Source organism: Ambystoma mexicanum, chromosome 5p (genome assembly GCF_040938575.1).
Source record: "Ambystoma mexicanum isolate Mex_15411 chromosome 5p, UKY_AmexF1_1, whole genome shotgun sequence".
In the NCBI taxonomy this organism is placed as follows: domain Eukaryota; kingdom Metazoa; phylum Chordata; class Amphibia; order Caudata; family Ambystomatidae; genus Ambystoma; species Ambystoma mexicanum.
Window position 1 is genome coordinate 6,829,323 of NC_090930.1, and position 72,089 is coordinate 6,901,411.

Consider the following 72,089-nt stretch of genomic DNA (forward strand, 5'->3'; position numbering starts at 1 on the left):
CCTGTGTGGAGGTAATTCAAGGACATTCCTTTCTGCAAATACCGTCTCATAGGATGAGAGGTCCAATGGAAGGGAGTGTACACCAATCGTGCTTACTGGCGGGGCAGTATGTGCCGTGGCCTCCATAAAAATTAGGTCTTTTAAACATGCCTTTTGACAAAACCCTGAATCAAAACTGATACTGTTAGTAGACCAGTTGATTTGGGGGTTATGTTTGCGTAACCATGTGATCTCTAAGATGAGAGGAAAATGTGCAGCATGAATAATGTCAAACTGAATTGATTCAGAATGCTGTTGAATGGACATCTGTAAGTATTCGGTGGTCTGCGTGATGGGTCCAGAGCTAAATGGACTACCGTCCACTCCTTCCACCTTCTGGTCTTCTTTCCGGTTGATTCTGCGTAGGCCAACCTTGTCTGCCCAAATGGTATCTACAAAATTGCCGGCTGCCCCGCAGTCCAATAGGGCCAAGGCATCAATCTTCTGTTGATCAATCATTAGTAGTACTTTGAGCACCATGAGTCGTGAATCCTCCAACTGATTAGCGGGATCCACGGATAAGGACACATAGGGACTGGCAAAATTCCCTCGGATTCCCGTCCCTCCTAGGACCGAGGGTTCTCGTTTCCCGACTTTCTGGATGGAATCTCTGTGCAGTTCTTTATCTGATGTTGTTTTTAACCTGAGGGAAAGCCTGTGGCCGGACAGGACAATAAGGCTATAAAAATATTTCAAACAAGAGGGTCCTGACCTCAAATATTTAGGCTACAGTTGTTTGCTGTAGACACAATTCTCATACCTCTCCATGTACAGTACTTTGCATTTAACAGATTATGTATCCTGGGAGGAAAGTGTACAAATCCAAGTTCTGGAAAGACTGGAAAACCAGTTTGTAGACCTTTATTACTTTAGGTCACATATAACAGTGAAATTCTAGTACTTCCATTGTTTAGTAATCTTACAAATGAATAGAGAATGCAAACAAACAAAAAAACATAGTCATTAGCTTGCTCAATTGTATAAAGCGAGAGCTCAAGTGTTTGGACAAAAAGAGAAAATCATTCAAAAACAACTTTTTGTACTTGTAGGCGAACAGAGATCAAGAGATAGACTGTTGGACGAAAGAGCTGTGTGAGTCAGGTAGTGTGCGCATGCATGTAGGCTAAGTGTTAGCCCGGCTCGCATGCGCACGGTTGCTGGGATACCGTTACTGCGGCGACATGGACGCGAAGGAGTGCTAACAGTATCCTAGCAACCGCGCGCATGCGCGCCGGGCTAACACTTAGCCTACACGCATGCGCACACTACCTGACTCACACAGCTCTTTCGTCCACAAACGCGAGACGAGATGGAGCACAGCTAACGCACCGCACAAAAGCAGGCGGAAAGGTAAGCAGATTCGCAACCTGGGTAATCCCTGCCCACCCCTGTCTCTACTCTTCAGTCTGGACCATGCTCTGACAGACTGCTTTGTTCCTTTCCCTCCTTCTTCTCCCCCTGCCCAGCAGCAACCACTGCCTGACCGCTCCTCATCGCTGGATAGGAACCACTGCCTGGTTCCACCTAATCCTTTCCTTACCACGGGATTCCATCGGCACCACTCATCTACGGTGCCTCCACAAACAAGGTACCTTTTCTCCCCTAATGGCTTCCCATAACCACAACTAGGTTCCCCAGCCATGTGTGTAACCCACATTCACATGTTTCTTGCAGGGTGCCCCGCGGCGCATCTAACCAACAGGCCTCCGCCTCTCCCGCTCCAGGAGCCCTGTCAACACGAGCTCCCACTCTTTTGAAGTGCAAGGTTAGTGCTTGGGCCCGGAGGACCAGTCCACACCGTGTAGCACCCAACGGGTATTTTAACATTTGCTTACACTATCCACTTTCTGGATACCTAACAATATTGTACATATTGTTTTTTAACCATAGGAAGACCTGCTATTTTCGGGCCATAGAAGAAGGCTGACATCCCTACACAGCCGAAACGTCCCGCGTCATTCCTGTCTTACAATTACAACACTGAGACCAATGACACACATCATCCTTACCACCTTGAGTGTGGCCGTCTGCTCCTAGCAGCTCCTATTTTTAGGTGTCGTGAAGCAAAAAACTGACTTGTACAAAGCACTGTTTGCATTAGTGTTGCCTCTCAGCAGACCACATTTTTAGGTTCTATGAAGTAATAGATTGCCTTGTACAAAGTATTGGTTATATTTATGTGGAGACAAATATGAATGAACATTTTGTTACACCAAAAGCACAGATAAAATAAGAGAATAAAGGTCTACAAACTGGTTTTCCAGTCTTTCCAGAACTTGGATTTGTACACTTTCCTCCCAGGATACACAATCTGTTAAATGCAAAGTACTGTACATGGAGAGGTATGTGAATTGTGTCTACAGCAAACAACTGTAGCCTAAATATTTGAGGTCAGGACCCCCTTGTTCGAAATACTTTATCTGATGTTGGTCAGAACCACAATATGCACATAACCCCAAATCTCTCCGTCTCTTCCTTTCTTCCAAGGACAATGAAGGACGAGTAGTACCGATCTGCATCGGTTCATCTGGGCGTGGAGGAGCTGTGGGGGAGGAAGGAGGAAAACTTGTAGGGAAAGTCGGGTTACGATTCTTCCGTCTTTCCAGTCTTCGCTCATGAAGCCTATGCTCAATCTGGACGGCTGCTGCCAACAATTGGGGAAAGAGGCTGGTCGAGGAGATCTGGCTAATTCGTCCTTAATGTCTTCTCGTAGACCCCTTCGGAATATGACAAACTGAGCTTGCTCTTGCCATCCAGCTTCAATGGCCAGTCGATTGAAGATGGAAATGTAAGTGAATATGTCTGTCTGGCCTTGGCGCACATCTAACAGATCCTCATCTGCTGAAAAGGTTAGTTCGTGCCTCTTAAAGTTCTGTTTCAGCCTTGCAATAAAGGCCTCATAATCTTGCAGTACCGGATCGGCCCCCACCACTAACGGGGTGGCCCAGGCTAAGGCATTTCCGGCCATATTGGAAATTATGAAGCCCACCCGGGCATGACCGGTGGGAAAAGTGTTGGGCCGAAATGCAAAATGGATGCTGCAAGCCTCCAAAAATTCTTTTAATTTCTTGGGTGTGCCGTCGTACTTCCCTGAAGGTAAAGCCATGGGTGGCAAATCTACCGATCTGGGTTCCCGGGCAGTTATTAGTTGTTTCAGCACATTGTTTTCAGTCCTCAATGTCTGTACCTCTACAGAAAGGTTGTGTACCTCTGCTGAGAGGCATTGTACCGCGGTCACCACCTCTTGCAATTGTTCAGTGGTAGCCATCATGGGATCTGGGCGTTGCAAACTGTCAGCCCCCTGGGGCTGAACCTCCCACAACTCTGACTTTCCCTCTTCCTCCTCCTCCTCACCTGACAAATAGTCCACAACTGAAGAAATCTGCGGTCGGCGGGCTCGATAATCCTGCTTCTTCTTCTTCTCTTTTTTTTCTGAGTAAGAGTCTCTCTCCTGGAAGGAAGCCACAGTGCTATGCTGTTAACTAGCACCGCCTGTGGCCCCTCTCCCGAAAGGGACGAGAAGGGGAAAAAGCCCGCAGGGCACAAAAAACCCCAACTGTAGGTAAGCAGTAGCTGATGTCCGTTCTGGAGGATGTAGAGCGGAATGCGGACTCCAAGGATGCCATGGACAGGGCCAGGAGCCAGCGGAGTGTTGACACCAGGTAAAGGAACCAACCAAAGCTCCAGAGAGCAAACGGGGAAAGAGGTATGGAAACCAAGCACGGAAATACGGGAACAGAGCGAGGGAAAGAGGCGGGGTAGAGACTCCAGAGAGAGAGAAAGTATTACGTAGCGGTGCCTAGAGGAGGGAGTACCCAGAGAGAAAGCACAGGAAAAGAGATAAACTAGCGTTGTAGCAACCGAGAGAGAGCAGCCGCAGGGAGGCTGACCGAAGCGGGTTGCAACGCACAGTGAACAGGGAGGGTGTGGCTAATAAGCCTCCCTGTCCACTGTTGCCGCAACGCTAGACCGCTCCCGTCAACGTCGGAGAAACGTGATGGTCAATTCAATGGCGGCCTGCAAGCCGCAATCTGGACCAAAGGGTCCACGGAAGGCGGCGGCGCGTGACAGAAGCACGTGTATCACGGGAGGTTCTGCATGCAGACCTGCGTGTCATTGCCGCACAGAACCAGGCTCACCCGTCCGGCAGACTTGCTGCCGACGAGGGGAAAGCTGCGCCTAGACGTGGTCAGGCTCCTGGCCCACGTCCTCCTTTTTAGGATGAGGCAGACTCGGACAACGAGATATCTCCCACACAGGTCAGGCTGTGCAGGCGTTGAGCCCATGGAGGTTTATTTTTTTGTCTCAACATCATCGCATGTGGGTGTTGAGGTGCACCCTCTACCTCCTCCCTCCTGGGTGCCTTTCCCCCGCCCCCGGGGCGTATGTGGCCATTTTTGATTTTTCCCTTTAGGTTAGTTAGTTGATATTAACTATTTGATGGTTATTTTAATTAGGTTATGTAGGTTGTTCATTGTTAGTTTAATTAGTTAATATAGTTTAATATTGTTTGTCTATTGTGCATTCATGTGATGGTGTGGTGCTTTGTGGCTTTTGAAAGCATCCACTGTCTGTTCCAGCTGGGCCCTTCAAGCTTGTCTTGTGTATGTGTTTGCAGCTTGGGGTCCTGACTCACATAGGCCACTCCTGCTTCCCTTATCCATGGGCTCGCTAGGATGGTTTGGTGTAACAACATATTACACAAGGGCATTGGACTTGCCCCATGACTGTGGCCTGTCTGCTGCTGTGAAACTTGTGTTGACACCCCTAGTGGGGCTTGTTTGCGTTTCATCCACCCGATGTCTGTAATGAATTTGGGTGAATGTGTGATTGATTTATGCATTAATTGATGGGGATTGTGATGTATGTCTTGTTCTTGCATGTATATGTGCTTGATGCACTTCATGCTGTAGACAGTAGCATGCACCCTTGGCCTGTCGATGATGGTGGGTGGAGTTTGGATGTAGCCCTGTGACCTGGACCAGTGACAACCAGCATGAAGACACACACACAGGGAACTTTCATGTCTTATTGTTTTCTTTTATGCCCTTCCTGCAGGTGAATGAGACTCCAGACTGCCTTTGCCAGCAGACACGGGGACGACTGATGCAGAGGACTGGGCACATTCGGTGGTGCAGATGTGTGGATGTGTGCGCAAGCAGTGGCACAGGCCTTGTGCAAAGACGTCCAACAGAAGCAGACGTGTTTCCAGGATCTCCAGCCAAGGTGAGCAGCACAAGGGCCCACACCGCAGCCAACCTTCCACCAGGACACTTGCACATGCATGCTGAGTAGCACCAGTGCTGGAGAGCTTTGCCAGGCATTGTTGGATAAGCACACAGTACAGCTGGCATGCATTGATGGCCAAATGCAAAGTGGCTTTACAAGGTGTCAGGGGCACATGCAGGGGCCATCAAACATTTCCTGCAGTAATCCCTGCTCCATTGAGGCATACTTATTAGGGTAGTAGCATTCCTGGCCATATACTGATACAACGCACAGGGACACCCAGCGAGGCACAGACTCGTGGGCAGTGCATGTTATTTGCATGTGCTAATTGCCAGGTGCACTGCCTATTGGGATCAGCGGCTGCCAGTACACTACTTGTACTGTAGTTCTACCTTGCTATACACGTCTAGCGGCTCAGCCAGGGACCATTGTATCATGTGTGATTCTTGACCCATTGGTCTTCCATTTCCCGCACGGCCACATGCGCCTGCCTTACTGCATTGACAGTGTATGAACCATCGGTGGGCCAAGCTAATGTATGGGTACAAAGCAGCAGACAGGGGTGTTTGCTTGTGGAGAAGTCACTTGCTTTGGGGCATGGCTGGGGTTGTGTGTGTGTGTGTTGTGATCACACATTCAGATTAGTGACTCACGCTCTCTTTTCAGCATTGGAGTGCTCCTGTTACCGGACCTGAGAGTGCGCAGGCAGGGGGCCAGCGCTCACCCCAGAGATAAGTGTCTCTTTGGCTTGCATTTGACTGTTTTGGTACAATGTGCATGATGAACATGTTTTCTGTAATTGAGTATGTGTTTTTGTTAATAGTTGTAATTTGCCTACTTTCGTTACCTAATCCACATCCACTCTCTTGCCCCTCTTTCCGGTTCTCCTGGTTAACAATGCCTGTCCATGCTACATATCTCAGAGCCTCCTTCCCCGCAAGGTTATCAGAGGCCTGTGTAGGTTTGAACTTGCAGGTGCACAGACCACAGAGGGGGTGGTTGTTTTGTGCCACTCCTGCGCGTGGAAACCAGAGCTGTGACACTGCCCATCAGTTGTTGCATCATCATTGTATGTTGAGTACCGTAAATGGTACCCATCCTGTTTGAACATTGCTCAACAGTGCTACCTTGGTTGTTCTATCATTGTGCTTGTACATGTGCTTTGACATTTCCTGCTACTTCGAGTCATCTATTGGGGACTCTTCATGGGTTTTTTGGCACATACAAGCTTTTTGGCTGGTTTGGGGGTTTAGCTCCTTGGAGTTCTCTGCGATTTTGTATTTGGACCAGTCAATGTGGCTTCTGAAGAGGCTGGACCCTATTTACACGCAAGATGTAACATGTAGAGCAAGGGGTAGGGTGATCATGTAGCCAGGTAGACTTGCGGGAAGAAGGCTGCATGCCCCAGAGACAGATGTTCTGAAGGTCAAGGTGATGTGAAAGGGAGGTCCTCTTGTTGTTGGACAGTTGGCTTGGGCTACAGTGTTTTGGGCACTTTGCCATTGTGATTGTGGGGTACTATGTACATGATGTGTTGTGCTGGCCAATGCCTGTCCCTGTGTTGTGTTTACTTTTCAGGTGTCAAGGGGATTGGTGTGGATTGACATGCTGGGGGGTTCACATGGCAAATGTGCACATTTGATGTGTACAGGACACTGAGGGTCACTTGATTTCACATGCATATATTGAGTGCATGTCCCTAATGACACACACAGTTGCACAGTGATCCACCACACGTACAAACACCCTTCCATTGCCACAGGCGCACACAGATTGCATTCTCAGGCCTGCTGTGTCCCTGCAGCACATGATCTATTACCATTCGTGTATCATGTACATGTGTCATTTGGTTGTGGATGTGATTAGTCTTTTTCATGTGATGCTCAAGGTGCATCTGCAACACAATGCCTGCTCACTGTGCTGTGTGCTGAGCAGTGTGTTGCAGGAGACACACACAGCACACGGGATTTTGGCTTGCCCAATGTGCATGTGAACAGGCATTCTGTGTAGTGTTCATGGTAGGACTTGTGGATGGCATTTGTGTATGGCTTTGTATGTGTGGGAGGCTGCTGGTCAGTCATTTCATCTGATTCCATGTCAGCCATCATTGTCTTGGGACATTTTCCATTTGTCACATGTCACTTCGTATTTTATTGGTCATGTGTTGGGCTTTTGCTATTGCATGCCATGTCACGGTGTGGCAGTCAAGGGTGATGTGGGTTTGGAGGGTGTGGGGGACATACCAGGGATTGTCATGGCCTGTTGGGGGGGGGGGTGTGATACACACCTTGCATTTGTTCCTTTTTTGGTCACACAGGATTGGTTATGTTTAAGTAGCTAGGGATGCACACAATGTGGCACTTCGTTGGCAACATTCTCAGGGTGGTAAGGTTGTGACAGTTGACTGTCTCTTTGTCATCATCGATTGTCACTTGGTATGTGCCAGGCCTGTGTGCACTCCGCAGGGGTGGGAGTTTAGGTGAAAAATGTGTCCACAAGCTGGGTCCGGGCAGCCTCGCCACGTGCCCTGTCCCCTCCCATGGGCAACGCATGTGCCTGTGGTTGGGGATGTGGGGGCACCACCATGTCCACTGGTACCTCCCGCCGTGTTGCAACATTGTACAGGACACATGCTGCCACAATGATCCTGCACACTACTAGGGGTGCATATAGTAGCTGTCCGCCAGAGCGGTCAAGGGAGCGGAAGCGTGACTTGAGCACTCCGAATGTGAGCTCCACTATGCCCCTGGTTGCAATATGGGCTTTGTTGTATCTTACCTGGGGTGGTGTGGTGGGGTTCCAGATTGGCGTCATCATGTGGTTGCTCAGAGGGTAGGCACTGTCCCCTGGGGAGGTGATAATAGTTGTGATTATTAGGGTTTTGGTATTTGTCTGTGTGTGACAGGCATTTGTACTCACCTAGGAGCCATGTGTCGCCATGCTGCCCAGCTTCCAGGGCCCGGCTCAGGGCGGACATTCGGTATATGAAACTGTCATGACTGGAGCCAGGGTAGTTTGCATAGACAGAGGTGATGATTCCTTTAGCATCGCATACAACCTGCACGTTGATGGAATGCCAGTGCTTGCGGTTCCAATAGATGTGCTCAGTGGCCCTAGGTGGACGTAGGGCCACATGGGTGCAATCTATGGCACCGAGCACTTTAGGGAAGTGTGCCACCCTGTAAAAGTCCTGGACCACGGCCTGCCTTTCTGCGGGTGTTCGGGGCATGTATATGTGCCTGCAGACTGAGGGGCGTGCAGTGATGATGGCCAACACCTGGTGTAGGCAGCGTGACTCCGTGGCCTGTGAGACCCCCCCCACTATGGCAGTTGTCCGCTGAAATGACCCAGTGGCCAAAAAATGCAGGACATTGAGCACTTTCTCCAAGGGGCTAAATACTTGGGAGCAGAGGGTGGGTGATGTAAGGTCATCTTCCCACTCCCTGACGAGGTCTAGGATGATATGAGGTGGAAACCTATACCTGCCATAGACGTGGTCATCAGGCATCCCAAAAAGGCTGGTGTGTGGCATAAAAATGCGGGCCCTGGCTATTCTCCTCCTCCTGCGGTGTCCCACGATCAGTGCTGCGACAAATGGGGCATTCATCGTAGCGGTTTATACGTGTTTGTTGTTTGCGCGCACTTTTATGCTGTGCGCGGGGACGCTTCCGCCTGCCTTCGTGTGGCGGACGTGTTGACGCCTGTGCGCGGGTTTCCCGTATTCGGATCCATGAATACGGATTGTTCGCGTGCGTGTGGGCGTTCCGTGTATTTCTCTGCAGTACTTCCCCTGTTACGCCTTCTTTTTCACGCGTTGTTCCCCATTCCGCATGTTACGCCCCTTGTCCCGCCCCCTTTTTGGTGTGTGCGCGGACGTTGTACGCTTTCCCTGTGTGCTTCGCGCATGGCGTTCGAGCTGTTGCAATGACGTGTGCACCATGCACGGGTTTGGCGCACATCCCGAGGAAAACACGCGCAGGGACTTCCATGAATCGCACGCGTGCGCGTGCGCCTGTTTTTTGACGCTTGCGCCTGCCTGCGCCTGCTTGCGACAAGATTTTCTGCGCACATTTATTCCATGAATCGGCCCCACAATCTCCTCCCTTATCTTTTCTCGCCTCTTCTACTGCTCCTCCTTATTTTTTGGTCTTCCCACTTCACATCTTGCCCCCCTCAAATCTATTTATCACTCTGCCATCCGTACCCTCTGTCTCCTCTCCCCCCGTGACTCCATCTCTGCTTCCCTATTCTCCATTGGCTGGCTCCCCTTTCATTCTCAACTTAAATTTCACTTCCTCTGTCTGGTCTTCAAATCTCTCCACGATCTTGCTCCCCCTTATCTCTCTTCCCTTCTCTCATTCTAAACGTCCTCTCGTTCCCTTTGTTCCGCTCACCACTTCCTCCTCACTGGTCCTCTCTCCCCCTGTGCCTTCTCCCGTTTCTGCTCCTTCCAACTCCTGGCCCCCCTCCACTGGAACTCCTTACCTCTCTCCATCCACTCCTCTCCTACTCTTTCCTCTTTCCGCACGTCCCTCAAATCTCTCCTTCTCCATTCCCCGCCATGACACCCCCCCTCCTCTCACTCCCCTCTCCTACCCCTTTCCCCTCTTCCCCCCTTAACCTCCCCCTTTTTCCCCCTCCTCATCCTCTCCCCACCCCCTCCTTTCCTTCCTCCTCCTACCTTCCCTCCCTCTTCCTCCTAGCCCTCCCCCTCCTCTCCCCTTCCCCCTCTGAATAATTGCTCTACATACTGTTTTTGGTGACTGATTCATGTTTGTAATTTGCTTCTGTTACAGTTTTTGTTATGTTAAATGTACCCTGTTGTTGTAACTGTACAGCGCTTTGGTATAAAGCGCTATATAAGATTAATAAATACAGAATACAAACCTAAAAGGTGAGTATGACTTAGGCAGACGTATCCTGGATAGGCTAACAGCAGGTCAGGAGAAGCAAGACCCTATTGCGGACACTGTTACAATCATCCTTACAAGAATAATTAAGTGAAATCAACGCCCAATTCACAGGTGAGTACCTAATATCTACTTTTTATTAGAATGGCAAGACAGTTTCTAAGGAAAGTAAGACTTTGAGAATACTTATTTAAGAAGGCACACAGCTTATTCAAGGTAAGTAAATCCTATATACACTTTTCAGAGTTGCAGAACATATCTAAGTAAGAAATAACATTTTGTAACTATTCACTCAGAGAGTAAAGACTCAATAGCATGCGACTGACCTGAGAACTGGGAAAGTCTTTGAGATGCTGTCTGGAGCGATGCCAAGAGACCGCCAGGATTTTTTTAAAAGGGGTGTGGCCCTCTCCCCCCCACCCTAAATGGATGGGGGCACCTCATGTAGCCCTCCCTGGGGGCAGATTTCTACATGAGATGCTCCCCCATCCATTTGGGTTGGGGGGGGAGGGGGCCACCAGAAATGTTGGTCCAGGCCCCTCCAAAAATGTGGCTGCAGGTTTGGGCTGCCCTGGGGGCAGATGGGTGCCCATCTGCCCCTAGGGGAGGGGCCCAAACAAAAAAACAAAAAGAGTTTCGTTTTAGGGTGTGGGGGGCCACTAGACCACCAGGATTTTCTTTGTGATGAAAGCAGGCTGGCCCCCAAACCCCCCAACCCAAGTGAATGGGGGGGCACCTCATGTAGCCCTCCCTAGGGGCAGATTTCTGCCCCTATCTGCCCCCATGGAGGGCTAAATGAGGTACACCTTGTCCATTTGGGGTGGGGGGAGAGGGCCACCAGAAATCTTGCAACAGCCCCTGCCCCCCCCCCAAGTCTGGAGCAGTACATTTTCCCCACCCTGGGGGCAAATGAGCACACTAATGTGCCCATCTGCCCCTAGGAAGGGGGCAAAACAAAAACATAATAAAAACAATTATAACTTGTTTTTGGTGGGTGTGGGGGAGGGTCACTAAACCACCATGGATGGATGTTTTGGATGGAAAGGGGGATGGTCCTTTCCCCCCACCCCAAAACCCCAAATGGATGGGGGGGCATCTCATGTACTCCTCCCTAGGGGAAGATTGCTATTGGAATGGCCCCCCAATGCAGGGGGCAGTACTTTTTGCCCACCCTGGCGGCAGATGGGCACACCAATGTGCGCATCTGCACCTAGGCAAGGGGCAAAACAAAAAGAAAAATTTTAAAAAATTAAAACTTGTTTTGGGTGGGTGTGGGGGGCCACTAAACCACCATGGATGTTTTTAGGGGAAACGGGGGTGGCCCTCTCCCACCCCACTCCAAATAGATGGGGGGCATCTCATGTAGCCCTCCCTGGGGGCAGATTGCTAGTGGAGATCTGGCAGGCCTGCGGTAGAACTTCTCCCTCTGGAAAAAGATGGGTCCCTGACGGGGCTCCCTGGATCTACCGCTGTGATTACGGACTGTAGACCCACATGGAAGAGGGCTGCCCAAGGCCAGCGACATTACAAGGTAGGACATGTGGTGTTGGCAGCGTGTTTCGGTGGGTGGGCAGAGGCACAATGTCTCAAAATGGTGTCTTATCGCCACAATTCAGACTTTGCTGGGGATCAGACCTCTGTGGATTTCCAGAGGTGTCTAATTTTCGGAAATGCATGGGGTTCCCTGTTTTCCTTGGTGGCTTCGACACCCCAAGCCCAAATCTGTAGGTTGGCTTACCAAACCCTTTGGTGGATAGCAGTGGTTTAGCCTTTTCACTTGGCGCCCAGGTGGGTGCACCCACACATGTGAGGTACAATTTTCGTCTGGGCACCTGTGGGAACACGGGAAGGTAGGTGCAGTAGTCCACCCAGCACCAGACATCACACTTCTATCTCAGCAGGGAGGTGCTCTAGTCCACACACCCGCACCAGACATCACACTTCTATCTCAGCAGGGAGGTGCAGTAGTCCCCCCCGCATCAGACATCACACTTCTATCTCAGCAGGGAGGTGCAGTAGTCCCCCCCCAGCACCAGACATCACACTTCTATCTCAGCAGGGAGGTGCAGTAGCCCCCCCACCCAGCACCAGACATCACACTTCTATCTCAGCAGGGAGGTGCAGTAGTCCCCCCACCCGCACCAGACATCACACTTCTATCTCAGCAGGGAGGTGCAGTAGTCCCCCCCGCACCAGACATCACACTTCTATCTCAGCAGGGAGGTGCAGTAGTCCCCCCCTGCACCAGACATCACACTTCTATCTCAGCAGGGAGGTGCAGTAGTCCCTCCCCCCGCACCAGACATCACACTTCTATCTCAGAAGGGAGGTGCAGTAGTCCCTCCCCCCGCACCAGACATCACACTTCTATCTCAGCAGGGAGGTGCAGTAGTCCCCCCACCCAGCACCAGACATCACACTTCTATCTTAGCAGGGAGGTGCAGTAGTCCCCCCCGCACCAGACATCACACTTCTATCTCAGCAGGGCGGTGCAGTAGTCCCCCCCCGCACCAAACATCACACTTCTATCTCAGCAGGGAGGTGCAGTAGTCCCTCCCCCCGCACCAGACATCACACTTCTATCTCAGCAGGGAGGTGCAGTAGTCCCCCCCCTCACCAGACATCACACTTTTATCTCAGCAGGGAGGTGCAGTAGTCCCTCCCCCCGCACCAGACATCACACTTCTATCTCAGCAGGGAGGTGCAGTAGTCCCCCCACCCAGCACCAGACATCACACTTCTATCTCAGCAGGGAGGTGCAGTAGTCCCCCCACCCAGCACCAGACATCACACTTCTATCTCAGCAGGGAGGTGCAGTAGTCCCTCCCCCCGCACCAGACATCACACTTCTATCTCAGCAGGGAGGTGCAGTAGTCCCCCCCGCACCAGACATCACACTTCTATCTCAGCAGGGAGGTGCAGTAGTCCCCCCCGCACCAGACATCACACTTCTATCTCAGCAGGGAGGTGCAGTAGTCCCTCCCCCCGCACCAGACATCACACTTCTATCTCAGCAGGGAGGTGCAGTAGTCCCCCCACCCAGCACCAGACATCACACTTCTATCTCAGCAGGGAGGTGCAGTAGACCCCCCGCACCAGACATCACACTTCTATCTCAGCAGGGAGGTGCAGTAGTCCCACCCACACCAGACATCACACTTCTATCTCAGCAGGGAGGTGCAGTAGTCCCTCCCCCCGCACCATACATCACACTTCTATCTCAGCAGGGAGGTGCAGTAGTCCCCCCCGCACCAGACATCACACTTCTATCTCAGCAGGGAGGTGCAGTAGTCCCCCCCGCACCAGACATCACACTTCTATCTCAGCAGGGAGGTGCAGTAGTCCCCCCCGCACCAGACATCACACTTCTATCTCAGCAGGGAGGTGCAGTAGTCCCCCCGCACCAGACATCACACTTCTATCTCAGCAGGGAGGTGCAGTAGTCCCTCCCCCCGCACCAGACATCACACTTCTATCTTAGCAGGGAGGTGCAGTAGTCCCCCCACCCAGCACCAGATACCACACTTCTATCTCAGCAGGGAGGTGCAGTAGTCCCTCCCCCCGCACCAGACATCACACTTCTATCTCAGCAGGGAGGTGCAGTAGTCCCTCCCCCCGCACCAGACATCACACTTCTATCTCAGCAGGGAGGTGCAGTAGTCCCACCCGCACCAGACATCACACTTCTATCTCAGCAGGGAGGTGCAGTAGTCCCTCCCCCCGCACCATACATCACACTTCTATCTCAGCAGGGAGGTGCAGTAGTCCCCCCCGCACCAGACATCACACTTCTATCTCAGCAGGGAGGTGCAGTAGTCCCCCCCGCACCAGACATCACACTTCTATCTCAGCAGGGAGGTGCAGTAGTCCCCCCCGCACCAGACATCACACTTCTATCTCAGCAGGGAGGTGCAGTAGTCCCCCCGCACCAGACATCACACTTCTATCTCAGCAGGGAGGTGCAGTAGTCCCTCCCCCCGCACCAGACATCACACTTCTATCTTAGCAGGGAGGTGCAGTAGTCCCCCCACCCAGCACCAGATACCACACTTCTATCTCAGCAGGGAGGTGCAGTAGTCCCTCCCCCCGCACCAGACATCACACTTCTATCTCAGCAGGGAGGTGCAGTAGTCCCTCCCCCCGCACCAGACATCACACTTCTATCTCAGCAGGGAGGTGCAGTAGTCCACCCCGCACCAGAGAAACTAGCCTTTGTGGCTTAGTTCATGAACACATAGCTATGCAGCATATGCACTTGTGCGTATTAGGCAGTTCTACATTTTTTAGAGGTAAGAACAAAGAACTCTAAAGTTCTTCCTTCCTTAGCAAAACCAAGGATTTCCGCAAGTCAGATGCTTTGTTCGTGACATTTTGAAATGGTGGCCAGGTTTGCTCCGCTTCTCATCTGGCTCCAAGGGTCAGAGCGTGTTTCTCTGCAGTATTGTCACATATCTGACTCCGATTCCGCTCTCCCTAGCTTTCATCATTTCTCTGCTCTCCTCTCATTGGCCAGGATTTTACACATAGGCCTCTGTGTGAGGCATATAGGGAGTACCCTCGTGCTGCCCCCACTCTTCAGATCTTCCCTGGTGCTTCTTCTAGTAGGCTGGCGTTCTTTGGACTTTACACTTCTTGGATGGTGCATCTTACACGCTACTTATTCCATGCACAGATGCCCCTCAAAAAGCAAGATAATGACTCCACCCCTTACTCTGCATGGCATGGGGGACTTTCCATTCCTTACTCTGCATGGCATGGGGTATTTCCACCCCTTACTCTGCATGGCATGGGGTATTTCCACCTTTTACTCTACATGGCATGTGGGATTTCCACCCTGTACTCTGCATAGAATGGGGGATTTCCACCCCTTACTCTGCATGGCATGGGGGACTTTCCATCCCTTACTCTGCATGGCATGGGGGATTTCCACCCCTTACTCTGCATGGGGTATTTCCACCTTTTACTCTACATGGCATGTGGGATTTCCACCCTGTACTCTGCATAGAATGGGGGATTTCCACCCCTTACTCTGCATGGCATGGGGGACTTTCCATCCCTTACTCTGCATGGCATGGGGGATTTCCACCCCTTACTCTGCATGGCATGGGGTATTTCCACCTTTTACTCTACATGGCATGTGGGATTTCCACCCTGTACTCTGCATAGAATGGGGGATTTCCACCCCTTACTCTGCATGGCATGGGGGATTTTCCATCCCTTACTCTGCATGGCATGGGGGATTTCCACCCCTTACTCTGCATGGCATGGGGTATTTCCACCTTTTACTCTACATGGCATGTGGGATTTCCACCCTGTACTCTGCATAGAATGGGGGATTTCCACCCCTTACTCTGCATGGCATGGGGGACTTTCCACCCCTTGCTCTGCATGCCATGGGGGATTTACCAGCCCTTGCTCTGCATGGCATGTGGAATTTCCACCCTTTACTCTGCATGGCATGGGGGATTTCCACCCTTTACTCTGCATGGTATGGGGGATTTCCATCCTGTACTCTGCATGGCATGGGGGATTTCCACCCTGTAATCTGCATGGCATGGGGGAGTGCCACCCTTTACTCTGCATGGCATGGGGTATTTCCACCCTTTACTCTGCATGGTGTGGGGGATTTCAACCCCTTACTTTGCATGGCATGGGGACTTTCCACCCTTTACTCTGCATGGCTTGGGGGATTTCCACCCCTTACTCTGCATTGCATGGGGGATTGCCACCCTTTACTCTGCATGGCATGGGGTATTTCCACCTTTTACTCTGCATGGTATGGGGGATTTCCACTGCTTACTCTGCATGGCATGGGGGATTTCCACCCTGTACTCTGCATGGCATGGGGACTTTCGACCCTTTGCTCTGCATGGCATGGGGAATTTCCACCATTTACTCTGCATGGCATGGGGGATTTCCACCCCTTACTCTGCATGTCATGGAGGATTTCCACCCCTTACTCTGCATGGCTTGGGTGATGACCCCACCCTTTGCTCTGCATGGCATGGGGGATTTCCACCCCTTATGCTGCATGGCATGGGGGATTTCCAAACTTTGCTCTCCATGGTATGGGGGATTTCCTACCCTTACTCTGCATGGCATGGGGGATTTCCACCCCTTGCTCTGCATGGCATGGGAGATTTCTACCCCTTACTCTGCATGGCATGGGGGATTTCCACCCTTTGCTCTGCATGGCATGGGCGATTTCCACCCCTTACTCTGCATGGCATGGGGGATTTCCACCCTTTACTCTGCATGGCATGGGAGATTTCCATCCTTTGCTCTGCAAGGCATGGGAGATTTCCGCACTTTGCTCTGCATGGCATGGGGGATTTCCACCCTTTACTCTGCATGACATGGGGAATTTCCACCCCTTACTCTGCATGGCATGGGGGATTTCCACCCCTTAATCTGCATGGCATGGGCGATGACCCCACCCTTTTCTCTGCATTGCATAGGAGATGTCCACCCTTTGCACTCCATGGCATGGGGGATGTCCACACTTTACTCTGCATGACATGGGGGATTTCCACCCTTTACTCTGCATGACATGGGGGATTTCCACCCTTTACTCTGCATGGCATGGGGGATTTCCACCCCTTACTCTGCATGGCATGGGGGATTTCCACCCCTTACTCTGCATGGCATGGGGGTTTTCTACCCCTTACTCTGTATGGCATGGGGGATATCCACCCTTCACTCTGCATGGCATGAGGGATTTCCACCCCTTGCTCTGCATGGCATGGGGGATTTCCACCCTTTGCTCTGCATGGCAGGGGCGATTTCCACCCCTTACTCTGCATGGCATGGGGGATTTCTACCCTTTACACTGCATGACATGGGGGATTTCCACCCTTTACTTTGCATGACATGGGGCATTTCCACCCTTTACTCTGTATGGCATGGGGGATATCCACCCTTCACTCTGCATGGCATGAGGGATTTCCACCCCTTGCTCTGCATGGCATGGGGGATTTCCACCCTTCGCTCTGCATGGCATGGGCAATTTCCACCCCTTACTCTGGATGGCATGGGGGATTTCCACCCTTTACACTGCATGGCATGTGCGATTTCCACCCTTTGCTCTGCATGGCATGCAGGATTTCCACCCCTTACTCTGCATGACATGGGGGATTTCCACCCCTTACTCTGCATGGTATGGGTGATTTCCTCCGCTTACTCTGCAAGGCATGGGGGATTTCCACCCTGTACTCTGCATGGCATGGGGACTTTCCTCCCTTTCCTCTGCATGGTATGGGTGATTTCCTCTGCTTACTATGCATGGCATGGGGGATTTCCACCCTGTACTCTGCATGGCATGGGGACTATCCTCCCTGTACTCTGAATGGCATGGGGACTTTCCTCCCTTTCCTCTGCATGGTATGGGTGATTTCCTCTGCTTACTCTGCATGGCATGGAGGATTTCCACCCCTTACTCTGCATGGCATGGGGACTTTCCTCCCTTTACTCTGCATGGCATGGGGGATTTCCACCCCTTACTCTGCATGGCATGGGGGCTTTCAACCATCCATGGACTGGTTCTCTTGACTGCAGCCTCTTGCGGGCGACGCTGGTAGGCATTTTCCAATGGTGATTGGTCACCTCAGTCTGGCTGAGTATTGCCGCCGAAAGTCTCAATGTGCAGCCCGAGCCCATGATCAATAAACTGGTGGAACAGCTGGGGCCTCTCTCATTGTTTGAAATCAATCATTGTTAATAGGGAATTGGCATGTAGAGTTCCGATCTGACATTCAAGCATCATTTGATTACATTGAATTTGTGGCTCCAGGACCCATATCATCCTATTCTAGCAGTTGCATTGCAGTGCTATAGTGCTTACAATGTTCCTCCTGTCTTCCTGAGGGTCCTGTGGTTTCTGGTTCCAGGTGCTGCCCTACGTGAGGCGCGTGCGCTTCCACACCCGCTCTGGGGAGGACGTCTTCTTTGATGAGAATGGAGACGTGCCGGCTATTTTTGATTTTGTTAATGTACAGATCTTCCCTGATGGCACCGACCGACTGGTGAAGGTGGGCACTTATGATTCCAACTCTCCTGAAGGGTTGCAGATCAGCATGAAGGCTGGTGCCATGATGTGGAACACAGGAAGCGCCCAGGTGAGAATATGTCAGGTATCCGAGATGGACCAACTCTATCATGAGACATTATCAAGGATACCAAGATTGTGTATTTACAGCCTCAATGCATACCTCGTTTTTCCCATTAATACATTGTGAATGTCCTATGTTGATGGCTGACATGGATGAAAGCCCAAATGTTGTCACCCTGTGTGGGACAGCAAACAATCTCTAACATATTCAGTGTTCAGTGAAAAATGCAAAGGCTTAGAGTGTAAAAATGAGAATGTGTCATGTTGAAGAGAAACCCTGCGGTATGATTTCAGGATTATATTTTGTGTCTTGGAGTTGAAATGTTGGGAACTAAAGGCACGTGCTCATTCCCAACTCTTCATCCCAATGAGGCCTGGGAATCAGATCAGGCACTCTTCTGTGTCCCCCCGGCTTGGCTTTACTGTCTAACTTGAACAAAGAAAAAGTTCCCTATTAGGGAAGTCGCGTCCCCGGCACTCTATGAGATGTCTGGAGACCCAGACCAGCAGCTCAGACAACTTTTCAAACAATACTGATTTTCACAATCTTTAGAGTTATTTAACAATATATAGGTTTACAAGAATTGAACAAATCATAAATAATGATAGTCATTCAATGTTGCATCACAAATAATCTTCATTTTATTCATGATGGTGTAAAGTAGGCCCAACACGTTTCGAGTGTATAACACTTCGTCAGGGGCATGAATGGATCTATAAGGAAAATACATATAGGATAATTTTAGTATGTTTTTTGAGAAAGAACTCGCAAATTCTAACACAATGGTTTAAACAAAGAATTTGATAGAAATCCAACAATTCAGATCGAGATTTACCCAACATTGGGTTCCCCAAACATTCCACCTATATTGCATGCAAAGTAACATTCTCTAGTAAATATTCCAAAGTACACCTTTGGATTATTAGAACTAATCTATTCAGTTTTAACTCTGAGTATCGTGACACCGGCCATTCATCACCTGATTGTAAATGTGACACATATTACGTGCAAATCAGTTTTCAATTCACAACATAGTTATCTTGCGTGGCTGTAGCCCGCGGGGTTACTCAATTCATTTATAAATTAGTAAATCCTTTCCCATAGAGGTCCTCAATAGTGGGATCTAGCAAGTAAATAAGAAAAGATGGATGGATGACCTTGTCATATGAATAGATCGATAATGTGGAAGAAACGGAGTACTTCATGCCAATTCAAAGCTGACAATTCAACGGAACTGGCTGTGGATTGAAAGGTAACCCTGTCAGGATACTACACTTAATGATGAATGTACAGAAACACAATACAAGTCTAGCATCTTACCTTCAAGTGGTAAGTGATGCTTGCGCATGGTTAGATAAGTAGAACTCAGCTGTCTGAGAGATTTTCCAAGAGAATTTCCATATTTGAGAACTTACTTACGCATGCGCATAATGACATCATCGCGGTGGGTCCAGATAAACAGAGTCTGCAACTTCTACAGGCAGTAGGTGGAAATTCTCTTGGAAAATCTCATGATATAATTGTAACCCTCAGGGGCTGACGACCTAGCAGATAGACATCAATACCTTTCTGACCCTAGTAGCCTTATTTGACTAAGGCACCTCCCTCCACCATCTAGGGAGTCTGAGACGGTCCACGAGTGACAAGGAAGCGTCATTCCATTGTTCACCATTAATCGTCTGAAACCTGCCTCAAAGCGTAACACTTGGTACCACTCCGAACTGGCAGCCCTGAAACGAAATTGAAAGGCAGCAGAACGGAAGTGGGTAACCTCAGGCTCGTCCTCTGACAAACTGGCCAGCCGCCTGCTCCAAAGGCAATACAGACTCTCCATCCATGCCAAGAAAAGAGCCCACAATCAGGCACGGGTCTCCGGTGCATCCTATAACTCAGCTGAACTTGTGCCCCTGTCTGGGCCTGTCCAGGCGTGGATGACATTACCGGTGCAGGAGTACAATTCTACAATGATCCATTCACTGCACTATCGACCCATGGGGCTTCTGCCTCCTCTGCCGACAAACTGCATGTGCCAAGCAAGTCACTCCAAGGTATGGAGCACAACAACGCTAGAAATATGCAAGCTGAGTCCCCACCACATGTCTGCAAACTCAGATCCCCACCCCCGATTATCACCGCCTACCAGATTTCTGCTGCTGCTCTTCCAAGTGTCACTTTGTGCCATGTTTACCCGTCGACCCATAGATCAACCCACCGTTCCGACCAGCACCCGTTTCCTGCCTCCTCCCACCCCCTTCCTTCCTCTGCAAAGAAAACAGCCACTCAAATGCTGACACCATCAAACTGATGCCCAGATCTCCCCATCTCTGACGCCTTTATACTGTACACCTTCCAAAAACTTGCAGAGCACCTGGCTCTAGTCAAATTGTTTGCTGCTCCCACTGCACCCGAAGACCAGCACCATGAGCCCACATTACTTAGCGAATTGCTACCATCAGAGCCTCCTCTGCACTATGGATCAGCATTCTCCATTTAAACAAAATACCTAAACTCCACAAACCCACGAATATCCGGTTCTTAGAGGAAGTGGTTTCCCTGCGTAGACAGAAAAGAGCTCTGGAGCATCTCCACAGTAGACCCCTCTCTCTAAGGCAGTTAAATCCTACAAGAGCAGTCATTACCCTCAAAGCCAACTCCTATGAGGACAGGATCTCCAAGACTGGATCTAACCCCAAAGAACTCTGTACCACCCTTAGAGAGCTAGAAAACCCCACACCAACAACAGCCCCAACCCTGGCTGACAACCCATGGTGCTCCACCCCTCAAGCCGCTCACCGACAAAATAGAACTTTTATGAGGAAAATTCAAGACTAAATAAGCTTTGCTTGCATCCGAAACCCTCATGATTCCAGAATGCCCACCTGCGGATAAAGCCGCTGCGCCCCGCCCTTTCTCATTTGTAGCTGTCACACAAGAGAATGTTCTAGAAATCATACTCACCCTCATACCATCCAACTGTAAGGGCGACTCGTGTCCAGCTCACATAGTCCAACTCTGCGCAGCCACGCTGTCATTAATTATGAACAGACTTTGGGAATGCCTCCTACATGTCGAGCAAAGTTCCCTCCAGTATAAAATCTGCGTGGGTCACCCCACTTCTAAAGAAACCCTCTCTCAGCCCCTCAATCCCTACTAACTACTGCCTCATCACCACAATACCTCCTTTACTCAAAATTCTGGTCCGGATAGCTTACTACCAAGTTCAAACCTCCCGAGAACAGCATCACCTACTAGGCACCAGACTGTCTGGTTTTAGACCAAAAAACAGCATTGAAATAGCACTACTTGACCTAAAGACCCATATAGATCACATCCATAACTCAGGGAATCTAGCTCTTGTCCTCCTCTTGGACCTGTCTGCAGCATTTGGCCTTGTTGACCATGACACCCTCTGCCAGCACCATAGCACCCACTTCCACTTTTCGGCTGAAGCCACAACCTGGACCAAATCCTTCCAGAGTGGCTGCACCGTCTTCATCAGTGAGGCGGCTGCTGATCCCATGGTAGTATGTCTGGGTGTCCCCCAAGGATCATGCCTTTCCTCCATCCTTTACAACATCTGCTTTACTCCCTCTGAATCATATACACTAACTAGCAGATATTGTTATTTATTTTATTTTATTGCGCCTTTGTAACAACTCCTGCGACTCAGCAACTATCAACAGAACAGACAGTGTTATGCAAACCTGGATGGCCTCCCACAACCTCTGTCTCAACAATGAGAAAACAGAGCTGCTCACCATTGGCTCACCTGTCCAACTAAAAAACCTTGAGAATACCATCTCCACCTTCTGCATTGATGGTTCCCTCATCCAGTCCTAAAACTTGTTAAAACCCTGGGTGTGCACCTGGATGCGTACTATGCATGATCAGACATATCAATGCGCTTGGATCTGCCACAGCCCACACCTCCAGACTCATATCTTTAAGCAGACAATGTCTCTGCCCCAAGAATTGCCTTACTCTCACCAGAGCTCTCATTCTGAGCAAACTAGACTTTTGCAACGTTCTCCTCATGGGTACCACCGCAGCCAACCTGGCCAAACTTCAACTGCTCCAGAATAAAGATTTACGTGCTGCCCTGGCCATAGGCCCACCTGACCACATCTCTTCAATCAGACGGGAAGATCATTGGCTACCCATTAAAGTCTGTATTGACTTTCAAACCCTGACTATTGCACACCACTGCATATACAAAGATGCCCCGGAATACCTCAACAACATCATCCGCACGAAAACACATGTACGCTCACTATGTTCAGCTTCCGCTACGACTCTATGCATTCCTCGATACAGAAAGAAGAGGGAAGGCAGCGTCAGTTTCAGCGTCACAGCGCTCAGTCTCTGGAACTCTCTTCCGCAATCTTTGAGAAATGAACAGTCTTCACAACTTTAAAAAAACAAAAACTTTGTTGTTTAAAAAATATGCGTAAACCTACCTGTTGCCTTAACTACTAATTGTCAGTACAAACACTGTGATACCCCCAGTTCTGCGTGTTACAGAAATGTTATAAATAAAAAATAACTAATTGTAGCTCTGTGATGAATGAATAGTCAATGGATGGAAGGATCCACACGCGTGGAGGCAGAAATCAGATAAAGGGTGGGCTTCGCGAAGTCCTGACTCAAGCAGGAGTTCTGGACCTAACCCCTCTCTGGCCCCAACAAGCCCAAGGGTCCTTTGCTGGAGATGCCTGGGTAGGATGGCCATGGGAGACTAAATAAGGGAGGCAGTGTGACACATGCCCCCCTGGGAAACAGTCACAGTTTCCGAGGTGGCTTCCATGTTTGTAGGCATATACCTGGGTGCTATAGGCCTACAGACCTTCGTTTTGTAGGCAGGAACCTCAGGTGGTGCACAGGGTCCTCTGGCAAAGCAGGATGTGGCCAAGGGGAAAAATCAAACACTACTGACAAATAAACTTTAGGGCAGTGTGTTTCCCTGCAGGCTTCACTGAAGACCTCTAAATGGTTCTCTCTGCAGGATTGTGCTGTACAAAACACCAAATAAATAAATACGCTCATTTAAAAAGCAGGAATATCTGACCTAATTCCCCTTTTTAAGCAATATAACAAAGTCCCCTGCTAGGCGCAGAGTGCTTGCTGTGTGGGCGCGCTCGGGGCTGGCGTCAGCCCCAAGCTAGCAGTTGATGGCCCCAAAGGATGTACACATGGAAGCCACAGGGACCGCCACTGTAGTGCCTGTTGTGGGTGGGCTCCACACATTACAGGCACTCATGACACGGTTGGGTCAAGGAAGAACAGGAGCCCAGGAACAGGTGAACCATCTTTATTCGTCTCCATACCTAACTAAACTCCCGCTTCCCCCGTCCCTCCCCTTCCGCCCTCCTCCCACATTGGTGTGTCCTGTTTTCTTAAAGGGGTCATGTCCTTTTCCAGGTCAACACCTCCCCTGTGCTTATCATGAAAGTGGGGCTTACATCTGCTCCATAAATCTTGCAGGTTTCCGTACTGCTCTGTGAGGCCTGCCTGGCGACTCTCGGGGGGGCTCGCCCGCCCTTCAGTCTCAGGGTCCGCAGGTGCATTCACGGGTTCTTCCATGTCTTCCAAGTATAGCTTCTTGAAGAACGAAGCGTTTTGTGTTATTTCACCGGGTTCTCCTATTGCCGTTATCATGGTTCCTTTTACAGCAGTGATGATTCGAGGCTCTGGGCTGTAACGTGTCTCCGTTTTCCTTAACTGTCTTTGTCAGACTAGTATTGCCTGACGCACTTCGAGTTGGGACTCTTTGGCATTTCTTTTCATGTCAGTCCACTCTTTGGTCTTTGCCTTCTTCTCAGCGTCCCGTCTTCTTATAGCTGCGTCTTCTTCCAGCGTGTAGTCTTCCCATTGGGGAATCCGGGTCCTAGGTTTGTATTTCACCATTAGTTCGGCCGGTGTTCGCCCTGTCGCATCATGTGGTGTATTTCTGTAACTTCTTAGCATGCTGCAAATCGCCTGCGGGTGTGACACCTGATCAACCAGGGCTTTCTGCCGGGTTAGTTTTATGATCGCCATGAAGCGTTCTACCATTCCATTGGCTTGGGGCCAGAGTGGGGTGATCTTCTTGTGTAGGAAACCAAGGTGGTCTGCCAGCTTCGTGAATTCTCTTCCCTGGAACGGGGGTCCGTTATCGGTTTTGACAATGTTGGGGATGCCCCATTCACTGAAGAGTTTGTCTATTATGGGTGCTGTGTCATAGAAGGATGTGGATGGCGTCAGTTTGACGAATGGGAACCTTGAGTACTCGTCAATGGCCACCAGAAGGTATCCCCCTTCTTCTAGGGGTCCATAGAAGTCCATTGCGACCCTTTGCCAGGGCCTTTCCGGGACTGTCGTCGGTTGCATCGGGTTGTGGTCGGTCTTTTTCGCTGCTAGCTGGCACGATCTGCAGTGAGCCAGTTTGTCTTCTACTATGACGTCCATGTAGGGGAACCATGTGTGATTTCGTAGGATCTTTTTCGTGTTCTCGATCCCCCTATGACCTTCATGGGCTATTGCTACCAGGGTTTTCCGCAGGTCTTTCGGCGCCACCAGTCGGTTGCCTTGTAGTAGTATGCCTTGGTCAGTGGCTACCAACTCAGCATGTATTTTGGCGAGGCGGCTGAGGTCATTCTTGTCTGTCCCCTCCTCTCCGTTTCCTCTGTCGTGTACATTTTTCCACATGTTTGTACGGGTCAGGCGTATGGCGGATGCAATGGTGGGGTCGGCCTTGCTACTGGCATCAAAGACTACTGTCAATATGGTGGGCGGCATGGCGTTGGATGACAGATACGCAATATATTCTTTTGCTGAACAGGCTAAGGAGTGGTCTATTCCCACCATTGGGTGCCTTGACAAATAGTTGGCCGGGTTGGCTTCCCCTCCTGGTTTGTGAATAATGTCATAGTCGTATTCTTGTAGTCTTATCCCCATCTTTCGATTCTGGGGAGCATCTTTGTTTTGGGATTCCCAAATAGGGACAGGAGTGCTTGATGGTCAGTGACCAGCGTGAATCTTCGTCCCACAATGAAGTGGTGGAACGTTTCGCATGCCCAGACGGCTGCAAGGTTTTCCCGCTCTGCCTGGGAGTAGGCTTTTTCAACGTGGGACAGGGATCGGCTGGCATAGGCTATCACTGTATGATGTGCCCTGTCTTTGGGGTTGGTTTGCTCTAGAATGGCACCGAGGCCAACAGGGCTGGCTTCAACCGTGATGACGGTGTTCCACTCGGGGTGAAAGTATGCCAGCTGGTGATGGTTGGCCAGGTTGTCTTTAATTGTCAGGAATGCTGCTTGGCATCGTGCGTCCCAGTCAAAAGGGATGTCTCTCTTGAGGAGAGTTCTGAGGGGGTCGGTGATGGTGGCTTAGTTCTTGAGGTATTTTGCACAATATCCTGCCATCCCTAGGAACGATCGTAGTTCCACAGTTGTGGAGGGGGGTGGAAGCTCGGTGATGGCTTTGTCATGCCCATGTCGGAGAATACGTGACTGAAGAATTTGAGACTGGTTTTATTGATGCCCGATTTGGGGCCATTAAGGGTCAGACCAGCATCTTGCAGGGTTTTGCATACCGCTAGAAGCGCTCTGTCATGTTGCTCCTGGTTCTTCCCAAATATGAGGATGTCGTCACTATAGTTTAGGGCGTTGACCTCCGACGATATTAACTTCCTGATTGTCTCTTGGAAAATCTCTGCGGCCGAGGATATGCCAAAATTGAGGCGTTTATATCTGAAGAGCCCCTCATGCGTGGCGAAAGTGGTTATGGGCCTGGAGGCTGTGTCTATGACCAACTGATGGTAACCCTGGTTGAGGTCCAATTTGGAAAAGTTCTTCGCTTGGTTTAGCCTGATGAGCATGTCTTCCAGGCTCGGGCCAGGGTGTCTTTCCCTTTGAATGGCGGTGTTCGAAATGCGCATGTCGACGCATATGCGTAATCGGCCATTGTCTTTGGGGACAATTACGAAGGGGGACACCCACGGAGTTGGTCCTTTGGCTTTTTCGATGATGTCGTTCTGTAGTAGCAGTTGTAATTCTTTCGATACCTGCGCCTGGAGGTGGAAGCCCACTTTCCGAGGGTGTTGTGGTACCGGTGTCAATTTGGGGCCAATGTGTAACTTGATTACAGAGTCTTTGCCCATTCCTACCCCTTTGAAGAGTTTGGGAAATTGCGTCTGCAGAGTCTCTTTGGTGAGGGGTCGGCAAGTTATGGTCCTCACTTCTCCTCTATCCGATGGCTGTCCTCTTATTACTTCGGACGGTTCATATTTTAGAACTATCAGTGCCGGGGCCCTGGCCGTCCTGTAGGTGAGGAGACATCTCCCTACCGAGGGACTCCGAATGACGTGTATTGCCGCCGTAGTCGCGAGGTCTCAGCGCATTGTAACTGACGCATTGAGGCGTCAGGTCGCATTGTAACTGTCCCTTGGACATCAATGGAAGAGCTGCTCCCAATTAGTATATGTGTGTTTTCGACTGATGCAGAGGGTAGAGATGTGCTATGGCCTGGTATAGCTCTTCATTCATGACATTCACGGTTGCCCTGGTGTCAACAACAAAGTTGTTTCTAGTGCCTCCCATTTGGATGGTGACTTTGGGGGCTGGTGTTTCTTCGGCATCGACACTGAGAAATCTGACATATTGTCTATCGTACCCATCTTGTAGGTATTGTGGTTGTGGCATGACATCCTGAGGGGATCTCGGTGGGGAGTTGTCGTAGGGGTCGTAGCTTGTCAGGAGGGGGCTCATGAAATTTTCTTGTTCATGGAGTGGATTGTATTCTCTCGCATAGGTCCTCTCAGGGCTGGTCATTAGTGTTTGATCATATTGGTGGAGGTCATAGAGTTCATGAGGCTTCCTGTCGGGCTCAATTTGTAGTTCTTCTAGTGCTCTCACAGTGTTGGGGCGTTTTGGAGGGTTTGTAGGGTATGACAGTCCTCTCTCGGTGGGTCGTTGGTTCTGCTGTCCCCTTTGGGGTTCCCAGGGACGGTTGACGTTCTGCAGGCGATGAGGCCCTATATCCGGGAGTTGTTCCTTACACATGGCCTGAAAGTGGTTTTCTAGGCCACATCTCAAGCATCGTTGCCCAATCGCAGGGCATGGTCCCTTGTGGGGGTATTCAAACCCGCAGCGATAGCATTGCCGGTCACTCTGCGGCCGTTGTGTGGTGTTCCTGAGGGTTTGCCTGTTTGCTGAGTTCGGGTACCGGGTGTACGGGGTCATGGCTGCTATGATATCTCCTTTTTTGGGGTTTTCTACGGCAGCGGTTTGGACATCTATTCTCTCGTAAACTCTGGCCAGGTCCAGTATTTCTTTCAGAGACAAGGGCTTCTTCAGGAGGTATTTCCTAAACATCGTCGAGATGCACCCTTCGATTATTCGTAGTCTAATGGCCTCATCGTCATTGAAATTGGCGAAGTCGCACTTTATGATTTTCCTTTGGAGTCGGATCACAAATTCACCTATGGACTCGTGAGCTAGTTGGACGCATTGGTTGAAAGTATAGCGTTCATAGTCTCTGTTCGGTGTGTGGCTCCACCTTCTGCTGTCGGGGTGGGCTCCTGCGACGCTGTCCTTCTGCTGGGCTGCGTTCGGCGGTCCTTCTTTCTGCTGTCGGGGTGGGCTCCCGCAACTCCGTCCTTCTGCTGGGCTGCATTCGGCGGTCCTTCTTTCTGCTGTCGGGGTGGGCTCCTGCGATGCCGTCCTTCTGCTGGGCTGCGTTCAGAAGTCCTTCTTTCTGCTGTCGGGTTGGGCTACCGCAATGTCTTCCTTCTGCTGGGCTGCATTGGGTGGCCCATCTTCCTGTTGTCGGGGTTGGCTCCCGCAAAGTCTTCTTTCTGCTGGGCTGCGTTCGGTGGCCCTTCTTCCTGCTGTCGGGGTTGGCTCCTGCAACGTCTTCCTTCTGCTGCAGCAGGGTGACTCGTACCCGCTGCATCTTCCCTCTTTCCCGGCCATTGGGTTTAGGCCGTCTCTGCTGCGATAGAGAGAACGCTCCGTCGCCGTCAACTTGTTCCTTTCACTGCTGGGCTAGGGGGCCCTCCTGCAGCACACCTGGGTCGGCGGCTTCATCGCCAGTTGCTGTGGGTGGGCTCCACACATTACAGGCACTCACGACACGGTTGGGTCAAGAAACAACAGGAGCCCAGGAACAGGTGAACCATCTTTATTTGTCTCCATACCTAACTAAACTCCCGCTTCCCCCGTCCCTCCCCTTGCGCCCTCCTCCCGCCTTGGTGTGTCCTGTTTTCTTAACGGGGCCATGTCCTTTTCCAGGTCAACAGTGCCCTCTGCATAGCAGGGGACAGTTACAGGACCTGGTGTTCAACCCAAATCCCCTCTTCACCCTCACCTGTCGCTGTGGGAGTCCTGGCTGCATCAATCTCTCCGGAAGGCACCAGAGGGACAAGACATGTGTTTCCCCTTCTAAAGACCTGGATAACAAGAGCAGAGCCCCATCCCACCTTATCACCTTTAAACAACACGAGGGAACTACAAATACCACAATGCACTTCTGTTATTGTTATTGGTATTTTGCATTTATATAGCGCCTTATATACCATTGGTATGGTCTGAAGGCGCTGGTAGGTTGAACGCCCTTGGGAATCGAAGTTCATATCAGTAGAGAGAGTAGAGAGAGTCAAAAGGGTGTGTGTGGGCACCGGGTATGTGTGCAGCTCGTGCGGAATCCGTGTAATAGCTGCATTCTAGCGGTAGGTGTGCTGATTGAGAAGTCAGGAGTATGTGTTCGTTCTGGCAGGATTTATCCAGAGCGGAAGTGGCTGCGTTAGGCCTGAGAAGAACGCCTGGCTGGGGGGTGTGTTACCAGCAGTGGTTACTTAGAGTGATGTGGAGTGAGCGGCGAATGTTGGTATGAGAACAGTTATACCAAATGGTGTCATAGTATCACTGTGTTCTAGTTGAGTGGTGATGTAAGGAGAGAGTAAGCGTGGTGGTGGGATAAGATGGGATATATACCCTTTCAGATATTCTTCTGCATTCTATTAGTCATTGTGGGTTAAATGCTCTTTAAGCGTTATCTGCGTTCCAAACCATACTTTATACGTTGCGCAATTCAATGTACTTCAGTCTGTTCTATGCCCCCCAATCTACTCTTGTTTGCCCCACGCGTGCACTCTTGTCGGTCTCAAGCATGTACCCACTCACCCCCTCTACCCACTCGCCCCTCTACCCACTCGCCCCTCTACCCACTCAACCCCTCTACCCACTCAACCCCTCTACGCACTCAACCCCACTACGCGCTCAACCCCACTACGCATTCACCCCCTCTATGCATTCACCCCCTCTACGCACTCACCCCCTCTGCTCACTCACCCCCCTCTACTCGCTCACCCCCTCTACGCACTCACCCCTTCTAGGCACTCATCCCTTCTTCGCATTCATCCCTTCTATGCACACATCCTCTCTACGCATTCTTCTTCTCTACGCGCTCAACCCCTCTACGCATTCAACTCGTTTTACGCACTCATCCCCACTACGCACTCATCCCTCTACGCATTCATCCCCACTACGCACTTATCTGATTCCCGCACTCATCTGCTCCCCGTACTCATCTGTTTTAAGCACTGGTGTCTTTCACGCATTCAACATCAGTATCCTGTCCCATAAATTCATCTCTACACTCATCTGTTCTGTACCTTCATCCGTTCTGAACACTCGTTCACTCTGTACACTCGTTCGCTCTGTACACTTATCCACTCTGTACACTTATCCATTCATACGCTCTAACACTTATCCGCTTTATCCTCTCATATGCCATATTCACTCATCCGCTCAATCCACTCATTCTCTCAACCGTTCTATCCATTTGTCCGTTCTATCCTCTCATCCACTCTATCCACTCATCCGCTCAATCCACTCATTCTCTCATCCGTTCTATCCACTTGTCATTTCTATCCTTTCATCCATTCTATTCACTCATCGGCTGTATCCATTCATCTGCCTTATCCGCTCATTCTCTCATTCGTTCTATCCACTTGTCCATTCTATCCTCTCATCCACTCTATCCACTCATCCGCTCCATCTGCTCCATCCGCTTCATCCGCTCTATCCACTCACCCCTTCCATCCACTCACCCCTTCTATCCACTCACCCCTTCTATCCACTCACCCCTTCTACACACTCACCCCCTCTACGCACTCATCCCCTCTACGCACTCACCCCCTCTACGCACTCACCCCCTCTATGCACTCACCCCCTCCACGCACTCACCCACTCGACGCACTCACCCACTTGACGCACTCACCCCCTCGACGCACTCACCCCCTCGACTCACTCACCACCTTGACTCACTCACCCCCTCGACTCACTCACCTCCTTGATGCACTCACCCCCTCGACTCACTCACCCCCTCGATGCACTCACCCCCTCGACGCACTCACCCCCTCGACTCACTCACCCACTCGACGCACTCACCCCCTCAACACACTAACCCCTCGACGCACTCACCCCCTCGACGCACTCACCCCTCTACACACTCACCACTCTACGCACTCACCCCTCTACGCACTCGTCCCCTCGACGCACTCGTCCCCTCGACGCACTCATCCCCTCTATACACACTCATCCCTTCTGCGCACTCATCCCTTCTACGCACTCATCCCTTCTACGCACTCATCCCTTCTACGCACACATCCTCTATGCATTCTTCCTCTCTAAGCATTCATCCCTCTACGCGATTCAGCCCCCTTTACGCACTCATCGACACTACGCACTCATCCCTTTACGCATTCATCCCTTCCAGGCACTTATCAGATCCCCGTGCTCATTTGCTCCCCGCACTCATCTGCTCCTCGTGCCTTTCACGCATTCAGCAGCGATATTCTGTCTTATATGTTCATCTCTACACTCATCTGTTCTATACTTTTATCCGTTCTGTACAGTCATTCACTTTGTACACTTATCCACTCATACGCTCTATCTCCTCATCCGCTTTATCCACTCATCCAGTCTGTACACTTATCCACTCATACGTTCCAACATTCCTCTGCTTTATCCACTCATCCACTCTATTCACTCATCTGCCCTATCCACTCATCCGCCTTATCCACTCATTCTCTCATCCGTTCAATCCTCTCTTCCGGTCTTCATCTACTCCATTCACTTTGTTCACTCTGCATGCATTCTATCCATTTCGGGAGCTTACATCTCTTTCCTGTTCCCGTATGATTTAATTTTATTAACTATTTCACTGCTTTTATCTACTTTATTAATTTAATTCTGTTTGCCCTTCCAGATTACATTGGGGGTCGTTAGCTGTCAGTTTCTTGCATCAGGTGGTTTGATGGATTGGTGTCATTGAGTTGCTGTAGGTCTGTTTGGGTTAGTTTGGTACAGGTTGGTTGTGTAGAATAACATTGCCAGCACAGAAAAGGCTGTGAGGGAAGACGCGCAGACAATTTGAGGCGCACAAACTAAACTACTTCACTCTGGAAATCCCTCTAATGCAGGAACACGTCACCAGAGCGTATTCTATTTCTACAGTGTGCCGAGTTTCAGTCTCTGCCCAGGGAGAATGCCCTCTCGTTAAATCACTATGCAGTAGCTCTGAAACTCTGTTGCGCTGAAGCTGAGCCACAGCAACATCAACGCATTTCTCAAAATATACCCCTGCTTTCCTGCAATGAGTAGCATCTTTAATCCTAAAAATAGCAGCTCAATGGCACATTTCAGTCAAGATAACCCATGTTACATTGCAGCCGCAGCACAGCTTACACAGGGATCGTATACAAGGGCAGAAACACGAGATTTGTACTTTTACAAGCCAAGCCACAGCAGGCAAAACACCTGATGGAAAGTTAATAAGCAGGGAGTCCAAGCAACGTCCCAATTGCAGGAAAACTACCAGGCCCCGACGAGGGTCAAGGCTGCAGACAGCAAAAAGGTGGAGAAGTGGAGCACTCTGATGTTAGGCAGAATTATATACAGTACCCTTTGGGAACACCACACACAATTAAGACTACAAGTGACAGTACAAATTCACCGTTGGTGCAAGCCTGTACTACACAGTAAAGTGGTAGCGATGGCTGAGCAGCCAGACTTATCTCAAGAGTGAAGTGAGCAGTATCAATAGTTACACAAAGGACAGCAATTACTATGATTCAAACAAACACTGACTCAAGGTTTATGAGTGAAACAATATACATTTATTTACACATCAGTTATATAAAATCTCACTAAAGTAAAGCAGTTGATCAATCACACTCTTAATACACCACACCACTCCCAATAGATTCTGGACAAGATAAACTCAAAATGAAGTATGGGCAAAATGGCACTCCAGTAATTTAAAAAGGGAGGGAAAGACAAAGTTAGGTAAATATTGAGCAGCACCAACAGGTAAGTAAGCAAGGCAATCTAGAAAGAGGAACTACAGTGATGGAATCAAATCAAAAAGGCTTTTAGGGCCAATGTAAATGTCATTTGCTCAAGATCACACAGTTCAGGGTAGTTCACGGTTAAGTCTTTGCCAAGAGTTCCGGACGAAGTTGGTCAGCAGAAAATTTTGTTTAAAGAGTAGAGAAAGACAAACCCTCGGATTGGCAAAAGGTTTCACACACCTTCACCGCGGCTGGACGAAACGAACAACTGGATTTGCAGAGTACCTTTAAATGGAGAAGAAGCTGTAGCTGAGGCAGACGTTCCTGGCAGTTCCTGCAGGCTCACGGTTCCTGAAGCGACTGTCGGACTGACATGAAGTAGTAAGACTGGAGAGTCTTGCACTGCCCAGGAAAGAAACCAGCAGCAGAGCAAAGCAACGAATAAAAGGTGCGCTCCTTAAAACCCAAGCAGGGTCCGACCTTCCTGGCTATCCGGTTTACTGTAGCTCTGTACAGCAAATTCGACCAGAGAAGGGAGTCCTGGCTTGCAGTTTGGGTGAACTAGTTGGTCCCACCAGCTCAGGGGAAGAAGATTCCTGCTATATCTTCTCTGTCGTTGGAGCTTGAATATTCGGACCTGCAGCAGGGCTTCACCGGGCAGTTCAGTCATTGTAGAGGTCCTCTTCTGTCAGATCCTCGTCGGTTCTTTCATTCCAGTGGCGACTCTGCCTTTCCAATCTCAAAGACCTACTTTTTATGCAATTTTCCCCCATTCTCACAGCCTGGCTGTCAATCACACAGCAGGGTGGCTGTCCTGCCGGGACAGTCACCTAGCCAATCAAACAGGAATGTGACTTGGGTTACACAGGGGAACATCCTGCCTACCCAGACTTTCAGGCGCCTAAGCAGGGCTTCTGTGGAGAAGCCCGCGAAAAGACTGTGAACAAAGGAACCAAACCTGGTTCGGAGCGTGAATTAAAACACGAGAAAGACATTTTCAAAAAGAAATGGCGAATAAACCCAGCCGGAAACCATATAAAAAACCTATAAGGTCTAGGGGGTTTAAGTTCAAGGCTACCAAGATAGCATAAAACAATACCAAAGTTATTTAAGATAACCGCGGTAGGAAAAATAGGGTAGTTACCACTGCCACCAGCCAAGTCTTAATGAAAAGGGAAAGAAGCAAGAGAAACAGACAAAAAGGGATAAGTATTAACCCTTTCCAGTACTCTCTGTAAAATAGGGTGCACTGGGTCTGTGATTTTAAAAGACTAATAAAGTTAATGGCAACTTTACATGTTCTGGGAGACAGTAGTCAGTCCCAGAAAATTGATTCTGAGTTGTGAAGTCTAAAAGACAACCCTGTGTCACTGCACTCAAGGTGCTGTGTAACACACAATAAAAAGATGATGCCTATGGAGTAGGTGAGGCTCCACAGTCTATGAACACAAGAAAGTGTTGAACACACACAGCAAAACACATGTAAGAGTGAGAAAAAGGGCTGACACTCTTACCAGGTGAAAAAATAAATCCTAGAAATCCAGCAAATCTGCTGAGGGACTCAGTAGGTAAGGGAAATTAGCCATTCTGGAGAATTCTCCCTAACATCTAATGACATACAAAATGGCTGCCCCACCGCTCATAGCCTCTCTTTCATTAGACCTACCCCAGAGGAGTCCAAGTATGGATGCAGCCACAACTAATCACAGTCAGTTCTCCCCAAAAGCAAGGACACTATATAAAGACACACATCCCAGGTCAGTTGATGGGGTGCTGGAGAGGGGATTGGATGTGTTTGAAGAGAGCTGGAGAGAAGGAGGAGAGACGGTAGTGGAGCAAGGAGGAGTGATAAGGCCGGGCAGGCAAACTCCTTTGCTCCAAACCCTAGTCCGGTGCCTGCAATGTTTCCAGTGCAAGGGAAGGAAAAGCTCTGAAATCACTCCAGTGCACCAAGTTTGATAAGGAGCTCCCGGTATATTAAGCAGAAGACAGTCAGAAGACAGTCGCATATATGCGATACAAACACAGGCTTCCATTACCAAAAGTCATCTCAATTGCATCCATTCGTGCATCCATTCATGATGGACTGTTGTTGCTGCTGGTGTTTTTATCACAGCTGCAACAACCAACAGAAGAAGCCAAATACCTGGGCAGGTGTCCTAACATCAAAGCGCCTCCAATGGCGCCAAGGTACGTATAATACACCACTCGCCTGGCCGCAGGCCTGGCTAACCACACACATCAATATACAGCAAAGAATACGACAACAATTCGGTCGTGCTGTTCACATACATCCTCTGACAGCACAGTCCGATGATACATTTGGGCACACTGAACACATAGCGAGTCCATCTTAATGGTAGTATTCATAAAGGTGACTTATAATCTTGACTGGCACCTGTGATCCTCGATGGCTTGTTTCCCCTATTATCCATTGCGGCAAATCCCTGCTTTTATATTATGTCCTTTCCTTGAAGGACCCTGGTGCCAATAGGCAACAAACAGCCTGGTCCAGATACGCCTACCTAGGAAAATCAGAGACTTTCTCTCTCTTCAATTTCAGCTCGGTGGTTCATGCCCTGGTGCTCCACCACACTAATGGTGCAAATAACCCTGCTCAATTGCCTTCCTCTCTGCGCTCTCAGGGCATCGAAAGCTGCCCCCCTTGCTGCTGCTTGCCCGTCTAGTGCCTGACAGTGACCTTTCACCCGCATTCAGACAGCCAGATGGAGATATGACTAGAATAACCAGAAAAGAGGTGTTCCTATTCTACATAACCAGCCTCGAGTCTGATTTTGTATTTTTATTGCTGTTTATTAAAGAAATATACATGTAATTTCTATCTGGCTTTACCATAGTGGGTTGCTTTATATATGTGGCGGATATCTGGGTGAGCGTATACCAGGTGATGGGGAGGGGGACATCACATGAGACAGAGACATACGAGATGCATGAAAGGCCTAGTGTCACAATCTCCATAAGAACAATACTCAGAATGTTGACAGGGGAGCCAGGCTGGGGTTCAGACTGGGGGTAGGGGGTTTAGTGGTAGTAGGAGACAAGTACAGCTATACTGATGGGATGGCTTTGGTGGTTGGGGGAAAGGCATTTCACTGCAGGGGCAAACAGAGAGATGGAGCCAGCGTGGGGCAGGCACAAGGATGATGGGAGGTTGAGAGGTAGTATAGAGAGGAGGGTTACAAGTATCAGGAGTGTGTGAAGAGCGATGCAGTCAGCAAGGTAGTGAGGGGGAAGAGCATTGATGGATATGAAGGTAGTAAGGGGGAGAGCATTGATGGATATGAAGGTAGTGAGTGGGAGAGCGCTGATGGATATGAAGGTAGTGAGGGGGAGAGCATTGATGGATATGAAGGTAGTGAGGGGGGAGCATTGAAGGATATGAAGGTAGTGAGGGGGAGAGCGTTGATGGATATGAAGGTAGTGAGGGGGGAGAGCATTGATGGATATGAAGGTAGTGAGGGGGAGAGCATTGATGGATATGAAGGTAGTGAGGGGGAGAGCATTGATGGATATGAAGGTAGTGAGGGGGAGAGCATTGATGGATATGAAGGTAGTGAGGGGGAGAGCGTTGATGGATATGAAGGTAGTGAGGGGGGAGAGCATTGATGGATATGAAGGTAGTGAGGGGGAGAGCATTGATGGATATGAAGGTAGTGAGGGGGAGAGCATTGATGGATATGAAGGTAGTGAGGGGGAGAGCATTGATGGATATGAAGGTAGTGAGGGGGAGAGCATTGATGGATATAAAGGTAGGGATTTGGAATTTGAATAAAGAGGGATTATGCAAGGAATGCCACTGTGGTGCCAGCATGTAGAGGTGGGGAAGATGTAAATATGTGACAGATGGTGCATGTCATGAAGTGGAGTACTTTAGCACTAGAGTAAAGATCAGAGTTTTTCTGGAGTGGAAGGTAAGGAGGGAGAAGCTATCATATATTGAAAGGTTAATCCTGGAAGTGGAAGAGGCTGTAATTAACTTTGGGAGTCTTACAAAAACAATCATAAGGTGTATTGGTTTATTGAGTGAGAAAGTCTGAGGTGAAGGGGTGGGTGATGGGAGAGTACACTGTTAGTATTTGAGGATGGGGGAAGTTGACTTCCCCCTTAGTGGTGTTTAGGATCGGGCAGCAGAGGGGTATCTTCCCCAACCTCCCCAACATACCCTTCATATTCTAATTCAAGCAAGTGCCGTGCATCTTGCTCTGTCAGTATTACTTCACCTCTGGGACCACAGCAGCATTCCACCATTTTTCAAATTGATTTTGTGCTAACCTAATAATTAAGGTGAAAGGGTGATATTCTACATGGCACCAGCCAATGGTTATGTGTAATATGCATGCACCCCAACATTCTACATGTGTTACTGACACCAATTGAAGTATCATCCAACCGAGTACACAGAAGCTCCCGGGCAAGGGCAGTGCAGCATTACCATGCCTTATTTCACTACCCAAATGGCAAGAGATTACAAAGATTTCACAGAGACTGCAGCTTAATTCCTGGGCCAAACATTGTAATATTTAATTATTTAATTTGGGGTATTTATTGAGTGTGGCCCTAGCTTTGACAAGCAGAGTCAAGCTGTACTTCAGAGGCTAGTAGGATTACATGTTGGGGGAAAAGTTACAATAGGGTCGTTATTAGAATTTTTTTCTAAATGATCCAAAATAATGTTTTTAACATTTGAAAATGATTGCACAATTAAAACACATTTGCTACCAGCAATGGCACCATGTCCAGCTCAGCATTGCTAGGATGATGAGTGCATGGTCTATTCAACTGCCACATACATCTATTCCCGTATGACTGGTTAGTATTGTATACTAGTAAATGAGTTCATCAACAGATTCTTTGAGAAAATGTTCTGCTAAGATATTTGACCCTTCCAAAGACCCACCACGTGCCCCGAGACCCACCTCTGTTCCTTACCGCATGCTTATCGCTCATTACCACGTGCCCCGAGACCCACCTCTGTTCCTTACCGCATGCATATCGCTCATTACCACGTGCCCCGAGACCCGCCTCTGTTCCCTAGCGCATTCATATCGCTCATTACCACGTGCCCCGAGACCCGCCTCTGTTCCCTACCGCATGCTTATCGCTCATTACCACGTGCCCCGAGACCCGCCTCTGTTCCTTACCGCATGCTTATCGCTCATTACCACGTGCCCCGAGACCCGCCTCTGTTCCTTACCGCATGCTGATCGCTCATTACCACGTGCCCCGAGACCCGCCTCTGTTCCTTACCGCATGCTTATCGCTCATTACCACGTGCCCCGAGACCCGCCTCTGTTGCTTACCGCATGCTTATCGCTCATTACCACGTGCCCCGAGACCCGCCTGTGTTCCTCACCGCATGCTTATCGCTCATTACCACGTGCCCCGAGACCCGCCTGTGTTCCTCACCGCATGCTTATCGCTCATTACCACGTGCCCCGAGACCCGCCTCTGTTCCTCACCGCATGCTTATCGCTCATTACCACGTGCCCCGAGACCCGCCTCTGTTTCTCACCGCATGCTTATCGCTCATTACCACGTGCCCCGAGACCCGCCTCTGTTCCTCACCGCATGCTTATCGCTCATTACCACGTGCCCCGAGACCCGCCTCTGTTCCTCACCGCATGCTCATCGCTCATTACCACGTGCCCCGAGACCCGCCTCTGTTCCTCACCGCATGCATATCGCTCATTACCACGTGCCCCGAGATCCGCCTCTGTTCCCTACCGCATGCTTATCGCTCATTACCACGTGCCCCGAGACCCGCCTCTGTTCCCTACCGCATGCTTATCGCTCATTACCACGTGCCCCGAGACCCGCCTCTGTTCCTTACCGCATGCTTATCGCTCATTACCACGTACCCCGAGACCCGCCTCTGTTCCCTACCGCATGCTTATCGCTCATTACCACGTGCCCCGAGACCCACCTCTGTTCCCTACCGCATGCTTATCGCTCATTACCACGTGCCCCGAGACCCACCTCTGTTCCCTACCGCATGCTTATCGCTCATTACCACGTGCCCCGAGACCCACCTCTCTTCCTTACCGCATGCTTATCGATCATTACCACGTGCCCCGAGGCCCACCTCTCTTCCTTACCGCATGCTTATCGCTCATTACCACGTGCCCCGAGGCCCACCTCTCTTCCTTACCGCATGCTTATCGCTCATTACCACGTGCCCCGAGACCCACCTCTGTTCCTTACCGCATGCTTATCGCTCATTACCACGTGCCCCGAGACCCACCTCTGTTCCTTACCCCATGCATATCGCTCATTGCCACGTGCCCCGAGACCCACCTCTGTTCCTTACCGCATGCTTATCGCTCATTGCCACGTGCCCCGAGACCCACCTCTGTTCCTTACCGCATGCTTATCGCTCATTGCCACGTGCCCCGAGACCCACCTCTGTTCCTTACTGCATGCTTATCGCTCATTACCACGTGCCCCGAGACCCACCTCTGTTCCTTACCGCATGCTTATCGCTCATTACCACGTGCCCCGAGACCCACCTCTGTTCCTCACCGCATGCATATCGCTCATTACCACGTGCCCCGAGACCCACCTCTGTTCCTCACCGCATGCTTATCGCTCATTACCACGTGCCCCGAGACCCACATCTGTTCCTCACCGCATGCTTATCGCTCATTACCACGTGCCCCGAGACCCGCCTCTGTTCCTCACCGCATGCTTATCGCTCATTACCACGTGCCCCGAGACCCGCCTCTGTTCCCTACCGCATGCTTATCGCTCATTACCACGTGCCCCGAGACCCGCCTCTGTTCCTTACCGCATGCTTATCGCTCATTACCACGTGCCCCGAGACCCGCCTCTGTTCCTTACCGCATGCTTATCGCTCATTACCACGTGCCCCGAGACCCGCCTCTGTTCCTTACCGCATGCTTATCGCTCATTACCACGTGCCCCGAGACCCGCCTCTGTTCCTTACCGCATGCTTATCGCTCATTACCACGTGCCCCGAGACCCGCCTCTGTTCCTCACCGCATGCTTATCGCTCATTACCACGTGCCCCGAGACCCGCCTCTGTTCCTCACCGCATGCATATCGCTCATTACCACGTGCCCCGAGACCCGCCTCTGTTCCTCACCGCATGCTTATCGCTCATTACCACGTGCCCCGAGACCCGCCTCTGTTCCTCACCGCATGCTTATCGCTCATTACCACGTGCCCCGAGACCCGCCTCTGTTCCTCACCGCATGCATATCGCTCATTACCACGTGCCCCGAGACCCACCTCTGTTCCTCACCGCATGCTTATCGCTCATTACCACGTGCCCCGAGACCCGCCTCTGTTCCTCACCGCATGCTTATCGCTCATTACCACGTGCCCCGAGACCCGCCTCTGTTCCTCACCGCATGCTTATCGCTCATTACCACGTGCCCCGAGACCCGCCTCTGTTCCTCACCGCATGCTTATCGCTCATTACCACGTGCCCCGAGACCCGCCTCTGTTCCTCACCGCATGCTTATCGCTCATTACCACGTGCCCCGAGACCCGCCTCTGTTCCTCACCGCATGCATATCGCTCATTACCACGTGCCCCGAGACCCGCCTCTGTTCCTCACCGCATGCTTATCGCTCATTACCACGTGCCCCGAGACCCGCCTCTGTTCCTCACCGCATGCTTATCGCTCATTACCACGTGCCCCGAGACCCGCCTCTGTTCCTCACCGCATGCATATCGCTCATTACCACGTGCCCCGAGACCCACCTCTGTTCCTCACCGCATGCTTATCGCTCATTACCACGTGCCCCGAGACCCGCCTCTCTTCCTTACCGCATGCTTATCGCTCATTACCACGTGCCCCGAGACCCACCTCTGTTCCTCACCGCATGCATATCGCTCATTACCACGTGCCCCGAGACCCACCTCTGTTCCTCACCGCATGCTTATCGCTCATTACCACGTGCCCCGAGACCCACCTCTGTTCCTCACCGCATGCTTATCGCTCATTACCACGTGCCCCGAGACCCACCTCTGTTCCTCACCGCATGCTTATCGCTCATTACCACGTGCCCCGAGACCCACCTCTGTTCCTCACCGCATGCTTATCGCTCATTACCACGTGCCCCGAGACCCACCTCTGTTCCTCACCGCATGCTTATCGCTCATTACCACGTGCCCCGAGACCCACCTCTGTTCCTCACCGCATGCTTATCGCTCATTACCACGTGCCCCGAGACCCACCTCTGTTCCTCACCGCATGCTTATCGCTCATTACCACGTGCCCCGAGACCCACCTCTGTTCCTCACCGCATGCTTATCGCTCATTACCACGTGCCCCGAGACCCACCTCTGTTCCTCACCGCATGCTTATCGCTCATTACCACGTGCCCCGAGACCCACCTCTGTTCCTCACCGCATGCTTATCGCTCATTACCACGTGCCCCGAGACCCACCTCTGTTCCTCACCGCATGCTTATCGCTCATTACCACGTGCCCCGAGACCCGCCTCTGTTCCTCACCGCATGCATATCGCTCATTACCACGTGCCCCGAGACCCGCCTCTGTTCCTCACCGCATGCTTATCGCTCATTACCACGTGCCCCGAGACCCGCCTCTGTTCCTCACCGCATGCTTATCGCTCATTACCACGTGCCCCGAGACCCGCCTCTGTTCCTCACCGCATGCATATCGCTCATTACCACGTGCCCCGAGACCCACCTCTGTTCCTCACCGCATGCTTATCGCTCATTACCACGTGCCCCGAGACCCACCTCTGTTCCTCACCGCATGCTTATCGCTCATTACCACGTGCCCCGAGACCCGCCTCTGTTCCTCACCGCATGCTTATCGCTCATTACCACGTGCCCCGAGACCCGCCTCTGTTCCTCACCGCATGCATATCGCTCATTACCACGTGCCCCGAGACCCGCCTCTGTTCCTCACCGCATGCATATCGCTCATTACCACGTGCCCCGAGACCCACCTCTGTTCCTCACCGCATGCTTATCGCTCATTACCACGTGCCCCGAGACCCACCTCTGTTCCTCACCGCATGCATATCGCTCATTACCACGTGCCCCGAGACCCACCTCTGTTCCTCACCGCATGCTTATCGCTCATTACCACGTGCCCCGAGACCCACCTCTGTTCCTCACCGCATGCTTATCGCTCATTACCACGTGCCCCGAGACCCACCTCTGTTCCTCACCGCATGCTTATCGCTCATTACCACGTGCCCCGAGACCCACCTCTGTTCCTTATAAGCATTTATATTGTTCTTCATGTTTGCATTGTAATCTTTGTTAGTCAATCTTACAGTATTGGACGAGTTGCAACAGAGCCCTTGCCGTGACTCTGCACGCACGTACAACCCTAAAACTGCATTACCCATAAACTCTGTAGTTTTAGCGCGTACTTCTTTTAAAATCCGGCGGCGCAAATGCGCCTGCGCGAAAGAGACGAGCAGGTCTGTGCCGGTCGGTGTTGGGCCGGAAAGGGCTAGAGGAGTCTCTTCGGCTTTGACAATGACTACGTACTGCTACTCGTTTAGCAGTACATGAATTTGCACTTTTTTGCTACTAACCCACCAATGCAATTCTTGGATTTACATGTATTTTTTACCATTCATGTTATACAGGCTTTTGCGTATTGTTTTTAAAAATGTTCTTTGATTTAACAATTAAACTTTGTTTTACTTCCAAGTGCTCGTGATCTTTGTGCTAGTATATGCTAATCTAGCCACACTGTAGTATAGGTGCCCCTCCAGTGCGTCTGTGGGAAAAGGGGTAGCCGTTGACTCTACATATTGTTCTGATAGCTAGAGCAATGTTTGACACAAGTAGATCAAGGTCTCTGCAGGCACCGCCAGAGGGTCCCACTGCAGGTACTGTGCTTAGTAACGATGTCTCAGCTATGTCATCTCTGCTGAAGTGACACACTACCTGTTCCACTCCCGCAGACATCTACCTGTTCAGGGGTTGCTTCGTTGGGGGATATCTGTAGGCAGTTCATTAATGCTATGGGGTTAGCATTTCGGACCATGGGTATATGTACCCCGAAGCTGAATGAAACCTTTTAGGGACTTCTATTGATCAGAGAACTTTAACGGGGCCTGTCTCAAATATCAAATTCCTTTCGGTCAATATGAGAGGTTTGGTGCAGCACGGCAGTGAGGTGGCTACCAATATTGAGTCAAATTGTTTTGATGTCTGTGCCATTACAGAAACGTGGGCGCGTGATGCCACAAGTCTGTCCCTTAACTTAGCCATTGCTACAGGCTTTGGAATGTTCAGATGTGATAGGATGGAAGTTAGGGGGAGGAGGATTGCTATAATTTATAAACTATCACTGAAAATCTGGGAATCTAATGGGCACATCATGGAGGGGGTAGAGTCCCTCTGTATCAAAAGTGGTTTGAATGCAGAAACTACGCTCAATGTATTGGTGATATATAGGCCCCCCACTATGGCGGGAGATTTTCACGCTGTCCTTTCCAGCTATCTTCTCCCTCTATTGAAGCCTAACTCAAACTTACTCATCTTGGGTGATATCAACCTTTGGTTCGGGCACACTGATGATAGCACTGCGTTGCAACTTCAATCAGCTCTGACAGGGTTTGGCTTTGAGCAGGTAATTCATATTCCTACTCATTGCCTCGGGGACACACCAGATTGGGTCGCCTGTCATAAAGTCAGGACAAATGCAGTCTCTGTTTCCCCTGCCCTTGGTCTGATCACCTCTTTGTGGAGTTTAATGTGCCAGCGGACTTTCCTTTGCAAGTGAAAAATAGACCTAGGACTGAAGTGATGACTAGAAATCATAAAGTCTTTAGATTGATAGGATTGAGCCTCTGCTTACTTCTCTGGGAAATGTGACTGTCTCGGCTGCCCCTGGGGTGATGGCTGGTCAGCACCCCTAAAAAGAAAGGTGATCAAATTAGCCACGACATGTAATTCATGGTTTTCACCTGAACATCGTGGGCAGGCGAGCGCCGGCCCACGAACGAAGGCACAGGAACAAAGGCACCTGACTGAGCTGACCGAGCGTGCCATGCGGCGGGCTGCTCCAGGTCTAAGCTCATCCGCCGTGCCTTTGCCTCATCCTCTCTCCCAGCCTGCTGCAATCACAGTGAGACACTCCACTGACTATACCAGATATATGCCTATATCCGCTGTATCCAACTATGAGTCCTGTCAAGGGTTTTGACCCATGCTGAATCAATAGACTGGGTAGAGGTGGGGATGAGCTGTCGCCGGCCATCATTCCATCCCAGAGTCCAGGAGAACCGCGCAGTTGTGCGCATACCAAAAGTGCCAGGGGTGAAAGGTGGTGCCAAGGGAAAATAGCAGCACCTGTCAGAGCAAAAGCGCTTTTAAATCGCCTCTGTTTCTTTGAGGGCAAGCTCCAAATGTCAAGTTCAAACATTGCAAGATAGCTAATACCGGAGACCTTTGTTCAAAAATCCGTTTTACTGATGTCAAAAAGTTGCTGAAATCATGGGCACAAGACCACTCTAAAGATTCAACCTTCTTGTGGGGCGGTTCCACATAACCACTCTAATGTAAGGATGCCTATCAAAATAATAGCAAAAATCTCCTGTCAAATTCAAGACAACTCAAAAATGGATGAAGTACCAACAAATTCCACAAGGCGGCGCTAGCGGCCTAAACTCTGACAGGAGAACTGGCTGACAAAGGGACCTGAGTCAACTGGACTTCAAAGCCTGTGGGTTAATTAAAATATCTTAGCCACCTGCTGTTCCCAGACGCCAAGAGGCTGAGAACTCTTAACACCCCAGAGACTCACAACAGGAGGCAGGATATCACATGGCCCTTCTGAGTGAGAGGGAGGGGGTTTCCCCTTCAGCCTGGAGGAGAGAGACAATAGCCCCTTTCAGTTGAATGGGGTATGTTAATTTTGAGTGTTTCTTGTCAACAGCCCTCTGCCAGCAAGGAGAGACATGTGATCACTGACCCACCCAGACTTCTGGAGGCGGACCCAAACACTTTGGGGAGTTGAATTGCAACAAATATATATTTTATAGAAACAGTGATAACTTGTTGTAACCAAATGACAGGAATGTACAACTTTGAGAATTTTAGAATGCAAAATGCCCTCACGATTTGAGTCCAAACTCCAATTTGTACCATGTTCTGGGGCAAAACCCCGCTAATTATGAATATTGTAGACACTGTATTTAAGCTAGAGACATGGAAAGTTAGTGGGATATATGTGGAAGGGAAATGTACCTTTGTATAATTTTTGATGAAAATCCCATATTGCAAAACCCACTAAAATCGAAAATAAGTTGCCATTTTTGAATGCAAGCTCCTAGAAACGCCAGAGTCGGAACAGAGACTACCGGAAGCAAGGTGTAATATGTACATGTAATGTCAACCACTTGTGTACCTGGGAAATATGTATTTGGATCAGAAATAGATTTGTGTGCACATTGACCAGGGGAGTGTCAATTCTGTAGGTCATAAAAATGACATCACTCTGACACACTATCCTTTCCCAAATCAGGGACCAAAGAATCTATTGACCTATCAAATCAAGAGAGGGGCAGGCTCAGTTATGCCACGCACACACCCACTTCCAAAACACATAAAAAGAGACTGCTGGGACAGGTAGAGGGATTCATCTTCCATTTCTGCGGAGCATTTTGACGGCCAACATCCCATCCAGACAGAGACCAGAACCAGAGACCCATAGACTACAGAACTTTGAACCTAGAAGGTCCACTGCAAGCAAAAGTATTCTCAGCAGGCCTTCAGAATTCATCAAACCTAATCAAACTATTCAACAGCCGGGCGAGCTGTTTGAATTCTTTGCCAAGAACTTTTGCCAGTACCCAGAAAGCAGTGTTACATCCAGAATCCACTTGATCCGGACCAGAAAGCAGAGCAGTATCCAGAACCAGAGGCCGCTGTATCCAGAGAGGCTAGACCAGCAGAGCAGAGCTGACCCAGATGCTGTGAGCAGAACCGCCACAGGACGTGTTGACAAGATCCATGACGAGGCCCATTAATTTCAAAATTAGGAGTGATTATCCGCCAGAACTGTGCAGAACCCAATCTCTTAGTTAAAATAATCTAATCCAAACTATTTTAACCTAAGTAGAACTGCCTCCTAGAATCGTGTCATTCTGTCATCCTTAAAACTGAAAACTGTCATCTGTCATTATGAACTTTTAAATTTCAAATCCGAAAAACTACCTTCACGAAATCGGCCGTATCTCCGGAACCGTTTGTGCTAGGAGCGAGTTTTAACTGTCATCTTAGAGCTAAGATTCTAAGCTTTCCAAAGAGCCTAGAAACAGCTCCTGATAGTGCCTCCGTAATCACGCTCGACGCACGTGACTAAATTTGCCGCGATTTGACATTTTGCTCAATTTCAGCCACGTGTAAAAATATTTGTCCTTGCTTTGCTTGCTGAAATTCGTGTGCAACCTGACAATCATTCATAGGGCATTGCTAAAGTGAGCCTGAACTAATATAAACTAGACATCACCCACCCTGAACCACTAGAGGGAATTAAAAGCATTTTTAGCACATTTCTCACCTCATTGTCACCACATTCAAAGCATTTTGGGCCTGTGTTTCAAACTTCTACCTGTTTCCTCTAAGCTTGCTGGGGGGGAACTGAATTTCGTATTGTATTTGATTGCATTCCTGAGAACTGTGTGCTCCTCTTTCCATCTCCTTCTATTTCTTACATTACATAGGGGGGGTGAATTGCCAGAGAAAAAGTGATTATCTTATCTTTTGCTAAAATCATATCAAGTTATTTCTGGACTGCATTTTATTCCTCATTGCTTTTCCCTTGAAGCCATAAAAGTATTTTTGCTACCTTATCCATCCTATACTAACTCCTCATTGATTGTAAAGAAGTGTGCTAGTGCCAGATTACCCATTGTTGATCAACATTATATCCATAAGTGTGATATCAATTCTTAATTTATATAAAAGTGTGATATATATCTTGTTAATTTTTCAAATAAACCTTTTAATTTGCAAAACAAACCTACTTCTTGGCTCAGTGGGGTCAGGGGGATTCTAAGAGGGGGGTGTTATACAAGGGTTGTCATCCAGAGTACTGAACTGGACATAACAATACATCAATAAGGGTTTTCCTCCGCATCCCAGACTAGGCATTGACTTAGCTGTACTGTTGATTGAATATCGCTTACAGTCCCTATCCACATATACCAGTGGATCGTTTCATAACAATTGAGCCCAGTGTACTACTCGCACCGTCCGACTTACTACCGGTATCGTTGTAAACGCTGTAAATGAGTGTTATACAGCATGTCTGGAAAAGCCATACAGCACACCACTCTAATCCCATTTGTGTCATGTGTCTTGAACGGATGTATTGTACTGATTTATGAACCGCGCACAATGCCGGTCCATATACCATCTCGCACCATTCAGTTTTATATACCACACATTAACACTGCATTGCCATGTTCAACTAACGTTACTGCTAATTTTAAAATCTATAGATGCACAGTCGCATTTAGCCTGTTTGTAAGGTTTTAAGTAAGCCCTGCTACTACTACCACCTTTTCTAGCACCAGGTGCTCAGTTGCATTTAGATTGCTGTAACGTGCTTAGTAAGCCCTGCTACTGACACCTTTTCTAGCACACAGGTGCTCAGTTGCATTTAGATTGCTGTAAAATCGCAGTTGCATTTAGATTGCTGTAAAGTGCTTAGTAAGCCCTGCTACTGCCACCTTTCCTAGCATACAGGTGCTCAGTTGCATTTAGATTGCTGTAAAATGTTTAGTAAGCCCTGCTACTGCCACCATTTCTAGCACATAGGTGCACAGTTGCATTCAGAATGTTTGGAATGTGTCGAGTAAGCCCTGCCATTGTTATTGCATCCCAGTACATAACTGCTTAGTACACTTAGCTCATTGGAAACGTGTTAAGTAAACGTTCCTGTCACTGCCTAGATCTGTACCGCTAGCTCTCCCAATTACGCAGTAGCAGCCCTCTGCGCTATTACTCGCCCAGACCCTCTCCACAGGTGTAACCTTCCAGTTACACTACGGTTAGCCGGCACCCAGCCCTCCTCACCTAACTAAACTATGCCAGGTTGGTTATTACTCATGATGGTGCCCTTTTGTGCTGTACCACATGATACACCCTGCACAGGCTCCCACTTTATTATCCATGATAATGGCCTCTCTAGAGTAGCATGCCCCCGGCACCACCCCATCCCCTGTCCCACGCCCTTCTTGCCTCTCACCAAACCGTTTTCCCAACAGCACCACCTGATTAATGATCAAACAGACCATTTAGGGATCCAAAAGCCACAAAGAGCCACTACACATTACTCATCTACCACTAATAAATTACCTAAAACGACTACTCCGGTCCTCAGTTCACTTAGACGCACCAGACTTAGATCACAGACCTTCACCACTATCTGTTCTCCAAGTAGGGACCCCCCAAAGTCAAGAAAACAAAACAAACACCTTTACTAGGATTCATAAGAACCCAAAGACTCAGATCCCGACTCATAAACCATCCTAACACAAGTGTCTCTACCACCTCTGCCATTACAGGAAATATACCTCCACTAGCGACCCAATCTAAACCCCCCAAAAGGATCACCACAACCAAACAACAATCCATTATCATAGGGACCACCAACACACACCCATCTCCTCTAGTCCAAGAGCCACCCCCTCCTATACACCGCAAAGCAGCCCTCATTAATTCACGGTCTATACCTGCTCATGCCACAGAAATACATGACTATATCACTGAGCAACAACTTGACCTATTTATAGTGACAGAAACCTGGCTCCACCAAGCTTCCGGACCTTCTCTCTCTATTGCCATTCCTCCAGACTACACCATCCTTAGGACGGACAGAATGAAATCAGTAGGTGGGGGAGTAGCTATTATTGCTAAAACCCATCTCAAAATAAGAAACTGCCCTATCGAGAACCCGGACGGTTACGAAGTCTTGCTAGCTAAACTAGCCACGAACCATAAGACAACTATAAACATAATAACCATCTATAGAGCACCTAACGCCAAATCTCAGCCAGAATTAGACATACCACTATTGTTAACGCCACTTATAAAACCAAACACAAAATGTCTAGTCCTAGGGGACCTGAATCTAGGTTTTAATGATACCCAAGACCACAAAGCAGAAGCACTACACAATGCACTCAAAGACATGGCATTCACACAACTCGTGAACGCCCCTACCCACACAAAAGGGAGAACTTTAGACTGGATACTACCACTCAACACCCTAGTATCCATAGACTCCATTAACTCGGTACCCTGGTCAGACCATCACAGTATAAACTTCACTATTTTGGGCAATGAACCAAACCTACCTAAAACTGTCATTGAGGAATCCTATGTAACCAGAAACATCCGCAAACTTACAGCAGAAAACCTCAACCCATTATTAGCCATCTTCCTCAACAACAAAAAGATCAATACTGAAAACCCCTGTGCCCTGGCCGACATTTATCATAATTGTCTCACCAGCACAATTGACACCCTAGCTCCTTGTGTTAACAAAACAAAACGCAAAGACAAAAAATCTTCTTTCTGGTTTAATGAGGAATTAGTCTCTCTTAGAAGGATTAAAAGATCGCTCGAACACCGGCTAAATAAAACCCATACCTCAGAAGCCCTGGAAGCATTCAACTCCGCAAACAAAATGTACAAATCAGCCACCATTGCCCATAAAGCAGATGCCTTCAATACCAGAATCAGCAATGCATCCTCTGATAGTAAAGAACAATTCACCATACTCAAGGAGTTGGAGAATCCGATCCCCATTATCAACCCAATCCAACCAAGTAAAGAATGGTGTACCACCATCCAAGATGCGCTGGCATCCAAAATCAAGCTGCTAAAAAATAAAATAATTTCAAAAAGAAATCTCCTATCTGACAAGCACACCACGTCTAACCAAATCACTATGAACATAGAGGATACCACCCCTCTCTTCAACACCAGTCTCCCATGATCTAGTACTTAGCACTATATCCAAACTCAAAGCTTCAAACTGCAAAGGAGACATCTTTCCAGCGCACTTAATTATATTATGTGCCCCTACCCTCACACCTATAATTACCAATTTTGTGAATGCCTCTTTCCACACCAATCAGGTCCCAGTCAGTATCAAAGCGGCATGGGTCACCCCCCTACTGAAAAAGCCCATCTTAGATCCATTAGTGCCCAGGAACTACCGGCCTATAACGACTGTCCCCTTTTTACTTAAAATCATTGATAAAATAGCCTACAATCAAATACAAACCCACCTCGAACATAATAACCTATTAGGAGCTAGACAATCTGGCTTTAGGCCTAACCACAGTATGGAGACAGCCCTTTTGGATTTGAAAATCCAACTGGACTCTATCAGAGACTCAGGTAAATTAGCCACCCTACTGCTACTGGACCTATCGACAGCATTCGACTTGGTAGACCACGATAAATTATGTGACACTCTAAAAAAAGATTTTAATTTTTCCAACAACACCACCCAGTGGATCAAATCCTTTTTAACGGACCGCACATCCAGAGTTGCCATCGGAAATTATGTAGCAGACCCTATAGTAGTACCCATAGGAGTCCCCCAGGGATCCTGCCTCTCCCCCACCCTCTATAATGCATACACTAAACTCCTATTTTCAGCTCTTGACGATATGGGTGTCATCTACACCAACTTTGCAGATGACAACCAGATCCTAATCCTCATTACAGGCGACTACACCCAAGACACCTACACCATCAATAAAATATACTCTATAATTCAAAATTGGATGGCTCTAAACAGCCTCTGCCTCAACGATGAGAAAACGGATGTCCTCATCGTGGGTTCCCAAAAAAGAATAAGCACCCTCCATTCTGACTACTCTCATATCAACATTGATGGCACACTGATCCCAGTACTCAAACAAGTCAAAACTCTTGGTGTATATATAGATGCTAACCTCACTATACACAAACAAATAGCAGCCCTCTCCTCGTCCACAGCCTACACAGCAAAACTCATTGCACTCAGTCGCAAATTTCTTACCCCTATAAATTGCATTACTTTGGCTAGAGCCCTGATCCTAACGAAATTGGATTACTGCAACATCCTCTTTCTAGGAACCTCTAAAACTAACTTAAACAAAATTCAATTACTACAGAACAAAGCCCTTAGAGCGGCACTAGGTATTAAGAAATCAGAACACATATCTAGCATCAGAAGAGAAAACCACTGGCTGCCAATTGAAGCAAGAATCATCTTCAAAACACTTAGCATCGTCCATAAATGCATCACCAACAAAGCGCCTAGCTACCTCAACAACACCATCAAGAAAAAAATCTCCTGTAGGACACTTAGATCTAGTAAACTGGCCCTCTTGGAAGTTCCTCAATACAAATACAGTAGATCAGGAGGATGTAGCTTCAAAGTCCTAGCCCCATCGCACTGGAACGCACTACCCCTCCGCATCAAAAATGAGGACTCCCTACTAAGATTCAAAAAAGCGCTGAAAACTTGGCTATTCAACAAATATTAACCCTAACTAGTCCTACTCTACCTCAGTACTAGAACGCTTCAGGTGTACCTCCCTTCTTTGAACCGAAACACTAAATCCAGCACCGATGGCCCTCATGTATCTCCAGGGGGCACTTTTAGACCCGCAACTAGTGTTTTAAATGAACTGTGACCTGCTACCTTGACCCATTGTAACTTAGTATATGAAACTTGATTATATGACTTTATGTGTAACTTAGTATAAATGTTGATTTATTTGACTGTAACTGTAACACTGTATAAAAATGTGAGAATTCACCCGCAATTTCGCCGTGATACCCTTCGGTTTGGGCGAGTAACAAATGTAATAAATAAAAATAAAAAAATAAAAAATAAAAATGCACAAACCTCTAATTATGAAACCTTTTATGCATGGAAAGCTCAGCAACCGCAGACCTCCTTGATAGCATCCAAGGTAGCTGCTAAGAATTACAGAACAGCTCTAATTGAGGCAAAAAAAAGAACTCTTTTAATAATAGAATTAGGAATGCCCAATCAGACACAAGGGAGCTATTTCAAATTCTTAAGGAACGGGGGTGTGGCTTGGCGCCGATGAGAGCGGACGCCTAATATCAGCGCTCCGCTCCGATGGGAATTTCCTTTATAAATACTTTACTTTAACGTACCTTAATTATGGTTTCCTGGTGCCCAGACCTGCTGTTAGTGAGCTGCCTGAATCCCAAAGCTCTCCTGTGAAGACTGCGCTGTCCATACTTTGTGTGTGAAACGTCTGGAGGGCCGGGCCTAAAGCCGCATCATCCCGTGATCTTTACAGCCGACGTCTTCTGTCAGCTGGTCAGCGGCTGAAACGCAGGGTACACGCTATGCGTCTGGAGAGCAGTTTCTCTCAAAACAAAGGTTTTTACTATTTTTTTTTGCATTATCCCTACGTTTTTTGCCCTAACGTTAATACTGAACATATATATATATATATATATATAAATATATATATATATATATATTTTTTTTTTTTTTTTTTTCAAACGAAAATTAAGCCCAAAAGAGGGCCAAATCTGCGGAATGCACTCCCAAGAGCAGCCAGGTCCAGAGAATCCAGTACTTGGCAAATAAGGGGCTGCACGGCAAAGATCAGGTAGCACCAAATGTTCTTTATTCATAAAAGGTGCATAGCAAGGGAGAACCGAAAGGTTACACCGACGCGTTTCGCGATCAACTGACCGCTTGTTCACGATAGTAGGGTAAACACAGAAAATGGACTCATTTAAACACAATACAAACTCTCTGGTTACAATGTATAGAGTGTCTCATACACCACGTAACTCCAATGTAGGGAGAAAAGCCATCGGCCATATTGTAGTGACCAAGTGTTACCTCATATCGACCTTAATAGTCTGAAATAAAACCATTAAATAGAATGCTGCGCGTAAAACGGCAATTTACAAATTTAAATATTGCCGCTAACGGCACAGAGTACAACAAAGAGGGAATAGATGAGAGAGACGACAAATACCTCACAAGACCCTAAAATGGTCAAAATACAGAGTCAAGTATCATTAAAAAATATATAATAATACCCATAGAACAGAAGGAAAAAACCGCACAAGCATAAAGTAAAGAGCGCCTTGCGTATGCTAAATACAAAAAGCAATGGCGAGCTGCATAGCACCTAAATATAATGTATAAAACAAAAATATGTAATGTACTTAGGAAGGTGCGGTGCGATGTCAGCCCCATTCCTTCGAAAATCAAGAATGTAATAAAATAAAGCCTGCTCCAAAGAAACATAGTAATGGGGCAAACTCACAGGTATATTGCTGTCTCCAATCTAAGGACCCTCTATGCAAAGTGTACACGTGCGTTAATAAAATAACATTGATGTATACGCCTTCATAATTGGTAATCTCAACCTAACCTATACATAGAGTAGACATCGTGTATAAGATAGGGTGCAGAACGGGTCAAATCACAACACGTATAGCAATATTAGACAAAGGATAAAGTGCTTAGTGCATGCACAATAGTGCAAAGTGCAAAGTGCCAAAGACAAAGTGCAAAGTGCGAAGTACATAGCAGCAATAGTACGGAAGGTAAAGGTAAACAGGGTAGAGGGAAAAGAGAAAGGGGGAAACAAGGGGAAATGCATGGGGATCAAAATTTCATTCTGTATGGCAAAGATAATACGCATAGTGCTCTACGTCCATGGGTGCACGGTTCGTGTAATCACAGAGTATAAAAACCAGCCTGACCTCCCATAAAAAACAAGGAGGATGGCAAAAGGGCGTGCAGCCATGGACAGCTAAAGAATGATAAAAATATATATAGATCTGCAGTAAAGTGCAAAGTGCATAGACCATAAAATGCTCCAATTTAAGGGGCACACAGCTTTCCTAATACTCCTTAAAATTCACCTAAATAGTGCATACATGTTATATAGGCCCGTTTACTCATAGATTAAAAATCCACATATGAAAAATAAACAAAAAAGAAAAGAGAATGCAGTATGCATATATATCCATAGTACCCTAAACATACAGTTAATGATTTCAAAATACGAGACAAATGCAATATGAGTATACTGTGTCCAAAAGAGTCCAAAAAACACTGTGTAAAAGGCAATATAATACATAATTATCAATCTAAAAAGATAGATATACTCCCTACTAAAATACATGTTAAAACCAGATAGTAATACAAAGCAGGCCAATCATAGTTTATGAAGAAACCACCATCAAACAAGTATCAAAAAGTATCAAAAAAGTATCAAAAAAGTATCAAGGAAGTGTCTAAGGCAAAATAGAATAATAGAATAACGGTATTAACATCGGGCAAAAGGAGAATGTTGTGTCAGGGAACCCAGAGAGGCAGCAAGAATGCATGCAAAAAGTACATAGAAATGTGTGCTATTAGGTTCCCAAAAAAGTATATAATTCTTCATCCAGGTTGTGACCCCTGGGTTTCTTGGTCTCAAGGTCCAAAATAGATTTAGTCTCCAGTTGCCTTAGCAATAATTCTTGATTGCCTCCTCTTGGTGACTTGGGCACTGTGAGGATCCCAAAGAAGGAAAAACCCTCAAGTTTACTGTCATGTTGGGACTGAAAATGCAAAGCCATCGGATAGTTGGAGTCAGTATTTCTGATGGCCCGAATGTGTTGAAGTATCCTAAGTTTCAATTTACCTTTGGTACTGTCCACATACCACTTGTTGCAAGGACAGTTAAGAACATATACCACATGATCAGTATCGCAAGTAATTCTGGATGCGATCTTAATGTTTGTACCCAAGATAGGATGTATATAGTGGGTCTTGTTAGTAGCTTATGTGCATGCTTTACATTTGGAGCACTTGTAAAAGCCGCAAGATTTAATATTGAGCCAGGCATTGGTTGTCACATTGTCAATGGGCTTCATAAAACTGGGAACTAAAGTGTCTTTGACTGAGGTCGACCGTCGAAAAGTAATATTAATATGGTCGCCCAAAATGGTGTTTAGATGTTCATCAGATTTCAGAATGTGCCAGTGGCGTTGCATGACTTTACGTATACTATGTGCTTTGGCTCCAAATGTTAAAATGAGGCGTGTCTCATTCAAATCAGTGGTAATATGTTCAGTAGCTTCCTGCAACAATAGCTGTGAGCGATCCATACTTGTCGCTTTCAGGAAGGACCTCTCGAGAATTTTTTTAGGGTAGCCACGTTGTTTGAAACTATTAGCTAGGAGAGCGCATTCGTAATCAAAGGTTTCAATCTTCGTACAATTTCTGCGTATACGAATTAACTCACCATAGGGGATACTCCATTTGAGGGCGGTGGGGTGATTACTCAAAGCATGTAGTGGAATGTTTGAACTGGTGGGCTTTCTGTATAGGCTGGTGATGAATTCACCTTGAGCCACAGTAACAAGAATATCAAGAAAAGTGATAGCAGTCTTGCTGTGGCTCTCGGTGAACTGTAGGTTCAAATCATTGATGTTAAGTACATTAACAAAATTTAACCAGTCAGCACTGGTACCCTCCCAGATTATAAACAGATCATCAATATATCTAAGCCAAAGGGCAATTTTAGATGTAAAGTGACTGTTGCTAGGATTCCAAACTACAGATTTCTCCCACCAACCCATCAACAAGTTGGCATAAGAGGGCGCAAAGGTGGAACCCATTGCAGTCCCCTGTAGTTGCACGTAGAACTGTTTGTCAAAGAGGAAACAATTATTAGTTAGACACAAATCAATCATCTCAAGAATCATCTGGGAATGTTGAAGATAATTCAGAGAGCGTGTATGTAAGAAATATTTGCACGCCTTCAGGCCATCACTATGTCTTATAGACGTGTATAAAGAGACCATGTCAAGTGTTGTAAGTAGGAAGGTAGATTCCCATGGAATGCCATCTATACTACTCAAAAAGTCTTTGGTATCTCTCACATAGGAGGGCAGAGAAGTAACAAATGATACCAGAGTCTCGTCTATGAACCTAGAGGTGTGTTCTAGTAGGGCCCCGCATAGTGTGACAATGGGTCTACCAGGGGGCCTGATAAGACTCTTATGAATTTTTGGCAAAAAATAAATTGTCGGTGTCACTGGGAATTTAGGATGTAAATATAGACAAATATCCTCGTCTAGTAAATCCTTCTCCTTCCAAGTTTGTAAAAGGTGACCTAGTGTGTTGCTCATGTTTTCTGATGGATCACCAGGCAAAATAGCGTAACAGTCCTTATTTAACAATTGTCTATGTGCCTCTTTGACATAGTCTACGCGATTCATGAGGACACTGTTCGTACCTTTATCCGATGGTTTAATAATAAGATCCGTCATCATACTCAAACGCTCCATGGTGGCTTGTTGTGGTACTGTGAGATTAGATTTGTAAGTCTATCGTTGCTTCCTAATCTTTTTTAGGTCATCAATGACCAAATCCTGAAAGGCCTCAACATGACCTCCAGGACTGAATACTGGATTGAAGCGTGACTTAACTTTAAGCAAGGTCTTACCTGGCCAGGAAGTATCGACATACATGGAGGCAGATTCTTGGTCCCAAACATCAGTATCCGGGTTACTGTCCGAATACAGATGTTCCAAATCTCTAAGGATGAGCGCATCTTGAATAGAAACTTCAGTGCCCCCCTGGAAGTTAGTATGAGGTTTGGTTTTCGGCGGATACATGGCGAAAAATTTCTATAATCTGACTTTACGCATGTATTTGTCAAAATCAATCCTGGTTTCAGCATAGTTGTAGCGTGATGAGGGACAAAAGGTGAGACCTTTTTGTAATATGTTGGTTTCATCTGCATTAAGGGAGTGAGAGGACAGGTTTACAATGGACATATCCAAAGTGTTACTTTCTATGAGTGTTATTTCTTGGTTCCAGAGCGTGTTAGTCGCTCCGGCTTGTCCACTTTGAATGTGGAGGCCACGCCTTCCCCTCCTAGTTTTTTTTGGCCTCTTTGGCCTGGAGGTTTTCCTCTTCCTCGACCTCTGGATTTCTTTCCACTGTTTAACCTGCCCTCCATTCCCAACAGTCTCATCTCCTCTAAAAAATTAAGCTTCCTAGAAGGATGTTGTTCACCCTCACTTTCAATGGTATCAACATCCGAGGAGAAAACATCAGTAGGAGAATCTTCAGTTGCACTTGCAGTTGGTTTGGGAAGGTTTTTGCGTAGATTATCAAACCGTTTAGCAAAGGTCAGTACTCTTCCCTGTTCATAGTCTTGTTTGTCTCTAATAAATTTCCTTTGTTTGCGTAGTTGAATTTCCTCCTCATATGTTTTGTATCCGTTCTCAATGCTGGTACGGAGGCTCTTTCCTTCTTCACTCTGTTCAAGTTGTTCCAGCTCATTCTCTATATCCTGAATTTTGGCTAACATTTTTTGCTGATCCATACGGGCATATCTGATCAAGATATTGAGAAATGTAACTGAACAGGTGTTACTGGATTCGCCCCATTCCTGCAGCATAGCTGGATCTTGTTCCTCGAAGGAGGGTGTGGTGAGTATTCGCAGACCTCTTGGAATGCGTCCAACATCGATATAATTTTGTAAAGAGTGTTCCTCCCACCACTTGCTAATCTCACGTCGTCTATATTTCTCCAATTCCCTGAGTAGTTTGATTTCAGTATTAGACTTAGGATCCAATGTGGGCACCTGCGATGAAGGTTTGTTGACAGGTTGCATTTCACAAAAAAGTGTGGACGCTTTGGTTTTTCTGAGGTTCTCCCTTTCAGCTTATGATGCCATAATATAAGTGCACTGTGCTATCTGTATGCACGTAGAAGCCCTTAAACCTTAAGCAGTGTTAGCTCTCAAGCACAACAATGTCATACACTGTGTGCTGTAAATCCTTAAACGGGTTATCCAATAAGCGCAGGTAAGGTAGAAAAACATAAGCAGTAACAGAACGTAGTCCTACCTGGGTAGATGCAAATTTCTCGCGTCCTCCGACGCAGAGAAAAGTCCACTCCGTATCCCAGGCAAGGCACGGTAGAGCACTGCAATTCTGTATCCACGCGACTTGAAATCAAGATGGATAAACTGGAGCACTCGAGCGAGCCCTTTGCAGGATCCAAGAGGGAAACTCCTTGTGCGCTTCACGTAAATAGATGGGTGCAAAATCCAGCGTCGTAGATCCCACGGCGCGAAAATATTTTCAAACGAAAATTAAGCCCAAAAGGGGGCCAAATCTGCGGAATGCACTCCCAAGAGCAGCCAGGTCCAGAGAATCCAGTACTTGGCAAATAAGGGGCTGTACGGCAAATCAGGTAGCACCAAATGTTCTTTATTCATAAAAGGTGCATAGCAAGGGAGAACCGAAAGGTTACACCGACGTGTTTCGCAATCAACTGACCGCTTGTTCACGATAGTAGGGTAAACACAGAAAATGGACTCATTTAAACACAATACAAACTCTCTGGTTACAATGTATAGAGTGTCTCATACACCACATAACTCCAATGTAGGGAGAAAAGCAATCGGCCATATTGTAGTGACCAAGTGTTACCTCATATCGACCTTAATAGTCTGAAATAAAACCATTAAATAGAATGCTGCGCTTAAAACGGCAATTTACAAATTTAAATATTGCCGCTAACGCCACAGAGTACAACAAAGAGGGAATAGATGAGAGAGACGACAAATACCTCAAAAGACCCTAAAATGGTCATAATACAGGGTCAAGTATCATTAAAAAATATATAATAATACCCATAGAACAGAAGGAAAAAACGCACAAGCATAAAGTAAAGAGCGCCTTGCGTATGCTAAATACAAAAAGCAATGGCGAGCTGCATAGCACCTAAATATAATGTATAAAACAAAAATATGTAATGTACTTAGGCAGGTGCGGTGCGATGTCAGCGGCATTCCTTCGAAAATCAAGAATGTAATAAAATAAAGCCTGCCCCAAAGAAACATAGTAATGGGGCAAACTCACAGGTATATTGCCATCTCCCATCTAAGGACCCTCTATGCAAAGTGTACACGTGCGTTAATAAAATAACATTGATGTATACGCCTTCATCATTGGTAATCTCAATCTAACCTATACATAGAGTAGACATCGTGTATAAGATAGGGTGCAGAACGGGTCAAATCACAACACGTATAGCAATATTAGACAAAGGATAAAGTGCTTAGTGCATGCACAATAGTGCAAAGTGCAAAGAGCCAATGACAAAGTGCAAAGTGCGAAGTACATAGCAGCAATAGTACAGAAGGTAAAGGTAAACAGGGTACAGGGAAAAGAGAAAGGGGGAAACAAGGGGGAAACAAGGGGAAATGCATGGGGATCAAAATTTCATATATATGGAAAAAATAAACAATTTTTGAGTTTACTTGACAAAAAGAGGAGGGAGAAAAAGAATAAACATATTGTGCTATTAATATTTTAACTATAAGGAACTATTTTTTTGGCATATCTGAATATTTATCAAGCAATTTACACTGTTCCCTTGTCTTATATTCATTTCAGTTTGAAAGCAAATACTGGGATAAGTTACCTTTTATGAAATACAAGATTCTTTAAGCGAGGTCTATCACAAACACCTCTCATGTATGACCTTTTCTGCATCTACATGATTCTGTGAGCAACATCATATAATTTACACTCATAGTTTTGGCCTCACATTTTGCCTCATACTGTGTTCGCTCCTTCTTGCTGCGATTCTACTATTAATTATAGTACTCTAATTTGTTGAGGTTATCTATCACTACCATTTTATGGTATTCTGAGTGCTACGCTCTTCTTCTAATAATCCTGAAGCTGAGAAAGGAGAAAATAAGAGATCTGAGATCTTGCAGAAGAGAAATCTGATTGTGTCGAACTATTTTGTTCCTACATTCCCATATATATAATATGGCTACTAAAAAGGGACACACTAAAGAGGCTTGTGTGTCGTCTCCCACTACCCTAAAGAGACAGAAGAGTGAATCTCCAATACCCAAAGAAGATATAACAGACCCAGTCATGCAGACCATTTTAACAAAAATCAGAACTTTAAAGCCCTTCATGGAGGATACAAATGCTAAGCTGCAACTTCTTGATAATAAAGGGTCTGTTTTTGAATCTCGTAGGAATTAAATTGAAAAGCGAGTTAGCAATGCAGAAGATGTTTCTAATAAAGTCACTAACTAGAAGCGCAGGTTGCCTCCCTACAGCAACAAACTGAAAACCTTGAAAACAGATACAGAAGAAACAACTTGTGCATTGTAGGCCATCCAGAAGGAATTGAAAGAGATGATCCTTTTGCCTTTTTATACATATCCAGAAAGCTCATCGAATTGGCCCCAGTAACTCAGCCTCCAATTCTCGCAGTCCTTCCAGAACTCTGATTTTAGTCCTTCTTAACTTCACGCACATTACCCTCATCATGCAAAAGGTCAGACACTTACGAAAATCGGAAGCTAATAACGTTTTTAACACTCATATGTTTCCAAGATAATGGCTGCAAGAAGACGAGACCTTTTAACTTTCTGACCTGCTTTAAGTCAATTAAATGCCAGCTATGGCATTTTCCACCCTGCTATCCTGAACGTGACTTTAAATGGGCACACCTCAACATTTCAAAACACAATGGATAAAAGACACTATATTCAATCTCACAAAATATCTGATATGGATACTTCTAACCCCATCCCATGAACAAATTCTACAAATACGTGAGTTTCTTCATTTTAAAATTTAACTTTTGCTGCGTCGCATTTCTGTTATCGCTGAGGATGCCGTGAAGACGCCGTCGGCAAGACAAAGTTTGCAGTGAGGCGAACCGCGCCCTCACAGCACAAGCGAAGGGTGGACTTCATCAACCATAATTCCCTTGTGCCTGTTTGCCCTGCCCCGCAGCCGCATTGGACACAGGACACCATTTCTACTCTGGGTACGCGCACCGCGCATGCACCGGAAGTGACCGCAAGTGTCTATGCTGTTGGGCTGGACTCTGGTTTTGCTGCGTTGCATTTCTGTTATCGCTGAGGACGCCGTGAAGACGCCGTCGGCAAGACGAAGCTTGCAGTGAGGCGAACCGCGCACTCACAGCACAAGTGAAGGGTGGACTTCACCATGTAAATATAGTCTGTGGACTCATTTACGTATTCAGGGGTTGCTACATGGGTTGCTACATTGCTTTATACTTGGTGGCTTTATTCTTGTTGTAACCGTGTGGATTTACTACCCGATCACTGAAGTGCTGCTTCTCTATTTTGCAGCCATAATTCCCTTGTGCCTGTTTGCCCCACCCCACAGCCGCATTGGACACAGGACACCATTTCTACTCCGGGTACGCGCACCGCGCCCGCACTGGAAGTGTCCGCAAGTGTCTATGCTGTTGGGCTGTTCGGCTGTGCGGCGTGTGCAAGGGGGCCTAAAAATAAGATTGGTGTAAGTAAGAAACGTTATTACTCATATAAAACAAGGAGTAATAGATTGTTAATACGTGGTGATAGTCTGATTGTATACTTACTAACAAAGGTTGATTATGGAATGTTGCTCATTCATCAATATCTACCTTTCCTATTCTTACTTCCCTGAATACTTAACATCATTACTTTTCTATAACTGCCTGAATATGGTGAATGGGTTACGCAGTGGGAGAAAACTCCTTGAGCCACAAACTCCGATACACCCCATTCATGATGAGGACTCTGTAACACCGAATGTGAATGAGCCAATCACCACACTGTATTCCCGGTGCGCTGTCCGTGCCGGGTACTAATGGTATAAATGAAGCATCAACGAATGAAAAGTTACTGAAGGAAATGGGGTCCGTCCCTTGCAAAGAAACGGCCCCCTTGTTAACACCTAGAGTAACAGACGGTGATAGCACCACACAAAAGGAGATAATCGATAACTTTGACCTAATCCACGCTGCCGCGTTTCGAAGCAGAAAAAAAAAAAAGTTGAAAAAAGATGGCCGCCGGGAAAGGGAAATCATAGTCCGTTTTCCCTTTCTACGTCGGCCATCGGGAGCAGACGCGCTGAGAACAGAAGTGTTTCCAGCGCGTTCGCTCCAAGAAAAGAAGAAAAAAGAAGGTAAGTGGGATTGGGAGGCTGGGGAGGGGATAGTTTGCGGGGGAGGCGGGTGGAGGAAAAAAAATAACTTACCTGAGTCCCTGGCGGGGGACGAAGGCAGCCTCCAGCCATGGGGAGGCTCGAGCAGGGATTGCCCCATTTCGAGCCTCCTCATTGGCTAAGGGGCTGCCACGCCCCTCGCCGGGAACAGACTACCCGGCACGCAAGAAGGTACACGGGAATTTCGTGTGGTATGGCTCGGAAATGAGCCAATCACCACACTGTATTCCCGGTGCGCTGTCCGTGCCGGGTACTAATGATATAAATGAAGCATCAACGAATGAAAAGTTACTGAAGGAAATGGGGTCCGTCCCTTACAAAGAAACGGCCCCCTTGTTAACACCTAGAGTAACAGACGGTGATAGCACCACACAAAAGGAGATAATCGATAACTTTGACCTAATCCAAGATCAGCCTTACATATTGGGATGGGAAAGCGATCCCAAGATTAACATTAATACAAACTTGAATCGCTCATCCCCATTAAAGGCTTTCCATACGATTCCATGTCTAAGAACAATAAGCTCTGAAGATATTGATTGGGTAAGATTAGCTACAGTCCGAAACAACAGGATGACATGTGGATTTTATGCAAGACTAATTATGAAATTAGTATGGGAACAGAAAGAGAATTTCGCATATGTTGGGCTGACTCCATCTCTTATATATTCTGAAGTAGAGGCCAAAACCTTTTTGAATACACCAATTGCCCCCATCTTAATTGAAAATCGGAATACGGAACAGGAGCAGATGCCACAGCTTAGTGAAGATTTTGTAAAGCAGATTCTAGCTATGGCTGCTGTCTTCTCTGGCTCAAATAAATCATTCCCTATGACGACAACAACCACTTCCCAGACGCCACCCTAGCCCCATTTTTCAAGAAAATCTATTTGAATGCCTGTCCTGGAATAGTTGTGGGCTGGCTAACTTTCATCGATGGTGGGGCACCCTAGATGGTAGTGACTATCCAGCTGTTATGCTAATACAGGAAACTATGCATGTGGTCAATTTTCTTGTGGAAGGGGTTGAGTGTTACATAAATCCAGCCTCTCGAGGTGAAAAGGGTAGGCCTTCTGGTGGGCTAGCAATCTTGGTTAACAATGCATGTAAATTTACTACGAATCTTATATACACAGATACTTCATGTAACGCTCACCTGATTCTCGCAGAGGCGCCGGTCTTGACTGGGCGACTACCGTATCTTCAAAGGTGATGTGTAGCACCCGGTTGGCTCTTTGGGCTGGACCTCTGTGCACTGTATGCCTGACGTGTAGAGTAAGATGTCTGCAGATAGAAAATATGGGGTTAATGAACTGGGGTTATTGGGGTGTCCCTATCTCTTTCCTCTTCTCCTCTCCTGTAGACCCCAAAGGTTAACGCTCTCACCTTAGGTAAGTGAATGCCGAGCTCTCCATCTGCCTCGGGGCAGGGTGCTGTAGCCAGTTTCTTCACTGGATAGGTAGCGCAGGCCTCTTGACTTCAGAGGGCTGCTGTCCGTCGTTTACTGCACGAACGGTAAGTTTCGAGTCATTCAAATGTCTTTTTAAAGTCTTTAGTAATGATGTCTCTTGTTTTGCAGGGTTCCGGCGATGGCGGATGACGGGCTGAAGTGAGTTGAAGATGGAGCCCGTGTGATGAATAGAAGCGCCTGGAAGCATGTGAGTAAGCGCTTGTTGCCTGCTTCACGATGCGCTCTAACTGTCTTTTTATTTTGCAGGTATGAGTTCGGAGCGGCTGCAGGGTGCCGGAATACCCACTGGATTAGATGTGGAAAGGAGTAATGGCACGTGAGTATTAAAGTTCCCCAATGTCTTTAAACGCACCTTGTTTTGTCTTTCAGATGCGGATGCAGCGCCGAAGGCCTCCGGAGCGTCAGAAGAGTTGGTAAGCTTTTGTCTTTCAGATGCCGGAATGCAGTATGAAGACCTCCGGAGCGCACGAAGAGTAGGTAAGCCTTTGCCTTTCCGATGCCGGAATGCTAACCTGTTCTTTCTTGTCTTTATAGGTGTTGCTGAAGACTGGATTCAGGATGGTAAGCCTTTGCCTTTCAGATGCCGGAATGCTAACCTGTTCTTTCTTGTCTTTATAGGTGTTGCTGAAGACTGGATTCAGGATGGTAAGCCTTTTTCCTTAGGCCCAGGACTGGATGCAGAAGACACGATGAGCGTACTGCTGCAGAGGGTGCAGAATAACGCAAAGCAAGATTCATCCACCGGGTGTGGTTTAAATAGCCTCCTGTAGTGCTTAGGTGTCTCCTTCCACAGCCACGCCTAAGTAAGAAAAGAGTTCCTGGTAAGAAAAGAGTTCCTGCCTTCCAGAAGAGTTCCAGTGTTCTAAATCTAGGGAGTGGCTCCAGCCCCACCCAACAGGAAAAGTAGTTCCAAACAGAAGAGGATCAGAGGCTCAACTGGCAGGCAAGTAAGCAGCATGGTCTGCTGCAGGTAAGTCCACCCAAGCATTATGAGCCCGGCGCTTCCAGCGCTGGGACTGGGCATATTTATGAGCCTGGTGCCACTGGCGCCAGGACTGGGTCCAAAAGGTCCCAATTGGGACTGGTTGGCACTCGGAACCTGGGTTATGGATCTGCTTCCAAGGGAGTTGGGAAAACCCTGACCTTTTGGAAGCAGAGATCATGACAGTACCCCCCCTCAAGGCCCCTCCCAAACCGGGCTTCTCCGGGGGTTTTGGCTTGTCCGGAAATGTTCGGTGAAATCTTTTGATTAGGCGAGGAGCGTGGACATATTCAGCAGGTTCCCAGGATCTCTCTTGGGGGCCGTAGCCTTTCCAGTCAATTAGGTAGAATAGTTTAGATTTGGAGATCTTGGAGTCCAGAATGCTTTTGACTTCAAACTCGAGTTCTCCATCCACTAGGATAGGTTTTGGAGATTTGGTTAGTCGGAATAGTAGTATCACTACTCTAAATGAACTCCTCAACATTATTGACACAATCCTGGAAGGTGCATTCATTCGCCACGATCAGCTAGGTGTTGTGGTGGGTGGGCATTTTAATTCCACATGACAATTGTCGAATTTATCCCGAACTGTTATGAATGGAAAGAAATGGGTTGATTTTTTCTCTAATTGGGATATCCAAGTAGTCCAAACTAGAGAGAGTGACTCTGTACACACATGGTCACGTAGAGGATTGTATTCTCGTATTGATTTTTTTCTTCGATCCTCAACATTGCATAATTCATCTGACTACGTTGATATAAAGAAACTGGGCTATGTTAACCACCACGCAATTTCTCTAAAATTGAAAATTGATGATTGGAATTTTGAGTCCAACCAAGTCTTAAAATTGATAGAAAATGATCGAATTGGTCTATCTGTCAGATGGAATTCATCAATCTGCCATCAATTGACTGACCGAATTAGGGCTGACCCAATAATAACTGAAATTCTGTCATTGCTACCTTATGACTTGGTAGGCTTAAACATAACTTAATCAAAGAGAATGAATTCTCTTTTACTTGCAATGATAAAGCAAAGGAAGCCTGCCCTGACTAAAAAAGAGCATACACATACTTTTAACATAGAGGTTTTTAGATTAAAGAAGTTCAAAAATTATGAAATTAAAAACCTTGGCAAATTATTGCTTGAACCCCAAAAATATTACTTGCTAAAAAAGAGTACCCTCAGTAAATACAAAAATATGATCAGTGACTTAAAATTTAAACTTTATCAGAATGATAATCAGAATATGATGCACCATTTATTGAAAAGTAACACACGGGAAATCTGGTCAACTTTAAGGATGATCACCGGCCCTAAAGAGGGGTTTATGGAAAATGCAATTTCAGCTGCTGAGTGGATTAATTATATTGAGTCGAAATACGAGCGACCGACTCAATACATAAACAGGCCCGAAACATTTTCTAAAAATGATATGTTGACTAGATCACCTTGGGGTCTTGAGGGCATCACTAGGGCAATCATGAAACTAAATCACTCTAGAGCCGTTGGACCAGATGGCATCCCTGCATGTTTATATAGAGTTGATACTGAATTATGGGCAAAGATATTAAGACATAAATTTGATGCTGTATTTTACTCTAAAATTATACCTATTTCATGGTGCTCAGCAACTGTCATTCTGATTTATAGAAAGGTTGTATAGACAATCCTGTTAATTTTAGACCAATTGCCCTTACCGATACATCCTCAAAGGTCTTTTGTCAACTTATTCTTGAGGAACTCCAGGAATATATGAAAAAGAACGCAATACTCTCAAAATTCCAGATAGGCTTTAGACGTCGTATGGGTTGTTCACTTAACGCTTTCCTGCTGTCTCATATTCAATGGAACACAAAGCACAGCCTCACCGGGGCCGTCTATATGGCAGCTCTAGACTTAAACTGGGCATTTGGTACCGTGTTGAGAGAACTACTATGGGAAAAAATGTTAATGATGGGTTTTCCAAAACACCTGGTAGCACTCATTGCTCAATTACACTCAAATACTAACTATAGAGTGAGACTTAATAAAGACGGTGTGCTTACCGATGTAATTCATTCTGAAATTGGACTAAAACAGGGCTATACATTGGCAGCGGTGCTGTTCAACTTATATATCACCGATATTGAGGAATGTTGGGCAAAAGAGATTATTTATCCAGTTAAAATCGGTCAGCTTAAATTGAACTACATTGGTTTTGCCGACGACCTTCTTATTTTTGACAAGACCCCATTTGGGCTACAGAATAAATTCAATGCATTTATGTGTTATGCTGATGCCCATCATCTAAAGATCAATCAATCCAAATCCAACATCTTGATACTAAAAGATGGGCAAAAAAGAGCATGTGCCTATAAGTGGATGATGAATGGGGTAAAACTCAATATAGAACAAGAAATCAAGTATTTGGGTTGTCCATTATCGGATTCCTTTTCGAAATCCTGGTGGAAGGTAAAAATTCAAGAAAGACTTCGACCCTTAGTTTCACAAATGTGTTTAATTATGGGTAAATATTGTGAATTCTCTCTTTTACCAATCCTCCAGTTCTACCTCTTAAAAGTCAAACCATGTGCACTTTATATACTAGATATGTGTTTATATGAGATGGACGACATATTGGACATCATACAAGGAGGAGTCTGGAAAAAAGTACTTTGTATAACAGCCTCCGTTTCTAATGACATAATCCGTCACGAACTAGGTCTTTTACCACTCTCTGCCAAACGGAATTGGAGGCTGCTAAACAAGTATGTGAAAATCTTAGATCCCCCGACAACTCCCTCTATGATGATTTGAATGTTCAATTACGCCTAGGATCTGTTCTATCACTAACAAGTTACGTGGAAAAAATGGAGGGTCTAATGGACATTTTGACAATTTTAAAAGAGGACCTTATATTGGGATTACCAAGCTGTAAATTGAAGTTTCAATTATACTATTGGAACTGCCAGGCAGATCGTATTGGTACATATAAATCTTATTATGAGTTTGCTTTGGCCAGAAGAAAGTGGGGGGATAGACCTAACTATATTATGCAATTTCCCTCTGCCTCTAATCGTTCTTTGTACCTACGATATAAACTGAATTTATACCATACTAACGAAAGGTTGCACCAGTGGGGTAGATGTGATGTTCGATTTGCAAGCGGCATATGTCGCTTTTGTAAGTCTGGAACAGCTATTGAGACCCTCAAACACCTGGTCATATTTTGTGAAAACTTTGAGGATATACGCGTTCTGATGTTTGGTAATTTTATGTGTTCAAGTTCTATCCTGTCTCGTGAAGCCTTGTGGATAAGATGCATGAGGGGAGACAGTGTTAAGCTGGTTATTAGATTAACCAACATTTTAACTGAAATAGAATTACAGTTGAAAGAAATCAATTGCGAATCATCTTGGAAATCTTAAGACTGATGGAATAGTTTTAATTTTATCTCAATTTTCTAAAGTTTACGATGTTTGTAACTATTATTATTTTTGTAAATGTTTTTATGTAACTGAGATTTGTTTATGATTATTTTACTTAATATACTTAGTATGAATTTGTAAAGGTGTTTAACCAAATACAATAAAAAACAGAACAAATGTAACTTTCCTCATCGGAGCAGAGAATGATGGGCCATCTTTTTTCTTTTTCGGCTCTCCTTCCCCCATCTCTTCATTTTTGGACATGTATTGGTGTAGCTGGTTCCTGTTAGCCACCGTTCTCTTGATCGTTTTTGATTAAAACTATTTTTTACCAATTTTCATGTCTTTTTTGTTTGTCTTAACCCCTCCCCTTGCGTCTCACCCCTTTCATGTTATCCCTTGTCCTGCTGGATACTTGTTTATTTATACATGCTAACAGGTTTTTATGCTTTAAAGTTACTGTTTTATTTTAATTACGGTTTATTTTAGTACATATTTATCCTCTTTCTTGAATGATGCCTCTCAATATTGTATCTTGAAAGGTCAAAGGGTTACATAATCCCATTAAGAGACAAAAAGTACTTTCACACGTCAATAGATTAAGGCCCTCTATAGCATGTATACAAGGATCTCATCTTTCAGTTGACGAAGCAGCAAAACTCAAACGACATTGGGTAGGCCAGGTCTTTTCAAGCGCAGCCAACGGGGAAAAAATGGGGTAATCACACTTATTAACAAAAATCTCAAGTGTAAAGTTACATCTACGGAATATGATCAGTTGGGAAGATGGGTTATTCTTAATATATCAGTAGATTCCATAACATATACAATTCTTAATGTTTATGGACCTACCTCTGCAGATCCTTCATTTTGGAAACAACTCAGAAATCATATACTACTCAGTAACCCTCAATTTGATTGTATGTGGAGATTGTAATCATCATAGAACCCTTTTTGGACAGAAAATCCGATGTGCGGTATACTAACTAGGGCTGTACTGAATAGCATATTTAGTATTCGGCCGAATACCGAATAGTTTTTCAACTATTCCGGCAAAGCCGAATATGAATCCGAATAGTTGCTTTATTTAAAAAATCATGTTCCAAACTTCAAAAAACACACTTATTTAAAAAAAGCAAATAAAGCACCATTTTAAATGAATTCTATACTTTCATTTCTCTTCATTGTAATTAATGTAGCATCTTTAGTTAAAGGATAAAAGCCAGAACTAAAGCAGATATAACCAAAATGAAGCGACCAAATGTACAGAAGATTGTTGCATATTCAGTGCCAGTTAAAGTAGGAAACTTCACAAATGCAAAAGGACTTCCTTTGTGAATCAGATGCGTTGCATTCTCTATCCAGTTGCAAAGTCAATGTGGTCAAGTTTCGAAACTTCTTTGCAGCTCACAATGAAAGGTATGAAATGGTCCATGTCGGCTCATGCAGGACACACGTCAAGAGGAAATCTAAAATGTGTGAACTCCATCTCACAACTATTCACCCCACCCAAACAAATGCTGCTCACTTTTCACTTATCCTCGCCACTCCTTCTCGCCAATACACAAACATATGCAACTTATTATTTCCTGATAAAACATCACATAATGTTAAACTCAGGACTCCGAAAAGGGGGGAGTATGATGGACGCAATCGGGAAGTGATATGAAAGGAACTGAAAGTATCTATGCATATTTCTTTCAGTTTGTTATTTCCAACTGAAAAAAGTGCACATTGCATACAAACATTCGCCAAAAGAAAAGATGTTCCAGTATTGTTGCAGGCTAAGTATAAAAGATGAGCACCTTTTGTCTAAGAATCTGTAACAAAACATGCCCTAAAGAGCAGATTACAATACAAGATGTTTTTCAGCTGTGTGATAGAAATGTGTCTGGTCTAATTCTATTCAGTTTTGCAAACTGAAGTCTATATTTGCCTTTCTGAGTTCATGTTGCATTCTATTCAAATGAGAATGTCAAAGTATTCGGCAAGAGCTGAATAGCAAGAAACTATTTGGCTGGAGCCGAATAGCTTTTTTTCAGCCGGAATTCGGCCGAATACTTACTCGAAGCCCAAGTTCGGTACATCCCTAATACTAACACTACATCCCATAACAATTTATTAACTTTATAGCTGAAACTGGCCTTAGTGATGCTTGATGTATCCTACATCACACTGACTCGGAATTTACCTTTCATTCTACACCCATAACTCTTTTTCCTGGCTTGATTATATCTTTATCCCTAATTCCATGGTTAGCCCCTACTTGATGCCCAGATAGAATCCATCACAATATCTGATCATGCTCCAGTGCACATTAAAATTGCTAGCCCAATAACCTCTCGTAACTCTTGCAGATGCAGATTCAACCCTAGCCTATTAAATGATGCATCTTTTACACATTTTCTCACAGAACAACCTAATAACTTTTTCCTTGAAAATAAAGATCAAGATACTTCCATCCCCAATAATTGGAACTGCTACAAAGCAGTCCTTAGAGGTCATATTAATTCTTACGTAGAGAATAAGAAGAAAGATCTTAAAGCTGAATCTGAATCCATTCTCAGACGGCTTAAACCCCTAGCAATTCCATTTGCCCGCACTTATTCTTCCGTAATCCTTAGGGACATTTTGAAATTAAGATTTCAATACAACAAACTTATCACAGAATACTCTTGTTGCAATCTGCTTGAACATAAAGCCAAAATATACCAATTTTCCAATAAACCCGTAAAACTTTGGCTTCATACCTTAAACTTAAAAAGGAGAAATCCAAAATTGTTATTATTAAGGATCATTGGGAAACAGAAAATTGTCTGATAAAGAAATTGTGCATGTCTTTAAGGAATTTTATTCCAATGTATACACTTCTGAGGCCCCTCCTAATAATCCCGCTATTAATGATTTCCTATATAGCACCCCTCACGACTACTACCTTCAAATTGACCTCTCTTCACTTAATGCTCCAATTACTGCCTCTGAAATACATTTAGCCATTAAAAACCTTAGAAAAGGTAAAGCTTGTGGACCGGATGGCTTCCCTATCGATTTCTTTGCCCATTTCTCCAATCATTTAGTCCCTTAGAACAGAAAACTTTTCTCTCATTTTATTTTAAATAACATGGCCCAAGGCTCTTTTTCAAAAGCTATGCTAATAGTATTCCCTAAACCTGATAAAGACCCCGAACTACCTCAAAACTACCGTCCAATCTCACTTATTACTACTGACTGTAAGATTTAGGCTAAAATCCTCGCCAATAGAATGCTCCCTTTCCTACCCAATCTTCTTAAGCAAGATCAAGTAGGTTATGTAAAAGGTAAAGTATCACCATCCCATATTTGACTTTTTTTGGACATCATGGATATTCTAAAAAAATCTAATGACCCCTTTGCTGCGATAGCCCTCAATGCTGAAAAAACTTTGGGTAGAGTCGAATAGGACTTTTTGATCCAAGCGCAGAAGTGGCATGGTTTTGGTCCCCCTTTTCTATCCATGATTAAGGTCTTATACTACAATCCCAAAACTGCAATCTTTGTAAATGGACAATTATCCTCCTTCTTTCCCTTATCTAGAGGAACACGTCAGGGCTGCCCATTAACCCCTATTCTCTTTATTTTAGCGTTAGATCCCTTTCTCGAAGGCATTAGACAAAATGATCTTATTTTGGGAATTCCATTTCATAATTTAAATATTAAAACAGCGGCCTATGCCGATGAGGTACTTGTATTCTTAAAAAACCCTCCGCTTGGCGCCCAACATCTACTCAATATCATATCAAGATTTTCAGATGCGTCAGGATACAAACTTAATACTGACAAATCTGAGATTTGTCCACTCAAGATACATTGCACCCCGTTTCACACTAGTACTCTGGGTATAAAATGGTGTCCCCTAGGATTCAAATATTTAGGTATCCACATTTCTGCTTCCATCTAATCAATAGTATTCGTAAACATAACTCAGATAGCATAGTAGCCAGAGTCAAAGAATTAGTATCTTCTTGGTCCCCCCTATATCTCTCCTGGTGGGGCAGACTGGAATCGATTAAGATGATGTTCTCCCCCATAATACTCTCCTTTATATGCTGCCTATTCCTCTTTCTGCCTCCTTCTTCAAATCTATAGATTCATGTCTCACAAAATTCTTATGGGGGAAAAAGAAACATAGCATCTCGCTGAGTAAGCTCAAAAGATCCAGATCCTAAGGTGGGGTTGGTTTCCCCAATTTCAAAAGATATAATCTAGCCTTTACTGTTAAGCGAACACAATAGTGGTTTGTTCAGGATATATCATTTCAGATGCCTAAATGGGTTCGCCTGGAGAGAGCTATGGCTTCCCCAATGTCCCTTGCAGACCTCTACCTAATTAAAGGGAATAAAAATGTACTAAATATTCCTGTCTTCTCCAATCCATCCTTTCTCTCAGAGGTTTATGCTCCCATCCATAACTAAGTATCCTCACTTATATCCCCCTTCATTTGGCACAACCCCTTGATTAAAATCAAAGGTACATCCATTTTCTGGAAGCCGTGGCTCTCTAAG